The sequence below is a fragment of the Vigna angularis genome, chromosome 4 (assembly GCF_016808095.1).
Source record: "Vigna angularis cultivar LongXiaoDou No.4 chromosome 4, ASM1680809v1, whole genome shotgun sequence".
NCBI classification, from domain to species: Eukaryota; Viridiplantae; Streptophyta; class Magnoliopsida; order Fabales; family Fabaceae; genus Vigna; species Vigna angularis.
In genome coordinates this window covers 36,928,000-37,000,088 of record NC_068973.1, presented here as the reverse complement: position 1 = coordinate 37,000,088, position 72,089 = coordinate 36,928,000, and the positions used below count along the sequence as shown (strand labels likewise).

Here is a 72,089-nt window from a genome sequence, read left to right as displayed (position 1 = left end):
CGTTCCTTTTTCTTGTCCCCCATCTGCCTTGAAGAGATACACCTGTACCCTTTTTGTTATTATCTAATTTCTTGAATCAATTGCTGAATCACTTTTTTTTTTTAATGAATCTGCCACACTAGTTTTTTTCCCATCAGAATCTAGCTCTCTGCTAGTTATACTGAGTTGATTTAAAATTCAATTTCCTACCTGAATAAAATAATATTCTTATAATGTTTTTTATTTCCTTACACGTGCTTTTTTTTATTTGTCATTATAATAAAAATATTTAATTTAAAAATAACAATTATCAATAAATACAGAAATGTAGATAGAAAATAGATTAATAAGATAGCTAGAAATGAGAAGTTTTATATGAAAAAAAAAATTAAACACATTGTTTATGTGAGATGTTTATTTACAAACAAAACTTTATTTGAAAGCACAAAGTTATTCAAAGATTTGGAATGGATTGTGTAATGGTTTAACATAGATTGTTTATAAAATCATTTTTATACAATAATAAACATGTCATAAAAATCATGCTTTAATTAATTCATAAATTTATATAGTATAAATAAATTAAAATTTTAAGAATAGTTCCATAAATAATTATCTTTTGTTTGTAATGAATTATAAGTAAAAAAATATATTTTTTCAAATATAATTAGCCTCTTTTTAAAAAATTGATAGCATTTAAAAAAGTATTAATGTAATGTAAAATTTGTATATAATTATATATGAATACTTTTACATATACTATTTCATTACTAAATTTATTCAACAAACTTTATATAATTTATATTTGCATGGGATTTTGATAAATTATTATATAAGTTTTTATTATAATATTACTCACCCACTTTTAAAATTAAAATTTATATAATATAAACAAATTCAAATGAAAGCAGAATTTATGTTAGAACTTTTTTAAAACCATTAAAAACTATCTTAATGTGTAATAAATTGTAATCAATATATATTTCAATGTAATATAATAATATAAAATTAATTCACTAAAATATTTTACATCAAAAATCATTTTATACATATTTATCGTTTTCTTATTGTTTTATTGTCCAAATCTTTCAAAAAAATTATTTGACGTCCCTACACAAATATTTTATTGACTATATCTCTACAATATACCAATATATATATATATATATATATATATATATATATATATATATATATTATTTATTTTCTCCATCACTTTCCTTGAAGTGAACACACCTTATCCTATATTTCTCACATATCTTGTCTCTTTTCTCACCATTTATCTACAATCATTGAAAGACTTTATCAAAGAAATATGCTACTTGTATCCATAAAGTCTCAATCTTGCAAATTGAGATCAATTAATCCGTACAAAGAATTTGTTCCACTTAAAGTGCTATGTGATTACATAAAATTGAAAGGAATAGAAAGAATATAAAAAAATAAAAAATGAGAAAAAAAAGGGTATTTGATTTGAATAAAATGAGTACCACCTAAATTTGAGTGTAATTAAAAAGAGCATGCAATTCTTACTTATGAAGAATAAGAGAAGAGGTACATATAAAAAATATCTCATTTCTTTCCTTTCAATTTTCACCTTCCCTTGATAAGTTAATACTTCTTTCCCCCATTGATTTCTTTCATCTCTTCCCACATTTTCTCTACCAATCACCAGACAAAGGGTTAGGGTCCCCAACTGACCAACTTTAATAGCTTCCACCACATCAATTATGCTGTTAAGTAAATAATAACCATAGCTCAGTAATAAGCACTGCAAATACTGTTTGATTTGATTGTGTAAGAAGTCAGCAATGTTTGAAAGAAAGCCAAATATTTTTGTGTTAAAGATTACTCGTACTATAACTAAACTAGTCTAACTAATTAGTAAAGATAACAGTACTAACATTAGGATAATTACCACAAAATGATTAACAGCTACCTTATACATGCTTAAACTCATTTGATCACTCCAGCCACAGAAAGAAGAGTTAAATGCTATGAGGATACGAATAAAAGCACCCAATTAAGGAATAAACAGCATGAAAAACTCCAACATCTAGCTTCTCCTACGCTTCTTTCCACTCTTGACCTTACTTCCTTGTGCCTTAGACGAAATTGAAGTCTTTACCTTGGCATCTTTTAGCTTTCCTTCTGAAACATCTGAATTATCATTCTCAAAATATTTTATCTTCAATAAATCAGATTTCACCTTGCCGGTACCATTAACATCAGCCTTTCCACCACTTTTGAGAGGTTTTTCTTTGGAAACGGCAGTCTTTGGGGTTGTTTTCTTGGATTTTCCACTTTTTAGAATTTCTAGCTTAGACTTGGAAGACGTCTTTGGCACACTACTGTAGTCATCATTTAATTCCCCAGTCCTGGAAGTATCAGTATTTTTCGATTTCTTACTCAGTATTTTAGTAGCAACAATGGATTTACTGCTAGAACTTTTAGGAGTGTCTTCCTTAGATTTTTTATTAACTCCATCCTCAGATTTGCTATTTGTCATGGAATCTTTCAATTTGTTGCCATCTGTGGACCTTTGACTAGACTTCAGGGATACACTTTTTGATCTACTATTCGTCTTTATTCCACCACTGCAAATTGGTGAAAAAATTTAGACATCCAATAAGAGGTGGCACTAAAATAGATAAATTGATATTAAAAGACCTTTTGGAAGAAACATCCATCTTTCCCTGCTTGGTGGTTTCACCATCACTTGTTTTCCCTTTCTTCTTTGGTTGCCTGAATTGGATCAGAGAACAATGCAAGGTAAACAAGACCAAATAAAGAAACAGAAATCCATGTCTGCCACAACATCAAAGAGAATTCACAAAAAGAGCACTAAATAAGACACATACAGTTGAAATCCTTCAAAACGAAGGAAGAACAAAAGATCTATTATCACACTTGTTAAGAAGTGGAACACTCTTAATTGATACAAATCAAACCAATGGACAGGAGATAGCCCAATTACTTCACAATATACAGAGAGCCAACTCCAACAATATGAGACTTTTCAATCTCTCTCTTAACAGACAGTTGTTTCCTTTAAATTAAAGGATAACAATAGTTTTTTTATTTTTAAAATATTTCCTTTAGCATTCAACACAATATATTAATCTATATGAAAATTCACAACATTTACATGCTCTCAGCGTTCAACCTTCAATAATTAAAGACCACAGAGATGATTGGAAGATCAAATACAAAACACACCATGACTGACTAGAAAGCACGGGGAGAGGAAGACTGGTTCAGAACAAATAGGACAAATCATAATTCACAACATATATATAAAAAAAGTATCATGGTATCTTTCTTTAAAAAAAAGTATCCAGCAAATCAGTAGCAAACACAAACAGCACCAACTAAGCCAACATCAGAGACATAATTTCAGAAAAAAGGTCACCACAATACACACAACGCGCTCCATATAAACATGCCTGAAAAATATAAGATAATACATCCATACAATATATCTACAAAATTTTATATTAACAATATGCAGCACGTACATATCAATGGAAGCATCAAGACTTGCACGATCACTCCGATCTTCCTGTCCATAGAAATAGTTGTTATTAATTTATAAGCAGAAAAGTCGGTGTTAATTTATAAGCAGAAAAATTGGTGTAAAAGGGCAACGCATAGACCAACCTCATCTGCATCTGAATCCTTTTCAATGACCTTCCATTTCTCCTTCCCTAGATTTAATATTTCTTCATCACCGTCATCATACGATACCTAAAATACAGAATAGTTGCCAGAAGATAAAATAGCCTGTATTTGGACAAGCTTTGAAAAATGTGTATAGAAAAGATTTATGATCGCGAGCTACTCATTCCAGCTAATAAGAAAAACACTAAAATGACTACCCTTTCCATTGTGTTTTACTTTTATTTTCGAGAAAAAAAAACATTTCCAGATACTTCCTTTTTATTGTGTCATAAAGATAAAATTTTAAGAAAGTTTTGTCGATTTCTTAAAAAGTCTTCCAATTGTTTATTGCATTAATTATTTTACCAAAATACTCTAAATTACTTTAAATTGTTTGTAGTAAACATATAAATACTATAAAATAAGAAGATAAATATATTCTCTATTGTGTTAATCAGAGAAGATGACAGCAAAAATTACCTAAATCTGATGAGTCCCAAATAATCAGAAGGATAGTTTTGGTAAAATAGTACAAATTAACAAGTTTAACTACCGACTACATTAACTAACTCTGATGGATTTTTTTTTTTCAACTTAAAAAATGCATTTTACTTTTTCTCTTTAAAAGTGGCCATAGCAGTAGTAGAATGTTGCATTTTTTTCACAATTTGAAATAATACTAATGAATGTAATCCCCCATCCAACTAAGATATTAAGCCATCTAGAGTATAGAGCAAACGTTAAAGATACTTAAATGGCAGTGCAACACAGAAAAACAAAAAGAATATAAAGCTTTTTGTCAGTGATGGTAAGGGTAAAGAGGAGACTTAACAAACAGTCAAATCACCTTGTGCTTCTTTTTTGCAGAATCAAAAGAATCAATAATACCCTTGTAAAACCTGCAACAGATTAAATGTCAGTAAAAATACACATTAAATGTTTCCATTACATCAATTTGAACAAGCAAACTTATCATAAATAGAATGTGCATGATGATATACACTATTTTAATTCAAAAGATACTATGTCAATGTATTTCATATCAAAACTTAGTCACAATAAATTTTAAAAAAGATACAAGCTTTTTTTTGTGTAATTAGAAAGTCAAAGTCCAATACATAAATTGTCAAAATAAATTAAGAAAAAGTGTGTGGGACAAGAAGGGAAATCAAGACCACAATAACTTCAACAAAAAGCTGTACACAAAGATACATGTAGTAATTGTCATTGTAAATATGTAATATGCATAACAAAAATATCACTATCATTGAAAACAAAGCAACATTAGTCCAGATTAAGAACTATAATTGTGTACTTCACACAGCTCAGACAATCATATGCTGCAGAAGTACTTATTAAAATTTAAAAGGAAATGTAAAACAGTATGAAGCCCTTCCCTGCTACTTCTTAAAAAGATTTACAGTGACAGCATATGAAAATTTGAAGACATGCCATGTACTTACTCACGATCCTTAGGCCACCAAACTTTGACCCGTAAACCGACAAGGTTTTCACCACATTCCTTTGTATCATACTCCTGATACAACAGAAAGTTAATTGGAAATCAATGCAAGAAGACAATGAAATTCTGGAACATGCCAGATAAAAGACTTTTCCAAAGAAAAAAGTTCCCCAATGTGTATAACCTTAACATATCAATAATAATTTAAAAGTTCACACAAAAACGGGATACATACATTTTCTTTTCCTGAAGTAAGTTTCCTTTTCACATTTGCCTTGGGAGTCTCCTCTGAACTTGCATCTTTGGCAGATTTTGTACAAGACCTCGGAGTAGTAACTATTTCCTAAATAATTAACAATGATTCCTTTAATGTTTTACTTTTAAGAAAGAACAAAGTAGAATAAAATCATGTAGCAATAATCTTGATAAATAGTAGCAAAGAAGTAAGCACAGCATAAAACATAAAAAATATACTTTGTCCACATTCATAGCAGATGACTTTGCTACATCTGTCTCAGTCTTAGCTTTTCCACGCCCTCCTTTTTTCCTGTCTTCCGCCTGCCTAGAGGAGGATCCACCACTACCCTTTTTGTTTTCTTCTAATTTCTTTGCTGAGTATTTCTTAGCATCTGCATTATTTATTGCCCCACTTTCTTTTTTTACAGAATCTACCACACTAGTTTTTTTCAAAGACTTTTGACCTAGTGCCTTTTTCACTGACCGCGTCACAGGTTTGGCTTCTGAATCACTAGCTCCTCCAGACACCTTAGAAACATCATATGCAGCGCCTTCTTTTACAGAGTCATCTTCCTTTGTTGATCGTCCAAGTTTCTTCAAGCGATTTTCATCATTGAGGCTCTCACTTGGAGCAGAAGCAACCACTTCAGATTCGTCATTTACTGCCACTGGTGATGAAATCTTAGCATCCATTTCTTTATTACTGTCTGAAGGTCCTGCTGCTTCAACAAAATGTTCCTTGTGAGGGGAACTGGGAACTATCTTACTGTTGCTTTCACAGTCAAGCATTTTCACAGCTTCCTTCTCATTAGCAGCAACTTGATCCTTGGAAGGTTTTGCCAATTTAGTAGAAGAGCTTGATTTCTTTCGTGGTCTCTTGGTAGCTTTTCCTGCCTTTTGTTTACTATTGTCAACCTTTTTGGTGTCCAAATCACTACCCACCTCATGACCAGATATATTCAAACCTTCAGAGTGGTTGGAACAATCAGCATCCTCTTTCTTTTTAATGGGATTGGAATAAGCTAAAGCAGTATCTTCTCCAACACATGCAATACCATAGCTCATGCCTGAGTTAGGAGATTTATTTGCATCAGGATTTCCTCGTTGAGAGGATGTAACTTCCCTTGAATCCTTTTTAACCACCTGCTCAAACAACGATCGCCATATTCCAGTGTCAATTCTGGAAAATAAAAGACTAAAACAGCACACAAAAAACAGGAGCATTAAAGGAGATACATGTGTTGACTTCTCCAGTGACTGTTTTTCTGAATCGCTCTTATCTTCCTGAAAAAAGTCAAAATGACCATAAGAAAACTTCATGAATGCTCTCATCACAAAATGTTTCAAACATTAGTCGTCAAAAAACCGACAGAAAACTTACCGCATGCTCACTAGTCACACATGTATCATTCTTTTCCAAATCATCAGATGTATCTTGGCATATTAAAGCAAGCACAGCACTATAATCATCAACAGATACACCCAAGGATCTCACTGTTTGAACCAAGTAGGGTTTAAGCTTGGTTGCACAATTTTCAAGAACCCTCTCCCCCAATTTTTGGGCAATTGGAAAAGCTTCCTAAATTTCAATGATTATCAACATCATGACAACAATAAAATTTGAACGACAAAAACATGGTTCAGGTTTAAAATAACAAACTACGAAAAAGGATGAAATAGTAACTGCCAACCTCATTGTCTTTCTTAATGCTGTCCAGTAGTGGGGACAGCAAGGCTAAGGATATATCTTCACTTTCCTCGACAACAACGGTCATAATTGTTTCCATGGACAAAACAACATTTTCTGGATGATGTTCCCTGAAATTTACAAAATAAACCTGATAAAAAAACCATGCCCCTATCCTTATGTTTGTCTAACTCTGGAAAAATGCATTTGCATATATGTAACTAAGTTGCACAAGTAGAAGCATTACGTTCAATGCAATACACTAATTGAACAATTGTTTAAGAATCAGGACACAGATGTATATTAATATATTGCCTATAGTTTTATTAATATTTTTCTTATTATACCTTCAATTTTCCTTAATATAACTGATAATAAGGTTGATGTGCTATATCATCATATTTTGTTGGTCTTCAGTGAAAAGGTATATTGTAGCCAAGTCCAATAAAAATGCTTGATTCGAGTTAAGATACTGATTCCTTCATTATCAAGAGGGTATACGATAAAGACAGCTTTGTTCTGATATTTGGGTATCGTCAAATTTAAAGTATTTTTGCACTAAAGTGTAAAAATACACTGAAGGAAGTAATCAGTCATCACACATGTTAGTAAATGTTCATAAGGTACCAAGCAGGAAAAAAATAAAAGGCACTAAAATAGTTCACAGACTATACGGTAAAAGATCATAAAAATGAAATCATGTTTTAAGTTAAGAAAAAAAAATATAGGACGAGATAATTAAATTTTGAAGTTGTGACAACAGGGAACTTGGTGAAATCCGATACTACAATCCTACCTTACACCTTTCAAGAAATGTTGAAACATATCCGAAATCAGGGCATCACATTCAAGGTCCAGCATTACCACACAGGATCGGACTTTTGCAACAGTTTCCAGAATTGAGATTCTCTTGGCATATGATCGACTTAACTTGTCATGCAAATTTTCAAGTGAAGATACTATCAAGTGAAAGACCTCCTGCAAGAGAAAGTCATGATAAGATTCAATTGATTTAATGATACCTTTCATAAAGAGTATGATAATTGTCAAGTGCATTCATAAATTGTGGTATGAAAATTCCACACACCTTCATTTGATCATCGTCATAAGGAGCATCAGGTGCACTGATTCTTGTTATTTCACTGATGCAAGAGGCAACCGCAACCTTGACATCATTATCTGAGTGCCTTAAAAGTTGGTCACCAACCATTGCTTTCAATGATGGAGAGAGTGCATTTTGCATAGAAACTGTTGGTGACTGTTCAACCCTTGACAGGCAACTTTCTACTTGCTGTAGAGCAAAGGAAAATACAATATATAAAATTAAAAAAATTAATAATTTGACTAGCCATTTGGTTAGGACTATTTTTCATAATCGCATATCTTTTATCAGAAAGGAAGTTTTCAGCTACACCTGACTTCAAAGTTCAAACTCATGCTGTAGTCAAAGGATTTTCCAAAAATAAAAAACAAAAAACTATGAAATAAACCTTTCCCTGAATTGCCTGGATTCGGAGACATTAAATAATGCCGGTCTTTCACACTGCTGTAATTTACAATACATGATAAATAGCTCAAAAAATTAGAAACCCAGAACAACACCAACAAAGCTGATAGGGCAACCAAAGTATGTAAGAACATGCAACTGAAATGTCAATCCAACACCTGACTACTTGAGATTTATGTAAGATCAGCTATGACATAAAGTGTTTAGTAAATAGCATAAAAAAAACATAAAGACAATGTCAGCAAGGGAACACAACCACATATGTATATGAAGAGTCTCGAAATTCAGAATATGGTATATTGGCCACCAACAAAAACTATTGACAGAGGATTATTGATAATTTTACACTTGTGATCAAACCCTGTTGTAGCATAGCAATATTGGACCATATTTTGCAATATAAATTACTTCCTTTCTAAACTATCCTGTTTTAAAAAGTTGTATTCACGAAATGCAAAACCTATAAATGAAAAATATGTCACAGCTATAGTTTAGTCTTAACCATCAACTCAAAAAGATATTATAAATATGCTATTAAATTGTCCAGATCAAGAAAATATATATAACCCAGAAATATACCAGATCATATCAAAAGGTTTCCATGTGACTTGAAGTATATATATATTTTCTATGATCCAAAAGTTCCAAAATTTTATTGCAGAACATAATTATTTACAAGGGAACGGAAAAAATCTGAATGTATAATTAGTTTTTTTTTTAAGATTTTTGTAACCCTTTCTTCAATTTCACATAAGAATCCCCTCCACGGTTGCAACACCCCTGCCAACACTACTACAACCAAGTTCGACATCCTCACACCTGGCATCACTATTGGCAGTTGGCACCACTCCAAACCATCAATTACTAAACTAACCTGCGAACCAGTAATCAACAATTGATAAAAACTGAACATCGCATATTTCTGGGCCTTATTCAGTTTTCTTCACTTCCATGGTCTATCTCATACATCCCTACCTAAACACTCAATAACACCGACTTTTATTATAATCATAGCTTACCATTACCAGTTAAAATCTCATAACTCATTAAGGGAAAACAGCATACATATGATATGATTATATTATATTAGGATGTCTGTTATAACATGACACATACCCCTGACCCCTACGCCATCACACCCAAACCAGATGATGTTGTAGAATAATAACTGAAATAAAAAATTCCATGTACTCGTTGTTTCCAACAAAATCTAACAAAGCATCAAAGCCACACAATATCAGCAACAAGTTTGCCTTTTCCAGACGAGAGACAGGAACGACATGCAACAAACAACTCGTATTTAAAAAATAAAAATAAACACCCCAAAATAAATCTCAATAATCATGAAAACAATAGTTAAAATAGCATTTGAAAGGAAAAGGAATTACCTCTAAGAGTGAGAGAAGCTCCTCTGCAGAAGACGGAGGGTTTGCGAGCTTGTTACCGGCTTCGAGAAGTTGTTCTTCCAATCGTTTATCTGCAGACGCCATTGGTTGTGTCCTCTCTGCTTTTTCTGGTCTTACAGGGACTCTCACCACTTTCTTATGCTTCACTCCATTAATGCCCTAAAAAATCACACCAATCCAAAATCTGATTTGAGAATAGAATATGGAAGGACGATGTTAGGGTTCTTCTTTGATTTTTTTGTTTTCCCCCCCTTTTCCTGATAATGAAAAACGGGATAGATACACAACAATAATAAAAGTAAAATCTAAAAAAGAGAAAATAAAGTTTGTTTGTATATATATATATATATATATATATATATAATATTTATTTATTTGCATCTTAGTATATATATGTATAATGAGTGAGTACTCAAGAAATATTTCTAAAATAAAATAATTACTTTTTTACTGTAGTTATATTAATTAGTTAACATATAATCATGGTAAAAATGTTTTTGTAATATTATTTAGTCATACACTATTCTGTTTGGTAAATTTATATATATTTATATGTGTATATATATATATATATATATATATATATATATATATATATAAAGGGGATTTTCTTTTATTTGTCCATATTTTTAATTTTGTCTTTCATGTTTTTGTTTTATTTAAATTTAACTTATTTTTAAAATTTAATCACTTTTTAAATTTAACTAATTTTTTAAAATTAAATAAATAAAAATTATATACTAAATAAAAAATATCTACAAAATAAATAAAAAGTATTTAAAATTAAATTATAAATTTATTTATATTTATTTTTATAATTATAGTTTATTTATTTTTTATTATAAAATAAAATTTAATACCTGTTTTGGTCCATCGATTTATTAGATGTGTTCAAATTGGTCATTCTTTTCTCAAAAATTCATAAACGTCCCATGTTTTATAAAAAAAAGTTTAAGTTGATCTTTTCTGTTTATGGCGTTAAAAATACTAATGACAGAGTTGCTCTCTGGCCAAAACTGAATTAACTGTCCAATTAGTCATTGCGTGACAGGCTCAGCCAATGAGAGACTACCACGTGGCAGTCTCTTTCCCACTCAAAACTGGAAGCTTCATCACACTTCTCTTTTTTCTGCCATCATTATAACCCTCATCACCATTAATCAGTCATACTGAATATCGAATCATACTGCAACCTCCATCGCAACTTCTCCTTCGTTACCTTTAGGTTAAAATCAATTCGTGATTTGTGACTCGTTGAAGGCACAAATTCAATTATGGCAAAGAAGGCAATGAAATTTTGATGAGAAAAATTAGAGACACAAACCAGTTTGTGAAAGAATAGCATTTTAGGATGGAGGTTGCAGAAAGGGAATAGTTGTTCCCTCAAAAACACCAATGACCAATCTTCCACAATGAACAATTTATGAAATCAATAAAAGAAAATGTTTCACAGAGATTCTTCCTGGTTCATTTACCCTCAACCCTTTGTCTAAGTACGAAACCCTAGCTTTCTCGGCATCAATAATAGACTTCATCAACTTCACTTCATTTTCCAGCTTCCCCTTCGCATTCACCACAACATAATCAAAATTCTTCAAAAGCTTCATCTCCTATCTCACGTGGCGGCACCCTGAATATCGACCCTAAGAACGAGGGCGTACCAGAGAAACTCCTCCCGCTCCACCATCCCGAGAAACACCTCCTTCGAGACGAAGAGGTAGTCCTTGTCGTCGATTTCGGTGGGGCGGCGAGGGCACGATGTGGCGGTGACGACCAAGCGGAGGCCGCGATGGGCCTCACGATTAAGGTGTCTTTGCCAACGCCGCTGGAGCCGCTGATGACGATGATGAGAGGGTTGGGGTTGGGAGAGAGAGGGTCGGAGCTGAAGGGGGAGCCTAGGGAAGCTTCCAGAGGGTGGAGGAGATCAGCGCGTTCGAGCATTTAGGATCGACGTGCTCCACTCCACCGGCTTCTTTCCCGTCGTGAGAACCCTGGCCTCCAACGCTTCTACTATGGTAATCCACGTTATTAAGTTTAATTTTTAAAATTGACACCTCAATTCATTTTAGAGTGTGTAGTGATAAATTGGACAGTTCATTCAGTAGTTGTTGCCAAGAGAGCAACTTTACCGTTAGTTTTTTAACGCCGTAAAAAAATGAATAATTTGAACTATTTTTTACAAAACATAGAACGTTTATGAATTTTTGAGAAAAAAAATGATCAATTTAAACACATCTAAAGGACCAAAATAGGTATTAAACTTAAAAAATATAACACACACACGCAGCATCTGCTTTCACCAGCGTGTTACAAAGTTCACGTTTAAAATATTTTTCATTAGTTGATCATTTAAAATTTTGTATTAATAGTCAATAATTAATATATGTTCCAATAAAAAGAACAAACAAAAATACAACGTGAACTATTTTTAATTAATTTAATTTGAGCATTTTTTAATGAGTATAGAAAATTTGGAATTTTAAGTTGTTTAACTGACAAGTTTTTTCAGCTGGCATGTAATAAACTCTTTTTTATCAAACTTTAATATAAAAAGTATTCTCTAATAAAAATACGACTAAATTATTATTCTTTAAGTTTTGATATAATAATTTATAAAATGTTTATTTTAATTATATTTTTTGTACATACTTAATATTTATTTTAGTACAATGACTTTTTACTTAATTAGTTGAGATTCAATTAATATTAAAAATAATAGATCTAAATTATTGTAACAAAAACTTAATTAAATTTAATACTAAAAATAAATTGTTTTTAAATAGAAACTCTTAAAACATTTATATTCCTATCAAAATTCAATCTTTAATACACATGTACATCCATCCACTAACAAATCAAACCATTATTAAGACAATCATGACACATTGTGTAAGATTAAAATTTGAATCATAATTAAACAGATATTATCAAAATTTATTAATTAAATAATAGATTAAATAACATTAAACGTATATTACATAAAAACCAAAATACTAAAAAATAAAAGTAACGGAAATATTTTCGAAAAATAAAAAATATTTTGCAGCTTTTATTTTTAAGGAAAAATAAATAAACATGCTATTGCAGTAAAAAGAAATATGTTAATTTAAAGTATATAATTAATCAGTTGTAATCGGATTTGTGATTCAAATAAACATAATGTTATACTAATTTTTCAGCATAGTTTTACCACCGATCAGATTGCGAAGAAGAGTCTAAGACCTAAGATCAAGAAGATAAATAAAAATCATATATATTAAATGAAAAAAAGTTAAGTTTAGAGTATCAAATTTAATTTGAATTAGGCAGTTTTCTCGTCAATATGAATCCTAATAGTGCGCTCTTTTTTTTTTTTCGTGAATATGTTGTATCTTGTGAGTCTTTTTTTTAAAATGAATGAATTGTTTTGTTTATTTGTAAATTTTGAATTTAATTTTTATGAAACACAACTATTTATTAAAATTATGTTAAGTGGTGTTATTTTCAACAATGTTAAACATTCAGTTATCTGAAATAATTTAATATTTTATATATATATATATATATATATATATATATATATATATATATTTATTGTTAAAATGTGTTTACTTCACAATATATTTAAGAGTGAATATTTATTCAATTTAACTTTTTAATTTAAAATACCTTTGAACATTTAGAAAAAAGCACACAACACGGGACAAAATTATAATATCTAATTTAGACAAAATTCTTTCAAACCAATATTCTTGTTATGCTTAAAACTTGTACAGAGTATATATTAAATAAGTATTATTTTGTTATAATTCAATTGTCTTTGGTGTTAATGAGTTTAGGGTTGATGATAAATATACATGAAGTAATTAATTTAATGACATATATAACAAGTATAATAAAATATTTTTTGTTGAGTATATATTTTAAACTTTTATTGTGTAAAGAGTTTCTCATTTTCTCGATGATAGTCACTTGGGTTAAACTTAAATTTTAGAGTTTTATTAATAATTTTGTTTAAATTTTATTTTATTAATTTTGGGTCTAGTAATATTTAGTTTGATTTAATAGAGATAAAATAAAGATAGATAATTATGATTTTTTGTTTATCTAGGTACAATATTATTTTATACATATTAAGCAGATTTTATTTTTAAGATAATTGATATTTTATTTTCAGATTTTATTTCTACTTTAGTAGACTCAGTTTTAAAAAAAATATTTGAGTGTGTGTATCGTGAGATTTTCTTAACAACCTTTAATCTAGGCTAGTGTTAGAAAACTTGTTTCCTCCTTGGTCAGAGAAGTGTTGTTCTTTGGAGTCCGATGTTGACTTTTAGCCACTAACATCACTTGGAGAAATGAGCTTTGTGATTTGGCGATCTTCGTTCTCTCCGTTTAAAAAAAAAAGGAAACTCACAATGAGATATTTTGTTTTAGAATAAGAGGTTTTGGTGTTCGTCACTCATACTGACGATGTTGACTCCTTAGCCCGAGAACAAAAAATGACATGTCCATGGCCTAAGTGATTCAACTTTTGATTTTGAGCTTGCAAGTGTTGATGTTGAGTTTGAAACTCCTAACAATCTTGTGTGCGTAATTTATCTACACGAGCTTTCAGTTATCGTTCGAAATATTGTTGTATCCCTGTGATGGTTATTTGGAGGTTTTCCTCATTTTTGCTTATGGCACCTTGTCATGGATTTTGATGGTGTTAATTGTATGTTGATCCATACTTGACACGTAGGAGTTAAAAGTTTGGGTTTGGCTACGCCTCAATACCATCCACTTGTGATAAGGGGAGAGGATGTTACTATTTTGCGTGGATCTCATACTCAAACCCTAATACTTACTAGGGTGTTTTGGACATGACAATAATAATATTTTTTTGTAGACTACCAAGGTAAATGTTCTTACAAAATTTGGTTGAGTAGTCACTGAGGTGGATTTACCTTATTGCTAACATTAACCGGCCATTAAATAACCACAAGTGTAAGATCGAGAATTTATACAATTATAAGTATAAATGAACCACTGAAATATTGTTTATTAATAAATTATTTTTACAAGTGGGTTAATTAGCCAGAGGTTGTATTGGGGTGTACGAGTTCTACATGGCATGAAATAGTATTTTTTACATTAAAAATGAAAATAGGTGTAAAATATGAAATACGAATAACTTAAAAGGGTATTAATTAGTAATATTATTACTCGATTGAGTTTGTTCTAGTGGTAGTGGGTGGTGTGCATGTTGTGTGTGATCTAGAGAACCAATATTTAAACCTTGCTGAAGCTAAGATGTCTCATTTTAGTTCTATCTGCTTTCATTTAGTTTTTTTTAAATTATTTTTTTAAGTCAAAGAATCGTGAGAGAGAGGAATAAAAACCCATTATGCTTCAACCTTCGACACACATAAATGGTATTTATTGTGTACTTTTGTATTTTGTGATTATGGTTTCCAGATACAATTATTATATGTGTGTTTAGGATAGTGAATACATATCATATAATTTTACACTTTTGTATTGAATATTATTATTTAATAATGTTTTGATTTGGGTTGTTATAGCATGCATTAGTTGCGAGTTACGTGGGACGAGTTGAAGCGGATTAGTGGGTTTAAAAACTCAGTTTGTCTTACACTTTGTCCCGCACTGTTATTATTGTTTACTTTTTAGATTAAACATGCTCGTAGTGCATAAACTTAAACGAAAAATTAAATTTTGTCATTGTCCAAAACTTTAATATAATTTGACTCTTAAACTTTAAAATTAAACGATAAATCTCTCAGACCAACTATGTGAGTTTTTCTTAATGTCCAACCATAATTTGAGATTGATGTTTGAACACTTTATACCATTTGACACCAAATTCAAATGTGAATCTTGAATATTTTTTAACATGTAAAATAATAATAATATTATTCGATTAAAACAACTATATTAATTAATTTATTAATTTTGAAGATAAAAATATATCAATTTTTAAAATATAAACAAAAATGAATTTTTACATTAAAGTTTATAAATTGAAAACATATTTAACTTTCATTTTTATTTTTGAAAGTTTTTATATTTAGATATCAAATATCACATCAAAATACAAAGACATTTAATTTTTTATAATATATAAATATTTTAAACTCTCGACATAATAAATTTTTTATTGAAAATGTTAAAATTTACAAGGTCTAAAAAACTAGGTATACAATTTTTTATCTTTTACGGAAAAACATGTAAACAATGATGATATATAATATAAGATCATGACCACAGTGGAAGATAGTAGTAAAAAAAACTTAATTATATATAAATATTTTGAGCAGCCTGTATTATAATTTTTTATCACGAACTAAATTAAAAGTAAGATACATGTGAAATATTTTTCAATTAGTTACTTTTTATTTTAACAGATTTTATACTTTTTAACACGAAGTAGATTAAAAGTACGAGATATGTGAAAGTCTTTAAAATATTATTATTTTTTTGATAAAAAACTGTAAAAACTAACTCAACAATGTCTGTAAAATTTCAACTGACTTGGGTTTTATATTAAATAAAAACATAACATAAATAAACCGTGACTAAACTATACCGTTTAAATCATCATAAATTTTAACAACTTTAATGACATGTCTTGTTCAATGATAATGATAGATAATGAAAATGATAATTCTATACACAGTGAGATTTAAGTTTGTTTATTCATGGTAACTATACTTAATAAGATTTAATATCAGAAATCTTTTAATATGGAAGCCATATTTCTTTTAAAGTATTATTCAACATTATTATTTGGGGAACAATGTAATTATTGAACTACAAAAATATGTTTTAAACATTTTACATTCCATTTTTTTAGATGTACAAAGTGCAAAAGTGTAAAAAATAAAAATTCCAAATATAATCTGAGACATATACTATTCTTTAAAAACTCGTAACAACAACAACTACAGAAAAAGAAAAAGGAGGTAACTTAAGAAAAAATAGGTGCGAAAAGCAACAAAAGCATAAAACAAGAAACAGCCCAACATACTACCTGAGCGTATCGGGGTAGAGAATTTGAACCAGTAGTAGGCTTCCACGTCATGCAAAAAGCCACGTGTTAAATTTATATTGGGCAAGAGATCGTAGAGCAACGTGTCTCCGAGACTCCAGCGTGGAACAAAGTAAACTAGCGTGTCGTTCCCGGTCCGCGTTGGGGACCTTGCAGAGGCCATTTACAAAGCAAAGCAAATTTGGTTCATTTGGCAGGGACGTGAATGCTCTCTTCCCCTCTCTTTCGATCTGGATAGTAAATCGGGTCGAACCGTGGCTTCCTCAGGGTCGCAGAACCTCTCTCGAAGAAAGGCTTCTTCTTCGTCACCGTCTCAGCAACAAACTTCCGGGTCGACCCGGATCGTTTACCGGGAGTCGCGGAGCACCTCGGAATCTGATTTCCCGATCTGGGCGCAGAACTGGTTTATCGCATTGCTCTTCGTCATGGCTCTCGGATTCTTTGCCCTCGCTCTCTTCCTCTTCATCACTCTCGACTCTGACGTTGTTCCTTCTTCCGCTGCCTCTGCCTCTGCCTCCGCTGCTTCCTCCGAAGGCGTCGAGGTTTCACTTTCTCTTTTCCTTTTCCGTTTCGTCGCTGGCGATATCTAATGTTTTATTTTCCGATGCAAATTTTCAATAAGTAACAATAAATGTTGATTAATAAATACTTTCTCGCTGATTGATCTTTAATTGTGCAGGTTCAGATTACATATGGCACGGTGCTGAAGCTTATGCACGAGAAGACCAAATTTCGGTTGCATTCTCATGACGTGCCCTACGGTTCTGGCAGTGGACAACAATCGGTTACTGGTTTCCCTAATGTTGACGATTCCAATAGTTACTGGGTAGCTTTCTTATTCATATGGTTTTTCTTACATGGATTGTGATTTGTAAGAAAATAAAAAAACAAGGTTATGTTTTTGTAACGACTTGAGTGCCACGATTGCTGCATTACCTTGGAGATTTGAGTTTAGTTCTGACTTTTAATATTTAGGTTAGGAATTATCCTAAATGTGACTTTAGCAAGTAACCATTACAGTGGTAAACAGTTTTTTTTTTTGTATTATAATTTATGATTAGATGACAGTGTAGATCCGTGTTTTATAATTATTTTTTTTTAAATTTGCTCTGTAGCCTTTGGTTTTTGTATTCACTTTAGATATATGCGTTGTCTTGTAGATTGTTAGACCTCAGCCAGGAACTAATGCTAAACAAGGTGATTCCATTAAGAGTGGTACCATCATTAGATTGCAGCACATGAGAACAAGGAAGTGGCTGCACAGCCATTTACATGCGTCCCCGATATCAGGCAATCTCGAGGTAAGTGCATCTTCCTCTAGTTGTTGCCTACCAGCATATGTTTTATGATTTGTTGATGATTGCTGTAACTATGTTAATGTTGTAATGTAAGCAACATTTGCTATTTTTATATGTATGATTGATTACAAAGACTTGCTACGAGTATCTAACGTGGCAACTCCTTTTGCACTTGTGTGTAGTGTTTTAGTTAGGTCTTAGATAGGAGTTTTCTTCTCCAAATATTGTTTTATATCCGCTTGAACTCGCTATGTAATACGCCCTCGTCTACACAAAAGGCTTTCAATGACCACTTTGGGATATTTAAGGATTTTTCTGTGTTACAATTTACACATTTACTGTTAATGTACACAGTCAATGGCCTCCTTGTCCTCCCCCATCACTATTTGTAAATCAAACTCCAATATATTAGAAATAATCCTCTCACTAAATCAAACCTGAATTTTTCATGTTTTTTTCCCAAAATCAATTGCTATAGTCCCTGGATCTTTATGATCACGTCTACACTATGTATCTTCCTAGCGCATTCCTTTTCATTTTTAATTTTAATTTTATTTTCCCCATAGCTTTCAGTGTGCCCATCTCTTTTCATTTTAATGTTCATCTTTTATTCGAGAAGTCTCATCTGCGGTGCATTCATTTTTAATATTCTTGGAGCTGTCCAACTTTATTTCCGAACATGCATGAATAACACGGCTAGAATCTGGTTAAATAGTTATTTGAATATGTCTGCGCTTGAGGAACTAATGTTAGGCCGATTTATTGTGAAAGACACTGTTGGATTTTATGTATCTTTTGCCCCATAATAAATCTATCATTTCTTCTATTCTCTCTAATTTGATACCTTGTATTTAGTACCATTCGAATGATTCACATAACATAAAGAACGATTGTGTGTAAAGATTCTCTTCACATTTCCGCTTTAATTCATTTTGATTTCGGTCTCAACTGGTATAATATCTCTCCAAATTTGTCTTTTGTATTGAGCTACCAAAGTTAAATTAAAATGACTTACTATAACTCCCTGATGTAACTGTTATTTCCTTTTGCAAAATAAAAAACTGATATTAGTTATCCCAAATTGTTCAATTAATCTACCCATTTATGTAGTTGACCCTATCTACAGGGATAAGTTCTGGTACTATAAATCTACACACATGCAATTAACTACTACTATAAACTATCTCATTGTACCTCTGTGTCTCCTTCTATAGACTAATGCAAGAAATGTTGACACTAAAATTCTTGAACCACCAGACATAATTTTATAGAACGTTTTTGGAAACATCTATTTTATTATCCTCTTTTACCTTACCTACTTTGCATTCAAATTAACTTCTGATGAAAGTTAAGATTTTGATTCAAATATAGCCTATTTTGGACTCTGTCTGTTATGGAATATCCGACTTTAACTTCGAATTGAAAACAGGTGAGTTGTTTTGGGGCAGAAAATGAATCTGACACTGGGGACTATTGGAGGTGAGTCCTTTTTTTCCTCAATGGATATTTAGATCTCAATATTCTGGAAGGTGCTTTATATAGGTTTCGTTGTCTTTAGGCTATTAATAGAGGGAAGTGGGAAGACTTGGAAGCAGGATCAGAAGATTCGCCTTCAGCATATTGACACCGGAGGCTATCTACATAGTCACGATAAGAAATACAGCCGCATTGCTGGGGGACAGCAGGAGGTGAGAAATCTCCCGGAACATGAAAATCTTATATTCTTCTTTCAACAATATTTTAGATAGAACTACAGATGTGCCAACTATATTTTTAGATGCTCACTGCTTTCAGCATGTTTTTCATTTGGATACTTAGTTTCATATTTTAATTTTCCTTGCATCAACAAAATCAGTAAAAGTGTTTTTGTAGATGACTTTAGCACTTAGCTACAGTTTTCAGGTTTGCTTTGTCTTTAGACAGTACAGTGGGTAATGGATGGTGATGGTTCTTCGTAAATGTGATCAAATTTCATAGTGATCCCATTTTCTTTTATAAGTAACTACTTGGAATTATACTAACATTTTTGTGATTTATCACACTCTTATCAGGTTTGTGGTGTTCGTGAAAAGCGTGCTGACAATGTGTGGTTGGCGGCCGAAGGTGTCTACCTTCCTGTCACTGAAAGCAAATGAGTTGATTGGATTGGTATGAACACCTTTATGTACACGGCTGGCACTGATTCTGAAGTCTGATAGCATATGCAGAGATATACGGGAGTATTTAGGATGAGATAACGGTAGTAATATTTTTCATAGGTACACTTTACTATGTAGAAAGTCATGCCCCTTTCTCCTCTCAAGAACCACTTGATGTGTTCGACGTATTGTTAAGCAGTATGCTAATTGGTAATTTTCTGTTAGGACTATGAAGGACAAAGTGTGGCAATGAATCTATTTTTCAATCAGACTATTAATTATACGGATAATAAGGACCCTTATCGATGCGTTTTCCTTTTGGATAATGTTAAGAAAGATCCAAATGCAAGAAATACAATGTTTGAATTATTAATGAAGGCACACTTTCCTGAAAACAAAAGAAAAAGGTTCGATTGTAATTTTGACCTGTGTAAGATCATGTGCAATTTTGGATCCTCTCGATTCTTTTGAGCCGTTTTGTTAACAAGAGGTGCAATCGGCCAAAAAAACACTCAATTAAAGGAATGATTAGCTGAAAAATCAGTTAGCAACAATGATATGGAACTCGGGATTGTTTAGAGTTAAAGTATTTTAATATAAATAAATTTGACTGTTCTGTTAATTTTCCCCATCTGAACTCTTCAATTTTATTCTTGTGCAAATATTTAGAAGTTTATGATAGATTTGACATATAAACTGGTTTTAAATTTATAAATTAACACGTGAAAATGGGAAAAATGATTATTTTATTGTGATAGGATATATTTTTTTGTTGGTGAGTTCTAGGTTTACGAAGATTTAAATTAATTTATTAGTTTAATCTGTATAAATTCCACACTGCGATAAAACTGTAGAAAAATTAGTAAAACACTTTTTTTTCACTCATTGACATTAAAATGAAGAAGTAAAACAATCTCAGTTTCGATTATATATTTAATGACATTTTCTTATAACTTAATAATTTAAATAATTTCAAATTAAAAAATATGTTTAAATATTGTTTTAAATATTAAGTTTTATAATAACTATTTTAGAAGACATTTTTAATGCCAAAAATCTCCCTTCCCTAGTTTTATTTGGCTAAGAGTAGAGATGATAATTGATAATGGGTCATTCTTTTTCAGTCTTGTCTAATAATTTGTTTTGTCAGCTGTCCAGTTACCCACAGAGAAAAAAATATTCATGTTTTTTTTATGAGTATCCACATATATATATATATATATATATATATATATATATATATATATATATATATATATAGATATATATAATCTTTCAAATATAAAATTAAATAAAAATAAAATTTTTTAAGTATAATTCAAATCAAATTATTCATTAAAATATTAATACAGTGCAAAAATATTAAAATAAAACTTACTAATAATTATTATATAACAAAAATATAAGCTGGTAATAAATATATCCATCAAAAATATTTATTTAGGATATGTTACGGATTGTGTGGATAAGGATTTTTGTAGAAGAAAATCTTAATAAAGTGCCAAAGGAAGAGTATCCGATGGTCTTTCAGTCTTTAGGAAAAAAAAAGTTTGGGTTCGGCCATCGTGCATCTGTCTTGTAGAAAAGAAATTCAATTTCTAGTCTGTCCAAAATAGATATAAAAACCAAAAACATGTGATTCATACCTCTTCACTTCAGACGTTTTAAGAAAAACTAATGCCTCATATAACAAAAATAAGATGTAAATCAAACAATTATATATTAACTATTTTTTTTTTTACTTTGCAAAATAAAATACATTTTATAATATGAAAATGTATAGTTTCATGAAAAGGATGCAAAGACGTTGTGTATGGATGCATGAAGAGTCTATATCTTATACACAGTGTTTGTTTTTTTGCTAGCTCTGCATGACTACTACACATTAATGAACACTATAAAACCATGTGAAACAATGTTTCAGCAGTATTATTGCATCACCTTTCATTTTCTTACAATTTTCTTACAACTTTAATTGTGCTCTCATTTGCTTCTACAATATCGATGTTTCATTATTATTATTTTTCCCCAAACAAAGGTGAAAACAGCTCATATAGAAGTGTACAATCATGGTTATCCATTTCCAGTATAAAAGCAATTAAAGAAAGTTCCACTACACAAGTTGTGCATTATATATGATAAAGTAATGCATGTGCATGTGGTCACGTACTATGTAGGAAGTACAAACGGAACTCCATAGGGTAATACTTTTTATACCTTTTGTTATTACTTTTCAATCCACATGCATACAGTAACATTAACACAAAATAATGAACATATTTTTAATAAGAGTAATGATACTATAAAACGTTTTTACATTCGTTTGACACATGTTACAAAGGTAAAATGGTAAAAAAAAATGTAAATTTTTGTATTGTTTCAAGAAAATAGAAAATAAAAAGTAAGGGTAGTGTCAAATGAATATAAAATATTTAGATGTGTCAAAGAATCTTTACTCTTTTAATAATACGTGTGATCATGAATAAGAGGGAAGGAGAGAAGCTAGATATATGAAGGTGGAAGATATGAAGTAAGATGTAATATATTTTAACATGATTTTGAATTCATATATTAGAAGCTTAAGGCTTGGCTGTGGAATGGTTTATCAATATTGTATTCATTCTCTCTTACACTTTGTTCACTTAAATGAATTTGGAAGAGAGTGATTGAATGAATTTGAGAGGATTTGAAAGTAAATTTTTTGTTGTTTATTTTTTTTAATATGTCACATCAATCAAATCCTACATTTATTCTCCCAAACTTTACTTCCAAAAATTCACTCAAATAAACAACAATAAAAATTTACCTTCAAATCCTCTCAAATCTATTCAATCACTCTCCTTCCAGGTCCATTCAAGTAAACAAAGCCTTAATGTATATTTAATGAGCAATATTATCATTAAGATATTTAAATTATTATCAAAGAAATACATTTATATCAAATAAACTGAAACTAGATAATAGAAAATGTTTATATTAAAATAATTTCTAAACAGATTTTTTTTATGCAGTACACTCTCCTACATCTTTATTACCACAATTACGTGAATATGTATTTTGTTTTCACCGCTACCCAAAAATATAAACATGAATATTTAAAACTATGGGAATATGAATATAATAACTACGTATTAGATCTCTTAATTAATTAATAGACCAATTTAGATCCAAATTATGGTTCAATTATTTAGTTTCCAGACATCTATTATGTGATAAAGTGTTAACTCGGTCTACAAATACTAAAATGAGGTTCAATCAATCAACCTACACAATTCTTGCTCCTACTTAATCTTATGCAAAAATATATGGTTGGCTTTTAACGGATAAGAAGTAAGGCAAATACACTAAGAATAATAATTATTTATTTTTTGGATTGAATTTAGGCATTCGTATTTACAGGTCATTCTCTTCCGTTTGATAAGTAACATCCACTTCTCATATAAATGTTATTCGAAATCAAATTAACAGCAACACAATTCTCGACAGTACATTGACTAATTTAGATATATATATTTAGTTTCCAACTATGTAAGATACAAAGTAGCCACTAAATATTATAATTTGATTAAAGGTAATAAAAAATATATTATAGTTTGATAAAAGTATGGTTCGATATTAATATTGAATTTGTATCTGAAATCAACTTACTAAAAAAATGGTTTTATTACTTTTACAAATTTAAATCAAAATTTTATTTAAAAAAAATGGAAATATTTTTCATATTTAAGAATTTAATTGATCACTTATCCAATTATTTTATTTAAAAACAGTTAATTATATATAGATTGATTTTATTGTTAGAGACTAATTAAACTTAAACTCAAGATTTAAAATATCAGAATTGTATTGTTATGAAATCACTGCTAGGATGTTTTTGGACAAGGAGATAGATTTGAGGGAGTGAATTTGAGAGGAAAAAAATGTAAAGTTGAGATTGTTTAGATTAAGAGAAAAATGGTATGATTTGAGTAAATTTAAATAATATTTTTTGAAAATTTGTATATAATGTGATAAATACGATATATTAAAAAATTGTTATATTAGATAATATTGGATATTTACTAAATTATCTTTGAGATTGTGTTATGAATTTAAAAGTAATTAGTGAAAAATTATGTTGAAATAAAATATAATTTTTTATTTAAAATTGAAAAAGGTTATTATTAAAATAATAAAATTAAAGTTATAATATTATTATTGTTATTAGTCACTGCATGGAGCTGGCGTAAGAAAAAACTGAAAAAAAAAACAATGCAGGAAATTCTTAAATTCATAGGAACATGTACCTAAATGCACCAATACGAGTTAGCTTCCTCTTCAGATTTTTGCGGGTGATAAAAAGGCAAGGTAAATCGCATTTCCGTACTCACGATTCACCTCATCTATCAAACACTTCCAAAATCTAAGTTTTTAAAACTTGAATTAAACCCAAATACAGAGTACTATGCAATTAGGTGATATAAAACATTTGAGTGTACTCTTGTACGAATTTATTAGCCATTAGTTAGTAATAGAAATTCGTGGTCACATCATTGTGTGGGATGCAAATTCTAGTCTTTCTTGCAATCCAACTAGAAAACACTGCAGCTCAAATAATAGAAGCATGCTTTTGGAACCTCGGGCTCAGAGCAGGCTAAAAGTTGAAGAAAGTCAATGTAAATGGGCCCTTTGTGTGATCAAAAGGTTGATGTACTTAATTTTTATATTGAAATTACATTGACAAAAGACGTTTTCACTGAAATTCAACGGAATTTAAGCACTGGATAGAAGTAAACATAGCATTATTTCATATGACTCTGGACCCCACAACAAATACCAAGTAAGGTAACAGGTAGTACTGCGTAGCACCGAGAAAATGCATCAGGTCATCTTTCAGATCAAACAAATCCCATCTAGCATTTATTTACAGTGAACCATGTCATGTGACAGTAACGGATTCTGTCATTTATGAATTTTTTATCCGACAAAATTTATGGCTTTGACAGCAAAAATCTTAGTGCAAATGTTTAACAAATGGGGTTCGTCTCTGTGCTAATCCAGGGATTCTTGAAACTCAACATGTGAAATTTGCGAACCAAGGGAGATAAGATTCTCAAATAGAAAATGGCAGTGAACAGTCCCTTTAGCTATGTTGTAGACGAAAATGACAGACACGTACACCCCACCCAATTTATTAACTACAATTACAACAAAAACAAATAGCCTGAGCAAGTGGAAGACAAAAGTGTGTTATGATCAGAAAGGGACTATTTGAAAGCAGAGGAGCTGGTATAGAGTTTGCATTCTTAAAGCAAACCTGAGATTTTCCATTTTTTCTGTCATGCCACTGATGGGGAGGCACCAACAAACTACACCAAAACCAGCAAATCTAAACCTCAAATTCAAATAGCTCACGCCAAAGAAACATAATGTGTCCTTAGCAGATACCAAAAAACGATAGAACCAAAAGCTACACAAAGTGGAAATTGATACTATTATAATGACTAATCTACTATTTTATAAGTGCTAGGAAATAGCTACAAGACTAAAAACACCACGAAACTACAGTGTGAAATCGTTTATTCAAAATGGGAGGCTCTTGGAAGTGGAACTCGAAGTGAGTGAAGCAATTTGGGCAGATGGAACGAAATCCTGACGCAAGTTGGCCCTCTTCACGATTTTGATCATGTTATTCTGCAGACTTAGCTGCACCAACTGTTTCACTGCTTTCTTTTCCTCACTCATCATCATTCCATCTTCCTCCTCCACCAAGGACCCTCTTCCTCCTGCACCACCCTCGGAGGAAGAAGAGCCACCACAAATAGGAGCAGAGACACCCAAATTCAAGTTTGCAGCGTAGCTCCCTGAAACCTGTTTCCCCTTGTCCACCCTCAAACACTCCAATATTCTGGAGGCTCTCTTCTGAGCTAACGTGGTTCCGACAAGCGTCAACTCAAGCAGCGACGACACAATCCCTGCCTCGATCATGGCCCTCCTGTCCCCGTAAGCTTTGTGTGCCATAATCATCAGCACATACGACGCCTTCTCTTGGCACTCTGGCGAGTCCGTCCAACTCAACACATCCACCAGAATCGGAATCGCATCGCTCACACCACCGATCGCTTTTCTTCCCTCCGGAGTCGACACTAAATTGCTCAGAATCGCCAGACTCCTCTCGCTCACTTCCATGTCCCCTATCGCGCTCACTAAAAACCAAGCCAAATCAGTCTCCAGAATAACCGAAATGTTGCTCTGACATATTGACAGATTGTACAAAGCGCGCAGAGCATCTTGCTTCACTTGCGATTGGGATTGTGATACGGTTTTACTAGCCTCTAAATTTTTTAGGGTGCTAACAAGGAAAGGTATTGCACCGGAGGAACCAACTATCGGTTTATTCGAATCCAAAGCACTCAATCCAAGGAAATTCGCAACAATCGCTTCGGCCACCGACGAATTTGAATCACTCGATTCAATTAGTTTCAGCATCTTGTGTACAGTGCCGATTTTCACTACAGTCGCTTTGTTTCTGAAATAATTAAATTAACATCAAATTTCAGATATATGAAATATTTGGGTAAACACCACGGTGGATTTTGAATGAAAATGCAAATTACGCACGCATCGTTGCCGATTCCGAGATTGAGCAAAGCATAGAGCGAAGCGATTTGCGAATGAGCGTCTTCCGAATCGAGCATTCCGACGAGAGGAGGAATTGCTCCGAGCATTGCGAGATTCGCTCTCGCTTCGGCATCTTCCTTCGCCAGCGACCTCACTCTCTCCGCCGCGATTCTCCGCATCGAGAGGTCTTCTTCGCGCAACTCCTTCACCACTCGCTTCAGCTCCGCCAATGCCTCCTCCTTCCTCTCCACCTCCGCATCCGTTTTCGTCTCCGCCGCGTTCAGCAGATCCGACAGCTTCTCCGACCTCTTCTCCGACCTCTCCTCCTTCTCTGCATGACTAGCCACCGAACTAAAGTCACCAACGCTTCCTTCGCCGCCGCCACGCTGGCGATAGCGGTAGCGGTAGCGGGAGGTGCCGCCGCAGCTGACGGCATCGAAGATCAAGCGGCGGAGCACGCGGAAGTGGCCGCCAGCAGTGGCATTTTTCTCAGTGTGTCGGTGGTCGAGAGCGATGGATCCAACGCTATTCCGGTGACAGTTTGCCATTCTCCGGCGACCTACATTGGAGAGAGAGAGAGATAGCGAAAAAGAAGAGTGAAGAATCCCTGAATTTTTTAATACATAGAAAGAATTTACTTTAGGCTTTTGTTTGTCTGTTTCTCTTATTTTCAGTGTGGCGGTGAGTGAGTAAGCAAGAGCATAGTACCTTTTGGTGCACGTTGTTGTGTCCTTTGACTGTTTTTATAGTTGTGAACTGTGACGATGCTGAAGGGAGCGCCAAAACTAGACAGTGTGGTTAGAGAATGCTTTTCAACGTTGTGTTGCCGTGTTTCAAAAATGAAACCAACTTACCACTCTTTTCATTTTCGCATTCATGGAATCATTTCAGACAAAGAAACTACAAAATCGGAGACCCATACCCCCTTATATTTCTCTTCACCTTCTTTGCGTTTTGTCTTTTCTATAAATTATTTCTTCTCAAATAATTACTCCCATTTCTTACAATAATAGCTTTTTTCATGTAACAAAATATTGTTAAGGAAAGTTGCTCCAGATATCTTCAATTTTGAACAACTCGTGAAGCAACTTTCTCATCTTTTTCTTGCCTCTTTTATTTTTTAAGTTAAATTCATATATAAAAAAAACAATGAAATTAGGACTGGGACATGTTTGGTTCATTTCTAGTATGAGTTATTCCCACAGTACCATGCATATATTGTTATGGTAAAAGAATGTGTTTGATTAAGCATAGAGTGTGAGAGTGTGAGAGTGGGGATTTGGTGTTACTGGTTGCCAGCTATAACTGAATTTGATTGAAGGAATAAACGGTGTTAGGTTAGGTATGTGAGAGTTCAGTATAAAATACAGGAAAATGTCTCAAAATCCAAACCCACATGTCACTATTAAAAATACCTACACATTTTTTTCTGTTCGAAATCTGTGCATGGACCTCACTCTATTGTATAATATATCATATATAAATATTTGCATTACACCAATCTTTTTATATTCAAAATTTTCAACCCAAGTAATCTGTCGCTAAATTGATCTCGGATATCATATTTAGCCTAATTAATTTTTAGTATTTGATACAGTTTTTTTTATAATAGTAAATGGTTGAGATTGATTGGAATAAAAGTATAGGTTGAAAAAGTGGAGTTATACATGTTACTCTTAATTATACCTAATAATTTCATAATTGAGATTTAATATAGTTTAAATACCTTTTTTTATCTATAATATATCTTTTTAAAAAATAAAAAAGTCAAGTCACAAATAATAAACAAAACATCCATACATATTTAGATTTGAAGAAGAATGAAACAAATAAATGAGTGATTTGTGAAAAATAAAAGAAGGAAAAATTCACGTCTAAAAGAATAAGTTCACTGTTCTTTCTACAATAGTTCAAATCATGTAATATCAGAATTCACTCATTAAATATACATCAATGTGAAATAAACAGTATACCAATCAGGCAAATACTGATAATAAAAAATATTGGATAAATCCTAAGACTATATATAGTATTATTAAGAAGCATTTAATCACAATAATTCAAAAGCTGAAGAGAATGAGTGACAGAGACTAGTGGGTAACATTATTTATATTTTTCTTAACTATAACTTTTTACTCTCAACAGATGGAAAGTAATATAAAAAAGTTATTTTGAACAAATAAAATAATTAGCTTATCTTCTATATATATTTTTATTTGTTTTCTTCTGATTTACCAATAATTATTTTCTTAACTTGTCCTGTGTTTTCGACATCAAAGAATAAGGAGTTTTCAATTTGTTATTTAATATTGCACCAGAAAATTAATGTATAATGATAACTGGAGATTTTCTACCATTAATTGTCCTTATAAAAAGAGAAAAGTTAACCTGCTAATATATACCTTGTATGGAATATTCAGCAACTACTAATACAGATCCGTATATGAATTGTATAAATAGACCACATGTGTATCTATCATTCAACCAATGCAATATGAATCAAGATAGAATTTTAATTTTTTTTCCACCTAATTGTTATGGTCTATAATATGTTAGTTATTTTATCACCATTAACGTGTCTATTCCAATTCATACTCAATTTGTTACGTTAACCAACTCATCCCAATAAATAATATCTCTATATTATATATAAAGCAAAATTTATTTTTATTTTGTTTACATTTATAAAAATATTTACAAAAATAAATAAAAATTATATACAATAAAATTACTATGTTATTTTAATTTTATAATAATATTTATTATTATTATGAAAATTATGTGAACACAAGTATAAATTACATAATGTTTTTTCTATTTTAGTAATATTTAAATATTATTCAAAGTTAACCAACTAATCACATAGTATTAAAATGAACCAATCCGAATCATATAGATTAAACTAAAATCGAGTTAACCTAAATAAAAAATTTTGTAACTGACACACCATGTTTGGTAGATTGATTCATTTAAGGATTTTTTTTCTAATTTATTTTATATATTTAAAACAATACAATTAAAATAATTACTCGACCAATTATTTTTCATAATAGTAGAGTCAAAATATTCACTTATTTCACTAAATATGACTATAAATACATAAATTGATAATTAGGGTAAGTTTATATAATTTGACAAATAAATAAATTAAACATTCAAATTATTTAAATATTATTGAACAACATTTTATTATTTTAAAATATATTTTTTTGACATAATTAGAATTAATAAATAATTATAATAAAAAATTATAAAAAAATTAAATAAGAATAATAAAAAAATATTATTTATAAACTATTGGTCAACTCACTCTCAACTTGTCTTAAACTCATTTAATACACAAGTTAATAGAGACGGAATCAATTTAACTCACATTAAAAATGATTTTTTTTTTCAACTTAATCCTATATCTAGATTAACCTAGGTTTTAACTCAATTAGACATCTCTAACCAATTATATTTAAACTTTTCCCTAGCTTTCTTAATGTCTTGTTCTTGATTTGTACAAGTAACCCAAGTCAACTTTATGACTTAAAGATACAAGGATTCATTTTTATTTGGATAAATTACAAAAGTCCAACTTCACTCTACTAAGGTTATAAGAGTTGTTGTAAACTCTTAAATATTTTTTTACCTCAACTACTTAGTTAATATAAGAGGATTAATCTAAATTCTTAAATCAGCCTATTATTATCTTTAACTCAAATTATAACTCTGTTTTTAATAATAAGATACCTGCAACCAGAATCCGATCATTAGCTAATATTTGCTAATCAACCTATTTGCTCTCTGTAAAATCAAATAAATAGACTACTATAACCAAATATATTAATTATATGCTCCTATATAACCAAAAAAAAAAAATCTTAATCAACACTCATAATACACTCGATATCATATGAGACATATCACATTGACTAATAGATTCTGCAATTATTCCACAAACAAATATTTAATTTATGTGGAGATGGGACAAATGCTGGAATCGTCAAGTGTTTTTGTTTGTCCCTATGTTATCTTCAATAGTCTCCCTACAACAAGCACTTAATCTTTGAAGCTGATTCTCATCATTTTAATTGCATTATTGGTTTCGCTTGAATTTTCTGAAATTACAATTGTTGTGATATTATATCTACTGGAGTATCAGTATAAAATAATGAAAATATGTCTGTAAAACGGTAAATCTAGTTTGTTACAATCCCCATTTTGTGGATTCCGACAAGAAAAAAATTACAGCCACCTGATACAAGGATGTTCGTTGTTTTTCTATGAACCCGATTGAAGTTTGTATTGATAATGGTTGAGTGCGTGATGCTTTAAGAGAGAGAGAGGAACGTTGATACGCACGTTGAACATGTATGATGCAGGGGAACTCATCTTGCTCGCCAAGCACGTCAAAACCGTAGAATCCCTCCGCCGCTTCCACGCGCTCACGGTGACGTGCGGCCACTCAACCAACCTCTTCATTGCTGCAAAGCTCATCTCTCTCTACGACTCTCTCCAAAACGAACACGTTTCGTGTTCCACTCTCTTCCACTCTCTTCCCTCCAAAGACACCTTCGTCTACAACTCCTTCCTCAAATCCCTCTTCTCCCGTTCCCTCTTCCCCCACGCTCTCACCCTCTTCTCACACATGACACGCGTCTCCAACCTCTCTCCCAACCACTTCACTCTCCCCATCGTTGTCTCCGCCGCTGCGCACCTCTCGCTCCTCCCCCACGGCGCCTCGCTCCATGCCCTCGCCTTCAAAACCGGCCTCTTTCATTCTTCCTCCGCCTCTTTCGTGTCGTTTTACTCGCGCTGTGGTGAGATGGACCTTGCATGCAAGGTGTTTGATGAAATTCCTGTTCAGGATGTGGCTGCTTGGACTGCACTTATCATCGGCCACGTGCAGAATGGGGAGCCGGAGAAGGGTTTGAAGTGTCTACGTGACATGCATGAGGTTGGTGAGGATACTCAAAAGCCCAACGTTAGAACGTGGGAGGGCGGGTTTCTTGCGTGTGGAAATCTGGGAGCTGTGAGAGAAGGCGCTTGCTTGCATGGGGTGGTTATCAAACACGGGGTTGCTTCTTTTCTACAATCTTCCGTTTTGGCTATGTACTCCAAATGTGGGGTCCCTCGAGAAGCGTACCGAGCATTTTTTGAGACGACTCACAAAGATCTTTTGTCTTGGACATCTATCATCGGAGTTTGTGCGAGGTTTGGGATGATGGAGGAGTGTGTGAAGTTGTATAGAGAAATGCAGGAAAACGAAATACGTCCGGACGGGATTGTTATTGGTTGCATGCTTTCGGTGTTTGGTAATTCCATGCATGTGTCTCAAGGGAAAGCGTTTCATGGAGTGATTATAAGGAGACAGTACGTCGATGCCGAGGAAGTTAATGATTTGTTGTTGTTTATGTACTGTAAGTTTGGAATGTTGAGTTTGGCAGAGAGGATTTTCCCAATGTGTCGCGGGAGCGTAGAGTGCTGGAACTTTATGGTTTTTGGGTATGATAGAATGGGGGAGAGCGTGAAGTGTGTTGAGCTCTTCAGGGAAATGCAATGTGTAGGTATTCGTTCTGATTCAATTGGGATAGTTTCAGCTATTGCCTTGTGTGCTCAGTTGAGAGCAGTTAATTTGGGAAGGTCAATTCATTGCAACGTGATAAAGGGTTTTCTGGATGCTCACATCGCGGTCACCAACTCGCTCATAGAGATGTATGGAAAATGTGGTAGGATGATCTATGCATCGAGAATATTTAACAGGTCTCAGATGGATGTTGTGTCGTGGAACACTTTGATTTCGTCTCATGTTCACATCAAGCAGCATAAAGAGGCTGTAGATTTATTTGATAAAATGGTTAGAGAAGGACAGCAGCCCAATACAGCCACACTTACGGTAGTACTTTCAGCATGTTCTCACCTAGCATCTCTAGAGAAAGGAGAAAGAGTTCACCGCTACATACAAGAAAGTAGTTTTAGAGTCAATTTACCTCTTGGCACAGCACTGGTTGATATGTATGCTAAATGTGGTCAGTTGCAAAAGTCAAGAATGGTATTTGACTCTATGATGGAGAAGGATGGAATTTGCTGGAATGCAATGATTTCAGGTTATGGAATGAATGGATATGCAGAATCTGCTTTGGAGATATTCCGGCTTATGGAGGAATCAAAAGTTATGCCCAACGAAATTACCTTCCTCTGTCTTCTCTCAGCATGTGCCCATGCAGGACTTGCTGAAGAAGGGAAGTACGTGTTCGCGAGAATGCTGAGTTATTCTTTAAATCCCAATTTAAAGCACTACACTTGTATGGTGGATCTTTTGGGAAGGTCAGGTAATCTGCAGGAAGCAAAAGCTATGGTCCTATCTATGCCTATGTCGCCAGACAGCGGTGTCTGGGGAGCTTTGTTAGGTCATTGTAAAACTTACAATCAAGTAGAGATGGGAATAAGTATTGCAACTTATGCTATTAACTCTGAACCAGAAAATGACGGCTACTATATATTGTTGGCCAATTTGTATAGCTCCATTGGGAGGTGGGAAGAAGCAGAAAATGTGAGAAGGGCAATGAAAGAGAGGTGTTCAACGGGAAAGAAAGCTGCTTGGAGTGTGCTCTGAGATGAAACTTCTCTTCCCTCGAAAATTAAGAAAATGTTAAAGAAAACCATTGGAAGTTTACCAAGGGCCAACGTGCTTAATCTTCTCAAGTTTGCTTATTTTATAAGCCATTCATGAGCTTTGTCGTTGAGCGATTGAGCTAAGGAAGCTGACATATTATTGTCGTACAATACTTTCCGCATTGTATTTGAAACTACACAAAAATAACCCTCTTGATGGAGGCTTTAATTCTGTATATCAGAGGACTTCGTGCCTGAGCTAGCAGTGAGTGAGGCACGTGAGGTTTGGCGGGAGGGAAAGAAGATCCAGTTTCCATACAGGTGGTATTTGATTCGACAATGCACTGTTCGATTCCTTTGAATTTTTATGCTTTATTAATTTCATACCTATGCTATTATCCAAAAGTGGGTGTTTCGTTTTTTATTGATTTGTTAAGATATTAATAATTTTTAGAACGAAGTTTTTTCTGGAGCTTCCTCGTGTTGTGCCTAAAAGTTCCAATGGAAATTGTTTTTCAGGACATTAGACGTGTTTCTGAAACCCGATGACCATTTTTTTTCACTTACTTGCTCAGATAGTTAAAAACGTGGCAGAAGCATTGCTGATTGGGGTATCCTTTTACTTTTTCCGTTCGCTATGGTTTCCGATAAAGAATTATAAATAACAGGGATAATGTGTTTTGTTTTCTGTTTGTACGTTGTCCATAGTCATAATAGAACTGTGTTGAAATGTTTGACAAGGTTATTTCTCTCTTCTTTCTTTGTTTGTCGTCTTTATTTTATGATGATATTATTGTCTTGAAGGTATTGATTTTGACGCAGTATTCATAAAAATTGCGTTTAATGCATGTTTTACTTATGTATCCATTACATTTTAGTCATTCTTTTTAGGCATTGATTAAAGAATGGTTTCTTGCATTTGCTGATTGTTGATAAACTTCATTGTTGTCTAGAATAGCAATGTGGTCAGCACTCCTATTCTTGTACACAAGTTTGATCTTTCATCTCCATCAGCCTGAGCAGAAAAAGGGTGTTTAAGAACCTTTCTTCATAAATCTTCCATCTTCAAGTTAGTGCGTCATTCTGCCTTAATTTCTTTTATTGTCTCAATATATTCTTTTATTGTCTCCTCAATCTTTCATTTGCAGGTAAGTCTCACCACACAACATAAGAATTTGAACAAGAGAACAAGAACACAACAATTCCACAGGAAAAGAAGGTTTGAGCGATTATTTTGGTTTCAGTAGAGAATGTCATAGTGGGTGGACGTGGAGTCAAAATGTAGAATAACCTTTGGAGGCCAGGAGGCTAGGGTTTGCAAGAGAAGCGTGTGTCGTGATGGGTGGGTATGTGAGTTTATTAGGTCAGAAAAAAAGTTAATTTTTTTTACCTAAATTAAAAACATTTTTAACCAAGGGTATTTTCTTGAAAAGTTGGAGATGCAGGGAGCACTTTTGGATGTGCAGGGAGAAACACCCCAAAATACCACCATCGAAGTCCAACGTGCCTTGTAAGAATAGAAATTATGTAATTGTCACCGCTGAAGAAGCCGTCTTAAACACATAATAATAATTTACTCTAAATAAATATTCTTAATGAGTATGGTTGATTATACATCCTACAACGACAAAGGCATGTAAAAAATATGGATCATATGCAAAGCTAATGATGAAAAAACAAATTTATAATAAATAAAGATGAATAATCTATTTCACTCGTCATCAAGAAGTTTCGAACAAAATAAAAAAAATTGCAAAATAACATTAATACTTCATATTTCGTTTATAATTTTTAACAATTTTTCTCTTTTCATTATATGCATATAATACACGAAATATTTACTAACTCTTTAACAACTATTTTTCGCACTTTCTAATACTACTAGCTGTTATTTTAACTTATTTCAAATTATCTGTTATTTCATCTTAATTTACCATTATTTCTTAATATCATCAATAAGTGAAGAAAAGGACAAAATAACAATACGACCAAATATAACTATAGGCTTATAAATTGAACATATTTAGTGACTTTAGTTGTACCAAACTTCAAATGAGAGTTGTTTTTATATTAGGAGTATCTCCAAAAGCATCAATAGACCAAAAGTATAATTGCAGTTAAATATTATTAGATTTTTTTTTATAAAAAAAATTCATGATATTTAGTGACCTATGCAATCTAGAGTGAAACAATAATCAACAAATCTTCTGAAACAGAATATTCTTATGACAATGATTACACATAAAAATAAAAACATTAAGAAAACACAAGGACTACGGTCACGTCCTACGGAGTTTAAAGAAAAGATGTGTGAACTACCTTTTATCTATGTGAAAGCTTTGCAGCGGGTAAAATTAGTGATTGACAACCATGGCATCCGCAACAGGGTTGTCCAACTTCTTAATAAGCAGTCTATTCAGAGAACGTTCTTTGGCAGATGGAGTCACATCAGCATCCACAATGATTGAGTCCTCTTCTTTGAAATCTCCCCTTAGAACTCCCATTGCAATTTCATTTTCAACTAACTGTTGTATCACTCTTTTAACTGGTCTTGCACCAAAATTTGGATCAAAACCCAGTACACCAAGATGTTTAACAGCTTCTTCTGTGTAATGGAGATCAATTTTCTTTTGCTTAAGCCTGTTTTTCACTCGTTCCATCTATAGAAGGTAAGAAAACGTACATTAGCATGCCGCCCCAGCAATCAGAGTAGCATAATATACCATCAATTTGGTTCCTAAAGTATTACCTTCTAGCTGATAGATTTCAATACTTAAGGGACTACTTATATAAGTTCATTATATTATTTTAAAAAATATTTAGAAGAGAAGGTAATACTTGAGAAGTCAAATCGATGGTTTATTCAGAATGAAATCAAACCAAAAGAACAATCTAAAGAAACGTCAATACCATTATAACTTTTATTAAAAGAGAAGCTATTTACTGAGGAAATGGAAAAAATCAAATTAAGTTTAAAGGGATTAAGTTAATATAAACATATCAATTACCTGGAGCTCCACTATTTTGCTTATCTGTTCAGAATCCAGAGGCTGAAACACAATATATTCGTCAATGCGATTCATAAACTCTGGACGAAATGTTTGCCTAGCCAACTCAACAACTTGTCTCTTCATCTGATCATAGACTGCAGTTTTATCATCTTGTGTGCTACGAAGAGTTTCAAGTATATAATGTGAACCAATGTTTGAAGTCATAATCACAACACAATTCGTAAAGCTAACAGTCCTTCCTTGGGAATCAGTAATCCTTCCATCATCCAACAACTGTAACAATATGTTGAAGACATCGTGATGTGCCTTCTCTATTTCATCAAATAGGACCACAGAGTAGGGTCTTCTCCGGACCACTTCAGTCAGCTGACCACCTTCTTCGTAACCAACATAACCAGGAGGGGCTCCAACTAATCGTGAAACAGCATGTTTCTCCATGTACTCGCTCATATCAATTCTAACAAGAGCATTTTCAGTGTTAAACAAGTAACCAGCCAAAGCCTTGGCAAGCTCAGTTTTGCCAACACCAGTTGGACCCATAAACATGAAGCTTGCAATTGGCCGGTTTGGATCAGACAATCCAGCTCTTGAACGGCGAATTGCATCAGCCACAGATTTTACTGCCATATCCTGACCAACCACTCTCTTGTGAAGAACCTGTTCCAGCAAGACTAATTTTTCTCTTTCTGTTTGTTGGAGGTTTGATAATGGTATACCAGTCCATTTGCTAACAATCTCAGTAATATCAAGGTCAGTGACCTCTTCTCGAAGCAAAGATTTTCCAGAATTTCGGAAGTCAGTTAGGTTCTTTTCAGCTTCTTCTACTTGGCGCTGAAGGGACATCAAAGTTCCATACTTGAGCTCAGCAGCGCGGTTCAGGTCATAATCACGTTCAGCAGCTTCCATCTCTAGGTTGACTCTATCAATCTGCAAATGTTTACAACATGTAAGGTTCAAAATTCTTTTCCAGGGGAGGACGGGAGCTGTGACTGACTATATACAAACTAAACATTACCTCTTCTTTGATTGACCTTATTCGTGTCATAAAAACTTTTTCATTGTCCCATTGTTCTGCCAATTCTTTTTGCTTCTGTTTAAGTAAACTCAAATCATTTTCAAGCTTACTTAATCTTTCTTTAGATGCCTTGTCAGTGTCATTTTTCAAAGAGAGCTTTTCCATCTCCAATTTCAATATTGCCCTGTCTATCTCATCCAATTCAGTAGGCTTAGAGGTTATCTCCATCTTCAGCTTCGCAGCAGCTTCATCCACAAGATCAATGGCTAAAAGGGAAAAAATATTCCAAGCTATTAACAATATAAAGGCTTTTAACAAAGAGAGGGAATGTTTTTTTCTTTTCAAAACTAACTTTATGCTGCTCTAGCTAAAGACCAAACTTCTGCATGTAACCCTAAAATAAATTATTACAAACGAATCAACCCATCATATATGGGCTAATGTCACATCTTACCTTTGTCAGGTAAAAAACGCTCTGTAATGTATCGATCCGCAAGAACTGCAGCTGAAACAAGTGCACTATCTGATATTTTGACTCCGTGATGCAATTCATAGCGTTCACGCAACCCACGAAGAATGGATATTGTATCTTCAACAGATGGTTGACTGCAAAACACTTGCTGAAATCTTCGCTCAAGAGCAGGATCTTTTTCAATATATTTTCTATACTCATTCAATGTAGTTGCTCCTATACATCTAAGTTCACCTCTTCCAAGCATTGGCTTCAACAAGTTCCCAGCATCCATTGCACCACTTGTAGCCCCTGTTAGTTAGGGAGCCATTGACCAAAAAAAGACCGTATTACTAATTGGTTGCATATAGGTACTGGAAAAAAACAAGGTGGATAACCATATATGAATCAGAATGTCACTCCGATCTACCTAAGAAAGCATATAATCAAAGTCATGCAAAAACTTAATTAAAGCATAAGTAGTGGCGTCCAACCAATTAAAGGGTCCGCTAGAGACAGTATGACTATAGATTTATATTCCTTTACTTTCTTCCATCACTCTACTATCAGCAATTTCCCTGCCCCCAACTCTGCAGATATTATGCTCAGATTAAGCTGCTTTCACTGCAGCAATCAGCTATTTTGTTCGTTAATAGATTAGAACCAAGAATTGATAACAAATATTCCTGATTTTTAGGCATAGGGGGTAAAGGGCATTGAAGGTGGGTTCAAATAAATGTCCTGAACCTAAATGTCTCAAAAGCTTAAGTTAAGTGGCAGCATAAAATTGGTTTAATATGGCATGTCCAAGTGACACATTTCAGAGAAAAGTCAGAAAAGAAAATATGAACAGACCCACCTATCTTGAAAAAAAAAATCAATATTTTATCTAAAAATGAGGATCAGCCAAGAACAAACTCAGAACCACAAAGCTAAAGAGGCTATAGCACCATGTAATGAACCAACTATCCTAAAGATTTAAGTTATCAGGTCATGGAATGGTAATATTACATCTCTAACAAATTAAAAATACACAATATTCTCAATGTCCATATTATAACTTGTAAGGCTTGAGCAACAAGCATAAGGTACCAACCTGCACCTACAACAGTATGAATTTCATCAATAAACAAAATTATTTGCCCATTTGATGCTGTAACTTCCTTTAGGACAGCTTTCAACCTTTCTTCAAAATCTCCTCGATACTTGGCCCCAGCAAGCAATGAACCCATGTCAAGGGAGATCAACTATAAACCAAAAAAGCAAATTTTAGTATAAATTTAAACAACAAAAAATTACAGCACTGCATTGCCTGCCAATACTACTTAGGAAATGTTAACCAAAAGTGTAACATGAAGGCCATTGGACCACAAAGTATGGCAGATTAGGAAGAGCTTTACAGCAGCAAGCTGCACCTCATACCAATTTTACATTTCAGAGAAAAGATAGAAAAGAAAATATGAACAAGTGACACATTTCATAAGTGTTCAAATTACAAATTCTATGTCATAACTGTTCATGGAGACAACAATAAAGCTTGAGAATGATGAAGGAAACATCCAGAGTCTCAAGTAGGAAAAACTAATATTTTTAAGACATTACAGTGACAGCATTCTCAAATGATATTTTACTCACCACTTCAAATATCTAGTCTTGAACGTTGATATTATAATGTATGAAAATATCCTAAAATTATCTTTTGATCATATCTTGGCATATTTCAATTATCCTTTAGGATTAGTTTCCTATTTACATGTCTCATAATTTGTTTCCTTTCAGTTAGGATTATGGTTACTAAAAATAAGGGTAACTCTATGTTTGTAATTATATAATCACATTAACACGACCTAATCCTTAAAATAATAATATTAAAAGACTCTATTCTCAATTTCCTCCCTAATACCAAAAAGCTCATAATTTCAACAGCAGGAAAGAAGCATGATTTGTATTTTAGGATAGCAAAAAACATGGTTATCAAATTCTCGAGTTAATTCGTAAACTCGTACGAGTTTACGTTTCCATACATGGTTTCCGAGTTAACTCGGAAGTAAACTCGTTTTCTGTGAAAACTCGATAAAATCGACACTAAAATCGGTAAGATCGTGTAGAATTGTGAGTTTGAAGCGATTCTACGAGCTTGAAAGTTATATATTTAATAAAATGCATCAAAATTAATGACAATAATCAAAGTATTTATGTTTTACAATATTTATTTTTATGAACAATATAACTATAAATTTTATTTATTTAAAGTTATATAATTTTGTAGACTTATTTGAAATAAGGTATTATTTATATAATTTTTTTTATTTGAAGTAAACTCTTACGAGTGTACGAGTCGAGTTTACAAGTCGAGTTTACTCAACTCTCACGAGTTTACGTAAACTCTCGAATTTGATAACCTTGGCAAAAAATACTTTATCTCTTTCTGTGTATTTGCAGCGGGAGGAGACTTCTACAAATTTGGAAGTATCTAAGCTTTGTGATAAGTCTTGAAATGAAAAAGCTAGAGGAATAAAATGGACCTTATAAATTGTAAGAAATATCAATTTCAGGGTATCAGGAAACTACGACACTATGAGGTGTTAGGAGCTTGATTAGACCTTTTTCAGAAGCTTTTATATAATCAGCCTGCATTGACACTTGACACTACATAAAAATTTATTAAATAAATAAATAAAAACTCAATTCGTTTTATAGGTTTATGATCAAAAGAAAAAACGATAGGAGCTCAACCTTTCTGTTCATCAATGGCTCAGGAACATCACCACGCACAATACGTTGAGCTAATCTGTAAAATAATAAAAATGTTTAGGTACAATAAAGAAACTGTTAAATGCAGTAAAGACACTCACGCTTGAAGGAAACAACACACTCTGATTTTATTAATGCATTGAGTGTGGCTTATATAAGCCTAGGAGAATAACAGAATGGATAAACTGAATGAAATGTATCTGCATATTTTGTGGTAAACAAAACCACGTTGTATGCCAACTAACCAATAAAAGCGGAACAGTACGGACTGGTTCTATAAACCAGTTTTATTTTAAAACAATAAAACTAATGAAGTCACGTGACAATCCCTCCCTTAAGCTAGATGCATATGCATCTAGTTTATTTCACTGACTCGCATTACTCCAAGCATGTCTTGGAGCTTCTCAAACCTGTCAAGTTTCACTGGCTTTGTCATGATGTCTGCAACTTGATCTTCTGATTTGCAATAACTTAACTTCACAACTTCATCCCTTACAAGATCTCTGAGAAAATGGAATCTCACTGCAATGTGTTTGCTTTTCCCATGAAAGACTGGATTCTTAGACAGCTGAATGGTAGAGCTGTTGTCACAAAATATAATTGTGCTGGTTGCTTCTTGTTCTTCTGTTCCAAGCTGATCTAGAATTCTTCTTATCCAAATACATTGGCAAGCACAAGAAGCTGCAGCAATATATTCAGCTTCTGTGGTGGATAAGCTGACAATAGGCTGCTTCTTGGAGGCCCATGATATAGCTCCAGATCCAATCTTCAATACTAGACCTGAGGTGCTTCTGCGATCATCCAGATCCCCTGCATAATTACTATCCGTATAGGCTATAAGACTTGTGTTTCCTGTTTCTGTTTTATAAAAAATCCCATACTCTGTGGTCCCTTTTACATATCGCAGAAGTCGTTTTATTGCTGACCAGTGTGACTCTTTTGGATCTGCCATAAACCTGCTGATCAAACTTACTCCAAACATTAAGTCTGGGCGAGTTACAGTTAAGTACATGAGGCAACCTACTGCTTGTCTATACTGCATGGCATCCACTCTAGTGCCTTCCTCATCTTTTGATAGATTTGTCCCAGGAACAATAGGATTTCTTACTGAATTGCAATTTGCCATGTTGAATCGTGCCAATATTGTTTGAGCATATCTACGTTGACAAATAAAGAGACCAGCTTTACTCTGAATTACTTCTATGCCGAGAAAGTATCTCATTCTTCCCAAGTCCGTCATATCAAACTCCAGCATCATTGAGCCTTTAAATTGTTCACACATGCTTCTATCACTTCCAGTATAAATCAAATCATCTACATAAAGACTAACTATTAGGATGTTGTCTCCACTTTTCTTGGTAAACAAGGTGTGCTCACTGGGACATTTTTCAAACTGTTCTTTGACAAAGTATGCCTCAATTCTGCTGTACCAAGCTCTTGGAGCTTGTTTAAGACCATATAATGCCTTTCTCAATCTATATACTTTATCTTCTTTGCCTTCCTTAACAAAACCTTCGGGTTGTTGTATGTACACTTCTTCTTTGAGCTCACCATGAAGAAATGCACTCTTGACATCTAGTTGAAATACCTCCCATTTATGTTGGGCTGCTATGGCTAAAAGTACTCGCACGGTATCAAGCCTTGCTACGGGAGCAAAAACTTCAGTGTAATCCACGCCATACTGCTGTGAGTACCCTTTTGCTACCAACCGAGCCTTGTGTTTCTCAATATTCCCATGTTCATTGAGTTTTGTTTTAAAAACCCATTTGACCCCAATAGGTGTGATTCCTGTTGGAGCATCAGTGAGTTCCCATGTTTTGTTTTTCTCAATTGCTTGGATCTCTGCATTCATTGCTTCTCTCCATTTTATACTTTGAGAAGCTTCCTTGTAAGAATGAGGATCACCTCCATGTTCAGCCAACATTAATGCCATGAGATCAGCTTCTTCAGAAAAATGGGTGTAATCTGCCATCCAAACTGGTTCTCTTCTCTGTCGCGTTGCCCTCCCTTGGACTTGTGTTGCACGTTCATCAACGTCCTCTCCTAGTGGAAGAATAGTTTCATTTGAGTTGTCATTTGGATCGCTCGAGGATACCGCGATCGTGATACTCCCATTTCCTTCCTGTTGTGCAGATCTTGAATCTTCTTTTCTAGCTTCAAACATCTGTTCATCCCAGTCCAGAACATCAGTGCTAGACGTTTCTTTTGGTCCTTCCCAGTCCCAGCTTTTGTCTTCTTCAAAGATGACATCTCGACTTATGATGACCTTCTTTGTTAAAGGATCAAACAATTTGTAAGCTTTGGATTCATCACTAACACCCAAGAACACGCAGCGCTTGCTTTTGTCGTCGAGCTTGCTTCGCTTTTGATTGGGTATGTGAGCATGAGCTACACAACCAAAGACTCGAAAATAATCTACTCTTGGCTTTTTACCACACCAGACTTCTTCGGGAGTTTTCTGTTCCACTGCTGAGGTTGGACTTCTATTTTGTACATGCACACACCATCTAGCTGCTTCAGGCCAAAACGCTTTAGGAACTTGTTTCCCATTCAGTGTTGCCCGTACTGCATTCATGATTGTCTTGTTCTTCCTTTCAGCAACTCCGTTTTGCTGAGGCGTGTAGGCAGCAGTTAATTGTCTAGAAATTCCTTGAGTTTTGCAAAATTCTTCAAACTCCATTGATGTAAACTCACCTCCTCGATCGGTCCTCAGACACGTGATGCACATATCGGCTTCCTTTTCAACACTTGCTTTGAATCTTTTGAACATAGTCAAAGCCTCGGATTTTTCTTGCAAAAAGTAGATCCAAGTTTTGCGAGAAAAATCATCAATGAAGGTTAATATGTACCTCTTGTTGCTATTCGAGGATGGTGTGATAGGACCGCAAATGTCAGCATGAATGAGCTGAAGTTGTTTTGAAGCTCTCCATAAGCATTTCTTTGGTATTGGCTCCCTTTGCTGTTTGCCAATGAGACATGTTTCACAAATTCTGTTTTGGAATTTTAGTGGTGGAAGGCCTGTGACCATCTCTTTGCTTGCAAGTGTGTTTAACCCTCCATAGCTAAGATGACAAAACCGACAGTGCCATAGATGTGTTTCTTGATCGAAACTGCTATTCGTTTGCATACACATTGACTCTTTGGGTGTTGCACATGCTGTCACGTAAAACATTCTATTACTCTTCATTTTAGAGTGTATAATCAAACCTTTCTCTGGATGGAATATCTTACAGCTGCCTTGCTGGATTAAGATGGATAAACCCTTCTCTTGAAGTTGGCCTAAACTGAGTAAATTATTCTTCAACTCTGGGACGAGATAAACATCTGATATTACCTGAGTAAAACCATGTATTTTTACTCGGATACATCCTTTTCCAACTACTTTCATTGTTGTATTATTTCCAAGTTTCACAGTTTTGCATAGTCCTTCCTCAAAATCAGAAAACCATTCTTTGCTTCCCGTCATATGGTTGCTGCAGCCGGAATCTAGAAACCATACGTCCTCATGTGTGGTGTGATGAAGTTCTTCATATGCCACTAATAGAAGTTCTTCGTCTTCTTCATCAAGTTCTGCATAATGAGCCTGTCTCTCCCAATCTGGACACTCATATTGGAAGTGACCCAGTTTGTGACATTTAAAGCACTCAATGAGTGATTTATTCAGTGATTGTCTACCTCTTCCACGTCCTGTTCTGTTGCGGCCTCCTCCTCTAAATGCACCTCTGCCGCCCCTGCCCCTAGAAGATCCATTGTCATTTGTATGTGTGACCTTCAGAACGTGTTCTTCTATTTGAAAGTCTTGCATGCGCTGTTCATGCACCAAAAGACTGCCGTGTAGTTCATCTATGGTTAAAACATCCAAGTCATTTGACTCTTCTATCGAACATACAACATAGTTGAATTTCGATGTCAAAGATCTGAGTATTTTGCTGACAATGGTGTTCTCTTTCATTTCTTCACCATTTGATTTCATCTTGGTAACTATATGGAGGAGTCTACCTATGTAGTTGTCAACTGATTCTCCTTCTTTCATAGTATGTAATTCAAACTCTCTTCTTAGTGCTTGAAGGTTTGCTCTTTTTACTCGCGTGGACCCTTGATATTTTGTCTGCATGGAGCTCCATATTTCTTTTGAAGTTGATTTATTAATAATAGTTTCAAGAATTTCTCTGTCAATAGCTTGAAACAAGAAATTCTTGACTTTCAAGTCCTTGAGCTTGGCTTCTTCAATAATCTTCTGTTGCGCCTCTGTCAATACAGTTCCAGGTACAAAGACTGGAATACCTTCTTCAATAAGATGCCACATTTCCTTACTCCTTAGGAAGTTCTCCATTGTCATGGCCCAAAAATCATAATGGCCATCAAACTTTGGAATGGCTGGCTGAGCAAACTTTTCAGACGACATGGTTGGTTCACTGTCTGCACTACAGTGTTTCCACTCTTTACGCTCTCACCCCTGTATCAGGCCCCTTTTGGAGCTCTGGTACCAATTGTTAAATGCAGTAAAGACACTCACGCTTGAAGGAAACAACACACTCTGATTTTATTAATGCATTGAGTGTGGCTTATATAAGCCTAGGAGAATAACAGAATGGATAAACTGAATGAAATGTATCTGCATATTTTGTGGTAAACAAAACCACGTTGTATGCCAACTAACCAATAAAAGCGGAACAGTACGGACTGGTTCTATAAACCAGTTTTATTTTAAAACAATAAAACTAATGAAGTCACGTGACAGAAACAACACATAAGTTAACAAAGGGAATACTTGGTCCAGTATAAAAAAATTTAAGTTACTGCCACTTTAAATATATATGGGAAACCAAAATCAATGAGTATTGAGAAGGATCCGTTGATGAAATAACTTGTGTTAGTTATTCTGCATTAGTTTTATATAAGAAACTACATGACAATTATTTACATTACATTGATACAACACCAATTGGTAAACTAATGAAATACAACACTGAACATGAAAACCATACATAATACAGCAATGCACTTGCTGTCTCGGAGTCGGATAATATTCTCTACCCACAAACTGAAAATAATAACATACTTTCCAAATTACATTTAATTCTAAAAAATACCTCTTCACTACCATCAGCTATTTTCCATGAATAATTGTCATCATGAAGTTTCTAATACAGAATCAATGAAAAATGACAAAATGAAGACAAGTTAATTTCTATCACGTATGCTCCTAATAATAATGGCCTTCAATACATCAATAGATCATTCCTAACCCATTTGGATCTCAGTACCCCATCATATTTCAATTGTTTCACTTCCTCAATATCATTGGAACTTGAAGCAGTTAGTTAAAAAGGCACAGCTTCAAAAAATTGTTCAACTTAATCAGCATATATACAGACAATTTACAGAGCTCATAGAAATTAAACAAAATATGTATATATCAGAAAAATCAGTACTTGTTTCATGTCTAAGGATTTTAGCCTAGATTCAAAACCTTGACTAAACTCCCATAAAGAAAGAAATTGCAAGCATGTGCTATAAAGAGGCTCGCAGACCAAAAACTACAGGGCTTTTCCAATATTCCTATTCAGACAAAACAGTGAACACTTCAATCCATTGGGAAAGGTTATTGCGAAGTGATCATCTTACAGGCAAAAAAGCAAGACATATATATAAACCAAGAATTCAAAGTGCTCATGATAAATTTTGTTCTCGCAAATAGGAGAAGCATATCAATAGCCTAACTCAACCTTAACTTAAACATAATGAAAAAATAAAATAATGCCAAAAGGAAAAATATGCTCAAAGTATAAGGTACAAAAATAAAACATGCAGCTATATTGCGTATAACGCATTTCAAAATAATTGCTTTAACATTGTGTAAGACAAACCCTTCAGCAATTGCAGTTTTGCCCACACCGGGTTCACCAATAATAACTGGATTGTTTTTTGTTCTCCTCGATAATATCTGGATACAGCGCCGAATTTCATCATCTCGACCTATGACAGGATCAAGTTTGCCACGCCTAGCAAGTTCAGTCAGATCGTTCCCATACTTATCCAATGCCTCATATTTCCCCTCCGGATCTACACAGTTATTTCCAAATAAGAAAAATAATGTAAGATAAAAATCTGACAAACAGAACAGCAACGAGAGAATATAACAAAGTAAACCAAACATAACAGAAACAACGTAAAAACAAGGCTTAGCTTAGAAAATTATAAAATATGACACGTAAGTCAGTTGAAACAACAGACACCTTACAAATCAAATATGAAAACATTATAACTCACTACTTAAGTTATTTGTTATTTTATGCTCTAGCTTATAAGAATCATAAATAACCAACACCCTCCCCTTTTTCTAGTCATCCCAGCAAACTTAATATAATTATACTTCTACTACAATTTGGTTCCATGTTCATTTCTAAATTATAACAGTTTTCAACTTTATTGTAATTAGTAACAAGATGGAACCAATCATGTGCACCTATCTTTCTGGAAAAATAGAAACATTAAAATATAGATTTGTACTTTGATCAGTCACTCTTTGACTTCCACGAACAGCTTGTATTGCATCCTTCAAAGTCGTCTCGCTAAGCTGAAGATTCTTAAACAACTGCTGCCCAAACCTCTTATCTGAATGAAATGCAAGCAAAAGATGCTCCACAGACACATACTCATCCCCCATTTCTTTCTTGTACTTTCGTGAATTGTCCAAGAGGGAGCTAAGATGTGAGCCTACAACAGGTCCAGTAGTGTCGCCAGTAACCTGTCAAATAAAGCAACAGGTCAGAGTTTGTCACAAAATACCAACACAAATCTATTATCTATATCACCAGAAAACACACCTTAGGCTGCTTCGCTATAAAATCATCAGTAGCCTGTAGAACAGACGTGTTGTCCAATCCTGCCTTAGTAAATACCCTTCGCGCCAAGCCATCCTTTTGCTCCAAAAGGGCTTTCATTAAGTGCTCAGACTCCACAATTTGCTGTTTACTAACCCGAGCCGCATCAACAGCACCAAGAATCCCCTCCCATGCCATATCGGTGAATTCAGTCTGCGCTACCTGATATGTGACAAACAAACGCATCAAGAAACCAGGAAAGGGAGACACACGGATTTGCTCATCAATTTACAATTTTATTCTCCAGCAACAGGGTCCAAAGAAATGTTATGCTGGTACAATGTTCAGCAGCCAAACAGGATAAAAAGCGATATTTTAACAAGCAGAAAAAGGAAAAAAAATTAGACCTACATCCAGCAATAGGAGCTAAAACCAACTTATGCAACTAATCTTTTACAGTAGCTAACCGAGAGAGTTTCTATGAAAGTTAAGCGCGTGAGTTCATTTTAACTCGTCACAGACACACAATTCATTTTACTTAACTATTCCCTTCTCCTTTTAAGTGTTTACAGAGAAGCTTAGTTTATCATGATCAGAATCAAATTATACAGTTTGCCAAATAATTAAGAACAGAATATATTATAGGCAGAAATTTCACCCTACAATTCAACTTCCTCGATCATCAATCATGACTTAACCAATGTTCGACAAAATTATTTGGCACCTAAAGATGGTATAACTGAGCTAACGAAAGAGTGTGAAACGAATTATTGCACCTGAGAGCTTGCAGCAGAGCGGAGAGACGCATTAGTGGCGTGGAAGCTGCGGGTGAAAGAGAGGGAGAGGAATTTGGCGGAGGCGACATTATTGGCTGCAAGTGCGTCGACAATCTGAGACCGAGAAAGGACATTGGGAGAATTCTCCGAAGCACGAGTGATCGCGGAGAAGAGTCGTCGTGCAGACCGGGAGCGACAGTTTCTAGAAGCAGTTACGGCAGCCAAAAGCGATTTGGCTAGCGTTGGAGTTCGTCTTGTAGCCATTGACGGCGAGAGCGAAGATTATTTGGCCTGAGTCGCGTTACAGTGTGGTTTACATTATCAAGCAAGCAACTAAAAAAGCTTGGGAACGAACATTGCAGAATGTTCTACTTCCTTACCCTTGATTTTCTTTTCTTTTTCTTTTTCTTATTGTTCTTGAATCTAAATCCTCTTACATCTTATTAGCTCCTCTTACTTTAATTTTTTATAGATATTAAAAATTCCATATTTTAAGGAATTAAATATATGTATTTTCATCCAAAACTCTCTTATCACAATAAAAAAAACACATACACACATTTTTATAGGTTTTGTTCACTTGAATGGATTTGAGGTTGAATATATTTGGAGGAAAATGATTGAGAGAATTTGAAGGTAAATTTTTTTGTTGTTTATGTGAGTGGATTTAGAGGTAAGTGAAGATGGATTTGGAGGTAAGTGAGAATGAATTTGGAAGCAAATTTTGTAAGAATGAGTGTAGCATTTGATTAATGTGACAGATTAAAAAAATTTAGTTCCAAATCTATCCTCATTTACCTCCAAACTCACTCAAATAAACAAAAGAAATTTACTTCATATTCTCTCCTTACTCTTTCCAAATTTATTCAAGTGAATAAATCCTTAGAGACAGTTTTAAAAGAAGTATTTAAAAAATATAATTAAGACTTTCATGATTCTTATTTAATGAGAAAGTTAAAATAGAAACTGCTTAGATATATATCTTACACAAATTTATTCTATAATTACATGTGTTTTAATAACAATTTAGCTCAAAATTGAAATGTATTGTTAATATATAATAATAATAATAATAATAATAGTAGCAGCAGCAATAAACGTATTCAGTTTTTTATTCAAATTTATTCTGAATTTTGACTATTTATTTATTGAAAATGGTAGAAAATAAAGAATATTTAGTATTACTTATACTTAATTCACTTACAATAAGATGATATACTTGTAGTTATTTAATTTAAAAGAAAAACATAAATGGCTTCTTAAAATATTTTCAAAATTGAGATTAGATATGAGTAATAACATAGATTTGTAAGAATATTTAAAGCAAATTCAAAAGCATAAGCATAAAAAACAAATTAATAATTTAACTGTTCTGATTTTTTATATTTTTTAAGAGAAGGTCATGAATAACTTTAATAAATTTGAGTTAAATAGTATGTCATTCCTGAAAAAGAAAAAAAAAACTCCCTCAAAATTTGTATAAACAATTAAAAATGTAAAATAATACAAAGACTATGTTTTAACAAACGAAAATGATATTTTGAGTGTTTTTTTTGTTACAATCTAACGTATCATTTTACATGGTAATTAAAAAGTGAATTGATTTTTTTTTATCGTGACAGTGGAAAAAAAAAGAAAGTGGTAGTGTTTAAATATAAGAAATATAGGTTTTGTCTCGCATATGGGATTCTTTCTTTCTTTTCTTTTTTATTTCTTTTCTTTCTTTACGTGGCGAAATTTTAGTCGTTTTTATTATATGGAATTAGAATTTTTTTTTACTGCACCTCTCTTATTTGTTTTGTGATTAGTTTTTATATTGTAAAAAAACACTAATTTAATGTTATGTTGTGATCGAGTATCGATCCTTTTCATAGGTATTGTGTTTTGTGGTGGTCTTCATGCATTGGTTGGTACTTTTCGAAGAACCTCATCTTCGTCGTATTTGTAAGATTTTGTGGTTGTTTATAATTTTGAAAAAAAAATGTTTTTTGTTTAGGTGGATTGTGGTGACAGGTTCTAGGGTTTGATGTGTGTAAAAATATTGTTTTTCTGGGTACATTCACATTCCCATATTCGCACCTCTTTCTCATTTGTTTGTTAAGGTTGATGCATTACTTATATTTTTTTTAAGGCTTAGATGCTTACTTTATTTCTATGTTAAGAGGTAAATTTCTGTTTAGTACCCGATTTTAAAAATGAAGACATTGGGTCCCTATATTATGAAAAGTATATGAATAAGATCCACAAAAAAAGAACAAGATCAACAAATCATCAAAGAAAAAGCTGAACAAGAGAAAAAAAAACTGGACAGCGGAAGAGAGAAGAGAAAAAGTATGACCACATCAGCATGGACTTAACGTCGTTGCTGTCAATTTAACAAACAAGACCTTATTCATACACTTTTCATAACATAGGACCCAACGTCTTCATTTTTAAAATTGGTTACTAAACAGAAATTCACCTCTTAACATAGGGACGAAGTAAGCATTTAACCTTTTTTTTTAGTTTTGTTTTCCTTATTTTCGTCTATAAGAGTTTCATGAAAATATTGTCATTGTACACATTTTCAAACCCAACCAGTTTAAATCCTTGGTGAATCAGATTGACTCGTAGGTTTTGACAATTCTAAGAAAAACAATAACACACATTTACATTTACTATGCTAACTTTATGTTCATCTTTATAAGCACTATATAACTTTATGTTCCTCCCAACTCATACTAAATATCATCTATTCTACAATTTAAACTTATAAAAAGTAATACATCACATACAAACAAGTAGAAAAAAGAAAATAAAAAAAACAATAATATAAGTTTCTCTCTACCTTTTACTCATTATCTTCAAGTTCACTTAGTTGTGTTTTTTCTCATACAAAATAGTCAGTGACTCATTTAGTATTTTTATTTATAAATTTTATTGTCATTCTTAAAACCATGAATACTCTTAAAATAATTTAAGGTAATTATTTAAATAATCATAAAATTATATATATATATATATATATATATATATATATATTAATTATTTTATTCTTTCTGTTTCAATGACATACGCAAAATAAAACTTATATTTTCATTCAAACACTGACGCCTTCTTTTTTTCTCAATCCGACCATGACAAAAAAAATCAATTCGATTTTTAATGCAATTTAAATGACAATCGGGTTGTAAAAAGGAAAAATAGTCAAAATGTCATTTTCGTTTAACAAAATTGTGTGAATGAAACAAGTTGTTTAATGTGTGATATGATATGTTAAAAAAATACCATGAGAAAAGTTAATGATAAATCAAAATAATGAAAATAGTGAATAATATTTTAATAAAAAATAATCTCTAAAAGGATTAAAATGTAGGATGGGTAATTATTTAAAGATAATTTTTTATGAATAAATTTTAGCTGTATGAATGTCATGAAAAATTCAAATTTGCTTTGACTAGGAATTGAATTCAAAACCTTGAATCATAAAAACCCTTACCAAAGAGGTGCTCACCAACTAAGTTATGAAAGAATTTCATATTAATTTTATCAACTATATTATATTTTATCAGAAATGTAAAAAGGTCCACAGTCTAGTTTTTTTCATTCACCCATGTAATTTGTATATTTTTCTCATCCCAATTTTCATTCTTTAAATTCTCATATAATATATTATATTTTTATATTAATTATTTAAATATTATATTAGATTTATATACATTATTATATCTTACGTAACTTAAATGTGTGATCTCTATTCGTAGCTTTTTAATAAACCTCCATGTGCTTAAATAAACTTCATTTTCCCATCTATGAATCTTAATTGTTTAATTTACTAAAAGTAGACAAAAAAAAACAACGAATTTGTTTAAATGAAAAGCTGTATCTTTGTAAAGATATTGCTGTTAATACTCCTTCCTTATCTTGTAAATATTTTGAATGTACATATCAAGGTCTTTGGTTTCAATGTGTAAATTTTATTTCCAAGAAAGAGGAGTAAAATTTAAATACGACTTTCGTCCAGATATTTCAATTCGTTGTTGTAGAAAACAACACCATCGCGTATTTCAGTACGATGTAAACAGCAAGAATTTCAGCCTCGCAGCTATTCAATGAATCACAACCTCTCGGGTATTCTATCGAACAGTTTATGAACATTCGTGGCTGACATTTTTTGGTTCTGTTTATGGACATTTTTTGGTTTACGTATTCAATGAACCATATTCCTGTCAAGAAGAAGTTCACGTTCTCCAAAACTAAAAGACAAGCGTACTAGTATATTGGAAAAGTGTCTTACGTTAATTGCAAGGTTTTCTTCTTTTCAAACACGTCCTTCGTGTTAACTGGACCGGACAAAAAAGCTATTTAAGTGTACCTCCGAGTATAAAAATGAGGAAACGAGTGAATGGAAGTTCTTGAGGTGGTGATGACATAAAACGAGAAAGATAGCTCAACAATTGTGAAATTACACAATTGTCTTATATCTTCGGTCATATTTTTTCACTTTTTTTTCAATTTCATTTGTATCGTGCATTCAGAGTTGTACCGTACAAGAAAAAAAAAATTCTTTAAACACCTCAATTTTTTATATTAATTTGATATTATCTTTCTCTATTTTATCCTCTCTTTTTTTCTTAAAAGAAATATTAAAATTTACACTTCTATAATTATTTTATTCTTATATTTTGTGTGAAATGAATATAAAAAATCAGAGATTCCTACCATGCACTGGCACACATTTATTTTAATATATTTTACACTACTTACAATTTATTTTAAATTACTTTTTAAACACAAAAGATAAATTTATTAATTGTTTTTTTAAATATACCTACATAATTTCATTCATTTTGTTCTTATTTTTCTTTAGGTTTAATGTCTCAATAGGTCCCTATTTTTGTCCAGAATTTGAAATAGGTCCCTTTATTTTTTGGCGTCTCAATTGGGTTCTTATTTTTGTTAATTTGATGCAAATAAATTCTTTCCGTCAATTTCATCAAACGGCGTTAATAAAATTCACACACGTTTTATTACACGTGGCCTAGGGACAGTGCAGTTTTATTACACGTGTCAATAAAAACGTGTGTGAATTCGATTAAATTAACAAAAATAAGGATGAAATTGACAGAAAAGATTTATTTGCATCAAATTAACAAAAATAAGGACCCAATTGAGACGCCAAAAAATAAAGGGATCTATTTCAAATTCTGGACAAAAATAGGAACCTATTAAGACATTAAACATTTTCTTTATTCTCAAAATTTTTCCATAATCTAAACTATTTCATTTTCGCAATTTTTTTTCTTTCATGAAATCACTCATTTTCACTTTCCTGAACACAATCTAAAGATATTATTCCTGGTGGGAAAATCATGGAAATTTTAACATGCTGACAAACAGACAATGAAAATGGTAAAACATGGTATTCGTAACATCTGACAAAACGTGAATGTGTGACGGCGGTGAGATGGAAATGGCATATCGAGCTGCCATTTTTGACCATGCAAGGTATGGCATGGTATGGTGTGAGTGAATGATGAAGGTGACGTGGATGGCAGTTGAGAAATAACTTTATATATAATTATTATTCATTCTCATTCGCTTCACTTGACCCTCGCCATCCTCCATCAGAGTGACCCACTTTAATAAAAGTGATTGCTATCAAGATATTCCAAATATAATTGTCTAAATTAATAATTTCATATACACTAAAATAAATCATACTGTCACCACACACAACAATATCTTAGTTTTATTGTAATACCCCAAAATTTCATGGTAAAATCTATAATCAACATTAATTAAAATAAAAACTTATTCATGTTTTACTAAAAGTCTTAGTAAAGTATTTTAACAATATGATAGATTAATCTATAATCAGCATAATACTATATCATAGATTAATCACATATAACAATATGATATATCAGTTCTCCAAGGGTTAGTAAAGTATTTTAACATTACAGTTATCCAAAATAACCATAAAACTAAAAACTTTACAGAGTATGATACAAAACATAAGAAACTAAATTGAACGGTTCTACAAACAGACTTATACAATTCATTACATACCGAACGGTTATACAACGCAATGTATAAACCAATCGGTTTACAAAATATGAGCTAAGCCTAAAGACCGAACGGTCTTAACTAAGCTTCAAGACCATCACCTTCTGACGCTTGTTCCACCGAACACTCATCGCCTTCTGCTCACATATCCACAGGATGATCATTGCAAAAGAAAAGGTAATCGGACGTATAATACAAGACAAAACAAGAGAGTAGGGTAAACTAATGTAATTTAATTATAAAACACATTTAAATATTTCGTACAAGTTCAAACAATGTGATACCGAACGCTACCTCATGCCAACAAAGAATACAAGCAATCATATACAAAATGAACATCATAATTCATGTATAAACTGAACACTATGACTTGACCATCCGGATTGTATGAATATGTAGCTACAGTCGTCCTTGCACCATTGGTAGTGTAACAGCTGACACCAATCAAGCTACTACCTAAGGTTAATCCCATAATACCTACCTCGGCACCCTGAGGTGGTAGGACCTCCTACTATTCTCACAAATGAAATATCTCTCTCTATGTGAGAATGATACTCATATAATTTCAGGATGAACGTCAGCTTAGCATATCTATATTCATACTTTACAATTCAATAACCACCCACGAGACATTCCGCCTTGGAATTCTCTTCCACGGTATTTGAACATCAAAATTCTCATATTTAACATAAACAGTCATTCATCAGTTATATTTTCATTCATAAAACAAAGAGAAAACATGTGAACGTTGGAACCCGAACACCTTCACCCTTCCCAAAGAATAGGACCGAACGATCCATAAGAGACAAAACAGAAGAAATGACCAAACGCTATTATTGACCGACCACTATAGAAAACCAACTACTAGGAACTTAGCCCAACCCCGAAGAGCTTAAACCGAACTCTTAAAAACTTAGACTGAATGCTTATAATGGACCGAGTACTTAGAGCGTACTGGATACTCTATCCAGACCGAACACTAGTTTAATAACGAAAAACTGTGATTAGACCGAACGATCATAAATAGATAACACCTCTAATAGACCGAACCCAGTTAATGACTGAGTACGGGACACGGCTGAACGGTCAACAAAACAAGATTCTGAATAACACTTCTTAGACCAAAACAAGATATTTTTTCTTAATTTCTAAACCTCCAAACTTGATTCCTAAGTTATTTTAGACCTATTCCACTAAACCCATTTCACACTGACCCCAACTCACATTTTCACATACTATCTTTCCCAAACCAGAAACTCCAAACCAGTTCACAAGTCTCGACCAAACACAAAATTTGAATACAATTTAATCAAGCATACCATTATTCATACATGCAAGCGTTCAAACATAAATTCCAAACACAAAAAAACATAATTAAATTACTAGCTTCCCTTACCTCGAATAAACCAGACACTTCCTACGCTTCCACAGTTTTGACCAACTAGCAATCAACTTCTAAGGCAATCTACTAATTTCTGATCGGTGAAAAGGGACCAACCAGAGGATCAAAGACAGAAAACAGATTCAAAGAGATAGATGATGAACACGTGCAAGTTGAACAGTGCTTGCATGTATAAGAAAATATAGAACTTCAAAGAACGAATGAATTTACTTACCTACTTCAGACAACAACTAGATTGATGGAAATGGAAACTCTTGCCACCAAGGAAGAACTCAGACACCGCCTAGATGATGATCAAAAGAAGGAGAAAGTGAGAATTTGTAGAGAGAAGAAGGAGAATTGTAGAGAGAAGGAGGAGAAAAACTCATAAAGTTTGGAGAGAAGAGGTGCATGCAGAAAGTGGCTCGATGTTTTAAAAAATTTACTTATATACTACCGTCAAAAACCGATCGGCCAATCAGCTACACACACATGTCTTCCACTTTCTGGATTTCTAAATCCTTACACCTACACCTGGCTTCCACTCACTGTTGAATTTAATGTTCCTGACAAAATACGATCATCACGGGTGGAAAACACAACCATCAAATAGAAAGATAAACTATCATAGAAACATCAAAATATCATAACAAGAATATACATATAACAATCAACCCAAACTTTTACATATACACATGTCTCACAATGTTATACAATTATATTGACTTTTTTTACACAACCACACAAAAAATGTTATAACCGCAAATGATACAATCATCATTTGAACACAACATCAGGAGTCGATTTGTAACTCTCACACACAACTTAATGCTATAGGTGTCACTTTCCATTAATCTCATCAGAAGTCTCGGTAAAATATTCATATGTCACATTTCATTATCATTTACCGTGTTTCACTAAGTCACCACACTCAATTATACATTTACGTTTCCAAATAAACACATATTGACATATCGTCATAATCATACTAAATAACATATATTCCACAATTTAAAAAAAATGTAAGTTTTCATCTATCTCTTACTCTTCATCTTCAAATCCACTTATTTCTCACACAAACATAGTGGTCACTTACTCATTTAGTATGCATATTTATGAATTTTACTCTTACCCTTAAAACCATGAATACTTGTAAAAAGATTTTAGGTAATATTTAAAAAATGATAAAATATTATATATATATATATATATATATATATATATATATATATATATTAAGGATTTCACACTTTCTTAAAGTTAAATTAGCGCAACTTAATTAATAATTTGTTATTACTTACTTTTTAAAATATTTAAATAAAAATAATTAACAATGATAACTAATATCTTAAACTAAATATGATGATAATTATATCCTTCGTGTCATTAGCAAAGAATTAATTAAAATACTCGTGCATAAATATCTACTAAAAATAATACATTGTTATCATCTACAAATCTTAAACTCCTTATATACGTCCATCATTTCACATGTTTGTATTCTCTTAGGAAATCATAGAAGAACAACCAATAGTTGCACTAATCTTTAGTTTATAAATTTAATTTTAGATTGCTTTGGTTTTGTAAAATCAATGTTAATTAAATGAGTTTAGGCGAAGCAAATTATGTTTTTAGGAGTGTTCTCAGCGCCTTTAAAATTGAAATCGCTTGAAATTACCTTTTTAATTTAAATTTGGCAAACGTTTTAAAAGACAATTCATCTGAGTCAATAGAGGCTGCCCAAGCCAGTACACGCGTAGTTATACCATTTATTGTTCGAGAAAAAAAATAGTTATACTGTAAAATGTTTTAATATTTTTTTAAGTTTTAAAAAGAAAGAGTTAATCTATATTTGTTTACAACCAAAGGAGCATTTATATTATAATTGATATGTTTTAACTTAGATGAAAGATTTAAATTCATGTGAACCTTATTAGCAAATGTGATACAACGTCTAAGTTTTAAAATATATTTGATAAAATAATCTTACAAATTATTAGTTGTTTTACATGTTTTTAGGGTTATTTTTTTATTAAAGTTGGAATTTTATTTTGATAATAAACTATTACACTTTTAGATGGCATAGAATACAGAATTAAATCTAAATAGTAATATAAAAAAAACATTAATATTTTGTTTGGATTAAATAGAAAGTGAAAAAAAAAATAGAGAGAATGAAAAATGAAAAAGGAATTGGATCTCAATTTTATGTTCACAATCTCTAAATTTTTTTGTTCCCCCAATTAAACATTCGAAATTTTAATCCTGTAGTAAGACAAAGTTTTTATATAATTCAAATCCCCTTTGCATTTTTAATTTGATCTCTTTAGATAAAAATTTGGACTTTGAATTATATGTTTATCTTCAAATGTTGTTTATGAATATTTTAATCCTTGATTTTCCCTTCACGTAAATATATTGTTATTGTTAAGTTGAAGTTCAATTACTGGAAAAAGAAATTTCAATATTTTATTTACCTTGAATTTCAACAATTGAGTATTTTCTTAAAATATTTTTTAAACGGTATAAACAGTTAAAAGTGTACGTTCAGAAAAAAAAATTGAAAAGTATTTATTTGATTTTTATTTTTTTATTTATTTTTTTACAATTAATATTATTGAGAAATAAAAATAAGTGAGAGTTATTTAAGATAAATAGTTTAAAATATTTTACCTCCTTAATGATTTAAGTCAAATTAAGTAAACAATTCTATTTGTATAGGGACATAAATTTTAAAGCTTGATTCAGAAAAAATTAAAACGCTTAAAAAATAAAACAGTTGAAATTTAAAATATGTAAAACCTGGAAATAATTAAGACAACATTATAATTTTTTTTAATAAACTGATAAATTCTAGAAAATGAATGAAAATGTTTTAATACATTTAATATTTTCATGTCACACATAAATTGAAAAGGTCAAAATAATTTAAATATGTACTGTGACGTCCTAAAATATCATATACACATATAATATAATAGGATTCACCTGTTATAATATGTGACGTCCTAAAATATCATATACACATATAATATAATAGGATTCACCTGTTATAATATGTAAAAGGAGTTGAGAGATAGAGATAATAGTATTTAAATATGTATACAGTCATCCAAAAGATAGAGGGAATTAAAACGAAAATCAAACTTGAGTATAAGTTTCCAAAGTTCTCCAAAATACAAGGCTATTGAAATTTTAAAGAGATCTAAAAAGTTTTCCAAAAGTGTCGAACTATATAAAATAAAAGCTAGGAGTTTTTCAAAATAACACGCTAATCAACTAAGAGCTAGTAGAAGGCCTAAGTACTAGGGGCTGGGTCTTCTTCAACCTCCAAAGCTTGCTCCAATGGTACATCATCACCTACTGCTCACATCCAAAGGATTGGATGATCATCGCAAGGGAGAAGACAAACACATGCAACACATACAATGCAAGGGTGAGCTAGGTCTCAAACAAACATACAGATAATTTCAATTCAATCTAGCATTTCCAAGAACGTTCATACACACATAAACAAGTAAGTCATCATAAACATAAATATTTATTTCACAAAACTCATTAAAGCAAGCATCCTATCATGTTAAGACTCCTAGACACGTCCGAACATAGAATGTATGTAGAGCTGGGGCGGGTTGTGCACTTGTGATGGTCCCTACTGCTTTGCAAAGCCATTGCCGAGGGGTTCCACCCGACCATACACAAGGCTAGTCCGTTACTGCGGAATAGACCTTCAGTGATAGCGCCTACCCTAGGACCTCCCACTACTCTCACCACATGCGTCAATCCTCTCTAAGTGAGAATGAAAAATCATTAGAGTGTTGGGATAACCCCCATATGAAAGCCTCTTACATTCATTCTAAACATTAAAATGATCTCACCGAGAGATCTTAATTAAATACTCAAGTTGCATCATACTCAACATTATCACCCTTGATTTAAATCACAAACTACTTCAATTTAATCATACAATCTTTAGTCATGTTATAAAAACAACTTATACATACTCAGACATTACGTATTTTCACAGAAACATCATTTATTAATACAAATCTCCTTATAGCATATTATTACCCAAACTTAAGTAATTTAAAAAGCTTAGAGACTCTCACCAATGGCTCCGGAAGGGTCAAAACCCCCCAGAACGAACTAAAGAACGTCCAAAACGGACGTCCGGAACTCCCAAAACATCAAAAACACCGAAAACACTCAATCTGCCACACATAATTCGCTCAGCGCACCCCCCTCTTTGCGCTAAGCGAATTTTGTCTGCAGAGGAAGCTAAATTCTGCATATTTTTCTGCATAATTGAGCAACTCTAACTCCCTTTTACCAATTCTAATCATTTTGGTGAACTTCTACCACTCATAAATCAACTTTCATGCTAAATTAAACTTACCTAAACAATTCTAATCCTTTCTAACATTATTATAAAGTGTTTATGCATTGATTTAGGTTCTACAACTTCAATTTTATCAACCTAGAGGTCTAAATTCAATTCTACAACTTGGAGTTGGTTTTTAACCATTTAAACATGCCTACTAAGTCACACATGACCTACCTAAGTTACCTAAACTAACTAGGATCACCAAGAATGTCTAACTCTAAATTTGACCACCATACTTCCTTTCTAACTCTAAAACACCAATTTTTCCCAACTTAGAGACCCAAAACCCGGTCTTACCTCTTTGCACTAATTTTGACCAATTTAGTGACTCAAACAAGTCACAATACAGTGGATAAAACTGTCCCAACAGTCCAATAACGCTGCAGACTTCATTTGCTCAAAATCACTACCTCACTTCCTCTAAAATGGCCTAAAATTGACCCTAAAGACACTTGATTTCCTTTCTAACAGCACTACCACAAAATTTTCATGCCAAAACAGTTCCAACATACACAATTCCATCATTCTAAGTCATTCCAAACAGTTTATAGATATCAATCACCAAATTCACATAACACACACTTCCATACATGCATTTCAAGTTTAACTAGAACCAAGTTCATGCTTCCACAACATACCACTACAAATTTTATCATGCATTCACTCCACACAGTAAAATCAAGAGTAGAACTAGCTCCCCTTACCTCTAGTGTAGACAACCAAGCTCAAGTAGGAACCCTAGACCACTTGCTTGCACTCCCAAAATGTTAGAATCACCTATAAATCATCAATTGATGATGGAAAACGAATCTTAGAACCAAATAGAAGCTAGATTATGGAAGAAAACGAAATGGGTTGCATGCAACAGTTCAATCGCATGCTTACAACCCTAGGGCACACGAGAAAGGGGGTTTTCTTACCGGTTGGAGAAAATGGAAAATCAATCGGTAGAAACGTAGCTCTTGGAGTCCTGAAGGTCTAGGTAGCTTTAATTCGGGAAACAAATGGTTAGATTTTGGAGTTGGAATAGAGAGAGTGACAAGGCAAAGAAGAAAATAAAGAGTGCTTGAAAGAAAATGGGGAACGTTCACAATTTAGATATGGGTTCTTTTTTTTTAGGAGATTAAGTCTTTTTACTTTACTAATTTTGCCCAACCTATCCTATGCTACCATGTATACATACTTTTTTAGTTATATTTTACAAGGCCTTACATGTATTTCTTATGTCCTTTTTAAGATAAGTTAAAAGAAGAAATTAAAATCAAACAATCATTTTAAAGAAATATATATATATATATATATATATATATATATATATATATATTATTTTTGTGCTTTATTTACTTAATTATCTATCTTCGTGAATAATGTGAAATAAAAAAGTTGTACAATATAGAGAGAATTGAAATAATTAAAAAGATTCTTATAAAAGTGACCAGTGACCACTTAAGAAATCTCTTTAATTACCAATAAAAAGTTATAAAGACTAAAATTTTTCAGTTGTTTCATTCTCCTAGCATTTGTATTTAGTTTCAATTTAATTACTGTAAGATTAATTATTTTATTATTTTTAACAGATAATACATTATGGTATAATTAATGTGAAACACGATAAACAATATATAAAGCTTGCTCAAAACCCATAGATAGTAATTACTTAATATAGAATTTTATTATACTAATCAGGATATATTTGAAATTTTAGTTTAACTAGACCCACTCATTATAATGTGGAATCACGTGCCTAAAAAATGTAACTTTGTTAATTGATACATGTTATGTTATTCGATTATTAATTACTTTGTTGATAACATATATTATGTAATTCCTGTTAACTAAGAACTTTATGAAAAAGTAAATTAATGTATATACTAAAATTGAAAAAATTACTTTTATTTATATAATAATCTATATGTACAGAACGGAAAATTTGGTGGGTTAAAGCCCGGCTCAAAATAAACAAAACAATAAATTATTGAAAAAAGTAAAAGAAAAATATATAAAATAAAGTTGAAATGATGTCCACCAAAAAATGATTCTTGTTGATTGTTTGAGATTTTCTCTGCATATTATAAAATAGTTTTAAAAAAACACTTTTAGGTCAAATACTTACCAAAAAGAAAATTTTATAAGGTGAACAAACAGAGAATGAGAGTAGGAGAAAAAAGAAGAAGTGGTGAATTGTTTACAATTTGTGAACTCCTAGATTCTCACTGTTTTGAAAGTAATTGTCGTCTATAATTTTAAGTTGTAAATATTTAAAAAACATTAAAACAGTCGACTATTTATTAATATAAATTAATTATATATTTATTATAAGAATTAAAAAATATAAATTGTTTAACAAATGATATCATATATTTGATAAAAAATACATATTTTCTATTATTTGAATATCATTTTATTAAAATATTTTTTAAATATTTATTTGTCTGTTTTAGATATTTAAATATTTAACAAAAAAAGATGTTACAGTTTTATCCCATCATAATTTTAAACAAAATAAGTCATCTTATGTGTTTTTGTTGAGTTTCTAGGCTTTGTTTACTTCGATGAATTTGAGAGAATTTGAACTTTTGTTGTTATTTATTTGAGTGAATTTGAAATTAATGTAGAATTTGATTAATGTGACAGATTAAAAAAATTTACTTTCAAATTCACTCTTGTTTACCTCCAAATTCATTCAAATAAACAACAAAAAAATTTATCTTTAAATCATCTCAAATCATCTCAAATTTACTTCATCACTCTCTCAAAATCCATTTAAATGAATAAAGTGTTAATAAGATATACTTTGTTTAAGGACTCAGTATGGATATATGTTTCATTAAAATTCTTGGATTGTGATCAAAATATTAATCTAAGTCTTCTATATGTACATATAAGTAGATTTTTTATAGGTAATAAAATTCTTTGATTTATAATTTAGATAAGGTAAATTAATGAATTATAATAGTATTTGATATGGTTAAAATATATTATTATTTTTTAGATGAGAATATATTAGTTGCGATATTTGATTTGATATGTTAATATTTTAAATTATTGAATTAAAGTGTTTAATTTTAAATTGAAGTATTGATAGATGTAATTTTTTTAATTGTTTTATAATTGGAGACAAACTCAATTTTGATGTAAAGGGTATCATCTTTGATATTTTCGTTGAAGAGAAATAGAATTACAAATAATTATTCTCGGCTTTATTTTCGATCAAACAAATTTATTTTCACTCAAATGAAAATAATATTGTAACTTAACAAAGTTTGTTCATGTAAAAGATATATAAAAAAACAGTGAAATTGTTGATGATTTTTCTAAAACAATAGTTGTTGCTTGAGTATATAATTTTTATATTATATTATATTATATTATATATATATATATATATATATATATATATATATATATATATAAAGTATTAATTAAATTTTGAAATTTTAACTTCAATTTTCTAAATGTAAATACATATTGTGCAAGGTTGTTACATTTATAATAAGTTATTTAGTTATTGTAATTGATTATGAACTAAAAAGATTATTATTATTATTATTATTATTATTATTATATATATATATATATAAACAATTAATTATGCAAATTTTTAACTATGAAGTAGGTATCAATTAAATTATAAAATACATTTATAAAAATCATAGGTATTCATTACCACAGTATATATATCAATAAAAAATTATATACAATTGAACATATAAATAATTACATTATTTGAATTAATTTTTATGATCGAAAACAGGTATTATAACTCTTTAACAACTTCAATTTAAATAATTGATTAAATTATTTCGTGTTATACAAATATTAAAACCACATATGTCGTCAAATAATTTTATCTATTTTTTATAAAAACTTTATCATATTTGAAACTAAAACATGATTGTTTGAAGGAATAACAAATAAATCTATCACTGTGTATTGTTCGTGTTTTGACGCTGAATTTCTATATTGATTGATATATACATAAATAATATTCCATGTTTTTAACTGAGAATAAGAATATATAAAGATATGTATATATCTTTCATGTTCTTGTCATACAGCTGCGTTAATACTCATTCCAACTATATTTTCTGTCCCTTTAAATAATTAAAATACTCAGTTTATTAGGTATTTTATTATTTATACTCTTTGGTTTTTATTTATTTATTTTTCTTTTATCTACAAACTTTTTTCTTTTTCTTTTTCTAAATGTTGGATTTATCATGACATTAATTTAAATGTTCAATATATTTTTTCTCTTATTAAAATCTTTATGTTCAAACGAGGTATGATGTATGTAAATTAATTGTTTTTTATGTCTAATATTTCAACATTTGAACTCATTATTAATATTTTCATTTATAGTTTTATTTTTGTGCATAAAAATGTTTAACTTTTAATTTAAGTGTGCAATAACATAAATTTTTGTAGTAAGTAATATAAAAAAAATTATATCCTTTATCACTCTACTCCTTAATTTTCATTTGAATACTTTCACAACTAAGCAACTCCATTCTAATTTTTAATTATTTTCTTTCTAAATTCAGTGTGTTTCTATATTTTCGTGTGTTTTAATAAATATATATTTGTTTATCTTTAATGTCTACTTGATTGTGTGAAACAAGGGAACATGAACCGACTATGGTGGAGAAACAAAAATTGGAACTCAATGAAGCATTAGACAAAAAATAAATATTTTTAGAGAAATGTCCACTTTAGGGGCTTCAAAATCACAACCACGACTGCAAACATGAAAAACAAAACTCACTTGTACGATTATACTGTTGTGGATCACCCTAGATGACCAAAAAATGACCACTGGGCGCCAAGCTAACTCGTTGGGAGAGTTGGTTGCTCGTTGGGCGAATATGGCAGCCTAAACCTGCAATATTCGAGTGATTTAGCAAAAATCTGGCTCGTCCAGCGAGTTACGAGTCAGATAACATCAATTTTTAGAGTTTGTTAAGCAAGTTTGTCAGTTCTTATATGCGAGAGTAAATATTTAATCATGTTTTTGCAAGAGTTTTCATAATTTTTCAGTTTTACACAAATAACTTAGGGTGCCCGAGAGAGACTCTCGAAGATGGTTTGAAGTGTTGGGAAACTTTCCCTCTCATGTTTGGATTTCCTCATTCGTCCATGGTGATTTTCCCCCTTTTAGAGTTAAAGAGAAACATGGGTTACAAATTGAAGGTGGAAATGGGAAGGAGATACGCAATTGAAGCTTGAAGTAACTGCTAGGTGCCTTTGGAGAGAGCCTTCATCTTCTTTGTAGTTTCAATTTTTTCTCTATCTCTTCAATTTGCAAACCCTATATTTTCCACCATGGAGAACTATTTATATTTCTTAATATTAGATATAAAAATATTGAATTCTTATGTTAAATTGTGATATTTTTATACTTGATTTTGTGATTTTTGAAGTGTTGGAAAATATCTTAAAAAGTTTTAATTGAAATTGATTGCATGTTTGTATATATGAAAATAACTTAATTCATTAGTATTCATAGACTATTGAATTTAATGCATGTTTTATTTGTTGAGGATTCAAGAAATTGAAGTTCATATCTGTGTATATTTATGAGTTGATTTTGACTTTAAATTTGAGATGATTACTTATAATGAGAATGAGACTGAACTAAATGAACTATAGTTTTAATAAATTGTAAATATTATAGGTTACATTTAATTGCATAACAACTATTTGATAAAAATAAATAAAAAAGTTTATTGCTTTTGTTGTATTTGAATCTAATGAGTCTTATTATCTTTATTACTTGAAACAAATTGTCATGTTTATCAATGAGTTAACAAAAACTATAATACTATTTTATTACCTTGATTATACAATTGTTTTCTTTCATACAATTATAATTTTATAATGTATCAAATTGTTTTTAACACACATTTAATTATTTTTATTTATTGTTTTCTTTTATCATTTAGAATACTCATTTGGTATTTTATTTTTAACTCTTCATAGTAAATTAATTTTTTCATTAGAATTGTATAAACACAATAATATAATAATTTAATGTTATTATAATGAATATTCTTCATCACTATCCAACATATGTTTAAATTGAAAAAGATAAAATATAATGTTAAATTTTAATTATTATTAATTTAATTTTTATTTATATTATTTTATTCAAATAATGTATTATAATTTTTATCAGTGTATAACAAAACTTGAAAAAACATTTAAAATATTTTTAAACTAAGTATATAAAAGAAATTATTAAAATTTAAAGAAATAAAGTAAAAAGAATATTTCTAAATTTAAATAACTATTTTATTTTTATAATCTTAATTTTATTCATTTATTTAGCTTCATTAACATTTATAAATTTACTAAATATTTTGGCTCTTATAAATTTTTTGTATTTTAATTTAAATGTATATAATTATAATTTTTTTCTAAATAATTGATATTAAAGAAATTAAAATATATTATTTTGATATTGAATATTTTATAATAATATATTTTCCTTTTAAATATTTTTATTATTTTATAAAAATTAATTAATTAATATTAAAATAATAATAAAATAAATTTGTATGGATATATTTATTATAAAAAAGACAAGAATAAAACAAATAATTTTTCACTAAAAGTAAGGATAAGATAGCAAAATCTGTACGGAGCCTGTTGTCATCCATTTGTTTATGTATTTAGACTAATAATGTTAAGTTACTTTAGGCTAATTTAAATTTTATTAGTTTTTTTTTTCTTATTACATGTGTATGTCAGCAGTTGAAGAATAACACATGACATATTTTTGTAGAGTTAAATACCGTGTTTTTGTAAGTAAATTAAAATGAGTATGTGGAACATGTCTATAATAATATTATCCATGAAATCTTTTAATCAAACTCTAATAACAAAAAGTTAATTAGTGTTTTTTAATTCCGTAACATTTAAATTAATTATAATGTAGTAATGTTTTCATCATAAATTAATCATGAATCATATATATATATATATATATATATATATATATATATATATATATATATATATATATACTATTATTTTTAATTCCTTCTTAACTTGAATATAATAAACATAACTAAAATATATGTAAACTTTAACTAATTAATTTTTTTAATGTTACTATGTTAAACTAGTTTTAAATTTAGATTTGAGCAATAATTTCATTAAAATGACTAAAATAATTTAAGAAATATAGTAATTTCTGAATGGAATAAAAAAAATTAAATGAAGTTAATTAAGTTTCATTTTGATTTTAGTTTATTTTTAAACATGGATCAAGTAACAATCTTAATAAATGATTGAGTTTACCAGTCATGACTTATGAGAGGACATAAATCTATTATTCTGTTATGAAATATTTAAAGTATAAATAAAGGAGTTTTAACGCTGTTGGTGGAATGATTGAAATAAACTGCTCTACAATTTTTCATACATATGTAAAAATAAGAGAAAAATATCGAATAAGAAAAAAAAGAATGAAGGTCGGTGATTTGGTTGTGGACAGATGTTAACGAGTGATAACATAATGTCGCGTTTCATAGAGCTAAGTTGTAAACGACACCTCCCGTGTTGTTGTTGCTAATCAAAACGACCCCACGCCCTTTACCCAGTACAAATCAGGTCTCAACCCTCGCCCCCAACTTCCTGTCTCTTCCTTTCTTCGCAGCCAATCCCCTTCGTTGACCTGAGCCTCCCCTTCCTCCGAGCTCAAATCTCCCACTTCTTTGCACAGATCGCACCGCCTTCACCTTCGATTCATCCATAACAAGGTTAGATTCCTCACTTGTCAACTACTTCAACTTCTAGGGTTCCTACTTCAACCCTAGTAAACTCCTAACATCTTACCATCACTAACAATCACTCTTCCTTCTCTAACGGATCTCATACTGTTCTTTTTCTTTCAGATCTACTTGAATCTCGCTTGTGGATCTCCAATTCCAAATTTTATTGTCACTCAAATCCTCTTCAGGTATGGCCATCCTTTGATTTGTGGATTTCTTCTTTGTTTTTTTTTTAATATTAGAGATGTTTGTCTTAAATTTGTTAGGTTTTTAGATCTGAACTGTTTCCGCTTTTTTTCTTGCCAGATCTGGGGTGTTTCATTCCAGTTATAATTTTGTTCCTCGGATTCGATCATAGAAAATGTCGATTATACCGAAAGGCGATTCGGTTCAAATCAGGGAGGTTTGGAACGATAACCTCGAAGAGGAGTTCGCGTTGATCCGCGAAATCGTGGACGAGTATAACTACGTGGCGATGGATACCGAGTTCCCCGGCGTGGTACTCCGTCCGGTGGGGAATTTCAAGAACATCAACGACTACAACTACCAAACGTTGAAGGACAACGTCGACATGTTGAAGCTGATCCAATTAGGTCTCACCTTCTCCGACGAGAACGGGAACCTTCCTACCTGCGGCTCCGAGAGTCCCTGCATCTGGCAATTCAACTTTCGCGAGTTCAACATCAGCGAAGACATCTTCGCTAGCGATTCGATCGAGTTGTTGCGCCAGTGCGGGATCGATTTCAAAAAGAACAGCGAGAAGGGAATCGACGTGAACCGGTTCGGGGAGCTTCTCATGTCCTCTGGAATCGTGTTGAACGACGCCGTTCATTGGGTTACCTTTCACAGCGGCTACGATTTTGGCTACCTCCTTAAGCTGTTGACATGCCGAAGCTTGCCGGATACGCAGGCTGGGTTCTTCGATTTGATCAAGATGTATTTCCCGATGGTGTATGATATCAAGCATCTGATGAAGTTCTGCAACAGCCTCCATGGTGGGTTGAACAAGCTAGCAGAGTTGTTGGAGGTGGAAAGGGTTGGTGTGTGCCATCAGGCTGGGTCTGATAGTTTACTCACTTCTTGTACATTTAGAAAGTTGAGGGATACATTCTTCAGTGGCTCAACGGAGAAATATGCTGGTGTCTTGTATGGTTTAGGTGTTGAGAATGGACAGACTAATTGAAAGAGAAAAAAAGAAAGAAAGAAGAAATGGATATAATTGGTTGTAGAGTACGTCTAAGTGTGAGTCTTTTTACTTGTGTACACTTCTGCCAAAAATGGTTGTTGTTTACTTGTAACATTTTCTTCATCCTTGCTTGAACTGTAACTCAAACCGTAGCTGGTTTTGTTAGCTTGAGTTCTTTGTAAATCATCACTTCAGTTTAGTGCTTCAAATTTCAATAAATAATTTATGATGATTCCTTTAGTTTGCTGCTATTTGTATCTTCTAATTGTGCTCTCTCTACTCATTACCAATGCCCATACAGTTCCCTGATCTCTTTAAAAACTGATAATACTTACCCAATTCTTGTCTGTTCGAGTGGAAGTCATGTTGGAATGGTTCTGTTTGACTGGGTGCAATGCATCACGCGGGATCTTCTTTCGGAATGGTCCAAGGTTTTGTTGGCATTGTTGTGCAAATTGAGTTATGTACTGTGTTATATGGTCTTGCAATTATGCGTGATGCGATTGGCTTATCGGCGACGGATTCGGAACGGGGTGGAAGCATTGTATGCGATTCATAAATTTGCGAAGACAGTAGTACCAAGATGTGATGGATGAGATGAGACGGCCTTGTTGCTTTTCATTATTTCTCTCGGGGATGTACTCTTTACGATGCACGAACACGGTTTTCGAGGACACGCCACCGTTCATATGATGGTTTCACATTTTTCACTCATGAGAGGTATTGATTGCTTTGCTTTGGTAATTAGCAGTCTCACAGAAAAAATGAAGAGATGGCACAGGGGCAGTCTACCTCAAAATTTGATTGATCTTCCTAGTTTTCGAATTGAATAACTCTTTTAAATGGTGGTATTATTTCATGTAGTGTTTTTTTAATTACCATCGTTTTATTGCTGACAACCGATGCCATCTTTATTTGAATAGGTTTCCCTGCAATTCCTGTGGACCCGTCATATTTGAAGTGGGAAAAAAATATTGATATAAAAATGTTATGTGACACTCTTTCTTACTATCCATAGTTTTCAGTCTTGGATTGTTCTAAAATTAAAGTCTTCGGAAATAGAAAAAAATGCTATCTAATTCAACGTGTAGTAGAATGTTTGGGCGACCCTATGTAAAGCAACTAATATGATATTCTCTTGTTATGGTACACTTGATTCGTTTTCAGTCTTTTCAATTTAAGCACTTGCATAAACATCCATCTCTTCAATCCAACATCTATCTTTGGTTTCTTAAATAGGTTTCATACGAAAATCACACATCTTTGTTTCATCAGTTAAACATATGCACCGCAGTCATTAAGTAGCGAGTGTTGACCGCAGTGTATGTGTTTAACTTCTAATGGAAGATGTTACTCAGTACTTAATAGTAAACGTCTAACAATGAGGGTGAGTTGGGAATGTTCTAAAAACATGATTTAGACAAGATAAATACATATATATATATATATATATATATATATATATATATATATATATATATATATATATATAGCTATGTAAAGTATGAAACAAATTATAGAAGATGAAAAATGACTTGCGGCGCATTAACACTTAATATATACTTAAAGAAAAAACAGAAATGATAGACTTACAAGTTATATGATGTAATAAGAAGAGAAAGAGAAAGAAAAATCAAGTGTGTAATAATATAGATAAAACTAAGGTGTACATATATCAAGATTATCAAATTCTAAATAAAAGGCTAAGAAAAAAAGAGATTCAAATATATTACTATAATGAATTCAACTCGTTTCGTTATCCTAATTTCATTCATTGTACATTAATTATTGCGAAATTGAGATTTAACTATCATTTTCAAAAAATAAAAGATCATTTTAATTACTAAAATTTGAAGATGTTATCACCTTATCGTATTAAATAAAAAATTATAAAACAGTCAAAAACTAAATATAAATATGTATGCATGAATTAAAACAATAAGAAGTGTTTAAGTTAATATTTTATTTAAAATTTCAATGATATGTTTTTCGTTGTTTCAGCATGGAGAGTTAAAGTAACGATTTTTTAATTTAAGAAAATGAAGGGCCATGGTTAAACACACAGAATAATTAAAAGAACAAAAAAACTATGCAGAAATAATAGATCGCATGCAAAGTTCATTTTTACAATCCTCACTTTACTCCCTCGTTAAACTAAAAGAACACACACATGAGAGAAAAACCTATTCGTTAAGAAATGCTATGTTTATAATTGCGTTTTTATATATTTATTATATATAATCTAACTCTACTATTTTCATTTATTGCCACTTGGTCCTCTACTAACAATAATTAGCAACTCGGTCCGTTAAATTTTTGTTAAGAGGATTCAAACCTTCTAGTTTTATGGGGAGAAATAAAATGGAATAGAAAAAAAAAATATAAAGGTAGATGTATTTTATTGCAAACAAACACAAGAAAGGAAAGAATTTTAAAATTATAAGACTCACGTTTACTTTTTTTTACTCAATTTATTTTCCTCTAATCATTATATATTCCTTTTCATTCTTCATTTTTAAACTATTTCCATTTTTAGTTTATTTCTTTCATGTTTTTTTGCTATCAAAAAGATCGAACATGAAATACTAGATTGGAGAGACTCGACACAAGATTGATACAGTATTAAAAAACATGCAAATGAATCAGCAAAACATCTCATATATATAGGCTTTTTTTTAGTGATTTGAAATATGTTTCTGATTGATATATATCGGTAACAAAAGAAGATAAATATGAAGTTTGTGAAAATAAAAAATACAGATATGTTAAAGACTACTATAACTAAATAGTTAAAAAATTACAAATATAAAATAAAACCGTCAACCCACATATTTGATGTATTCTTAATTAATCAAAAGCAATTTAATTAATATA

The 72,089-nt window shown here is 31.8% G+C and overlaps 7 protein-coding genes and 1 long non-coding RNA gene across 21 annotated transcripts in view; 3 read left to right on the top strand and 5 right to left on the bottom strand.

Annotated features, from left to right (window-relative positions):
* The window catches only part of LOC108331102 (uncharacterized), a 3,708-nt gene extending 3,375 nt beyond the window's left edge, over positions 1–333 (bottom strand). For 3 of the 8 annotated variants that reach the window (XM_052875673.1, XM_052875672.1, XM_052875674.1), the window contains exon 1: positions 1–254. This exon is cut by the window's left edge. Coding sequence is in view for 1 of the 8 variants with exons in the window: in XM_052875679.1 (XP_052731639.1) it covers positions 1–23 (23 nt within the window). In the remaining 7 variants the exon portion in view is untranslated. The other 5 variants (XR_008248190.1, XM_052875679.1, XM_052875675.1 and 2 more) reach the window with 3 other exon arrangements.
* Positions 334–1,429: 1,096 nt separating this feature from the next.
* LOC108331774 (sister chromatid cohesion protein PDS5 homolog C) lies at positions 1,430–10,240 on the bottom strand. 2 transcript variants are annotated; one of them, XR_001832434.2, is made up of 15 exons: positions 9,921–10,240; positions 8,113–8,316; positions 7,822–8,003; positions 7,030–7,156; positions 6,720–6,917; positions 6,575–6,622; positions 5,576–6,481; positions 5,337–5,444; positions 5,103–5,176; positions 4,487–4,538; positions 3,640–3,726; positions 3,498–3,541; positions 2,650–2,724; positions 1,919–2,576; positions 1,430–1,712 (listed from the first exon to the last, which is right to left on the bottom strand). XR_001832434.2 is itself a non-coding variant. In XM_017566689.2 (14 exons), exons 1-14 carry the CDS (start codon positions 10,020–10,022, stop codon positions 2,036–2,038), a joined length of 2,748 nt encoding a protein of 915 aa, XP_017422178.2. In that variant the 5' UTR covers positions 10,023–10,240; the 3' UTR covers positions 1,745–2,035. The 2 variants fall into 2 exon arrangements, 1 of the variants encoding a protein (XP_017422178.2); XM_017566689.2 differs by lacking the exon at positions 1,430–1,712 and having other exon boundaries at positions 1,745–2,576.
* Positions 10,241–17,094: 6,854 nt separating this feature from the next.
* Positions 17,095–20,685, top strand: LOC108332061 (stromal cell-derived factor 2-like protein). Its single transcript, XM_017567166.2, has 6 exons — positions 17,095–17,513; positions 17,651–17,797; positions 18,132–18,272; positions 19,699–19,748; positions 19,828–19,957; positions 20,321–20,685. Exons 1-6 carry the CDS (start codon positions 17,397–17,399, stop codon positions 20,402–20,404), a joined length of 669 nt encoding a protein of 222 aa, XP_017422655.1. The 5' UTR covers positions 17,095–17,396; the 3' UTR covers positions 20,405–20,685.
* Positions 20,686–25,504: 4,819 nt separating this feature from the next.
* Positions 25,505–27,929, bottom strand: LOC108318856 (U-box domain-containing protein 4). The gene is made up of 3 exons (XM_052877053.1): positions 27,716–27,929; positions 27,008–27,566; positions 25,505–26,915 (listed from the first exon to the last, which is right to left on the bottom strand). The coding sequence occupies exons 2-3, from the start codon at positions 27,553–27,555 to the stop codon at positions 25,970–25,972; spliced, it is 1,494 nt and encodes a 497-aa protein (XP_052733013.1). The 5' UTR covers positions 27,556–27,566; positions 27,716–27,929; the 3' UTR covers positions 25,505–25,969.
* A 3,382-nt stretch (positions 27,930–31,311) lies between these two features.
* LOC108330097 (pentatricopeptide repeat-containing protein At4g39952, mitochondrial) lies at positions 31,312–35,338 on the top strand. Of its 6 annotated transcripts, none has more exons than XM_052877037.1 (5): positions 31,312–33,928; positions 34,127–34,218; positions 34,561–34,676; positions 34,756–34,949; positions 35,041–35,337. In XM_052877037.1, the coding sequence occupies exon 1, from the start codon at positions 31,362–31,364 to the stop codon at positions 33,606–33,608; it is 2,247 nt and encodes a 748-aa protein (XP_052732997.1). In that variant the 5' UTR covers positions 31,312–31,361; the 3' UTR covers positions 33,609–33,928; positions 34,127–34,218; positions 34,561–34,676; positions 34,756–34,949; positions 35,041–35,337. The 6 variants fall into 6 exon arrangements, with proteins under 6 accessions (XP_052732997.1, XP_052732996.1, XP_052732999.1 ...); XM_052877036.1 differs by having other exon boundaries at positions 34,756–34,953; XM_052877039.1 differs by having other exon boundaries at positions 34,566–34,676; positions 34,756–35,338.
* Positions 35,339–35,791: 453 nt separating this feature from the next.
* LOC108330502 (chaperone protein ClpB4, mitochondrial) lies at positions 35,792–48,847 on the bottom strand. Its single transcript, XM_052875918.1, has 10 exons — positions 48,442–48,847; positions 47,669–47,887; positions 47,352–47,589; positions 46,709–46,904; positions 40,821–40,875; positions 39,181–39,331; positions 38,088–38,396; positions 37,634–37,899; positions 36,616–37,545; positions 35,792–36,267 (listed from the first exon to the last, which is right to left on the bottom strand). Exons 1-10 carry the CDS (start codon positions 48,703–48,705, stop codon positions 35,962–35,964), a joined length of 2,934 nt encoding a protein of 977 aa, XP_052731878.1. The 5' UTR covers positions 48,706–48,847; the 3' UTR covers positions 35,792–35,961.
* Positions 48,848–59,004: 10,157 nt separating this feature from the next.
* Positions 59,005–61,376, bottom strand: LOC128196292 (uncharacterized). Its single transcript, XR_008248413.1, has 3 exons — positions 61,175–61,376; positions 60,959–61,031; positions 59,005–59,233 (listed from the first exon to the last, which is right to left on the bottom strand). It is a non-coding gene; the product is annotated as an uncharacterized LOC128196292 (long non-coding RNA).
* A 6,339-nt stretch (positions 61,377–67,715) lies between these two features.
* LOC108329869 (probable CCR4-associated factor 1 homolog 7) lies at positions 67,716–69,455 on the top strand. The gene is made up of 3 exons (XM_017564227.2): positions 67,716–68,017; positions 68,153–68,217; positions 68,336–69,455. Exon 3 carries the CDS (start codon positions 68,391–68,393, stop codon positions 69,210–69,212), a length of 822 nt encoding a protein of 273 aa, XP_017419716.1. The 5' UTR covers positions 67,716–68,017; positions 68,153–68,217; positions 68,336–68,390; the 3' UTR covers positions 69,213–69,455.
* Positions 69,456–72,089: the final 2,634 nt, after the last annotated feature.

Coding starts and splice junctions, on each gene's coding strand:
- LOC108331774 (XM_017566689.2), bottom strand. CDS start 10,022: ATGGCGTCTGCAGATAAACGATTGGAAGAACAACTTCTCGAAGCCGGT. Junction 6,623..6,719: donor GTGTGACTAGTGAGCATGCG/GTAAGTTTTCTG, acceptor GACTTTTTTCAG/GAAGATAAGAGCGATTCAGA. Junction 3,727..4,486: donor CTGCAAAAAAGAAGCACAAG/GTGATTTGACTG, acceptor TCTGTATTTTAG/GTATCGTATGATGACGGTGA.
- LOC108332061 (XM_017567166.2), top strand. CDS start 17,397: ATGGCTCTCGGATTCTTTGCCCTCGCTCTCTTCCTCTTCATCACTCTC. Junction 19,749..19,827: donor GACACTGGGGACTATTGGAG/GTGAGTCCTTTT, acceptor CGTTGTCTTTAG/GCTATTAATAGAGGGAAGTG. Junction 19,958..20,320: donor TTGCTGGGGGACAGCAGGAG/GTGAGAAATCTC, acceptor CACTCTTATCAG/GTTTGTGGTGTTCGTGAAAA.
- LOC108318856 (XM_052877053.1), bottom strand. CDS start 27,555: ATGGCAAACTGTCACCGGAATAGCGTTGGATCCATCGCTCTCGACCAC. Junction 26,916..27,007: donor CTCGGAATCGGCAACGATGC/GTGCGTAATTTG, acceptor TAATTATTTCAG/AAACAAAGCGACTGTAGTGA.
- LOC108330097 (XM_052877041.1), top strand. CDS start 31,362: ATGTATGATGCAGGGGAACTCATCTTGCTCGCCAAGCACGTCAAAACC.
- LOC108330502 (XM_052875918.1), bottom strand. CDS start 48,705: ATGGCTACAAGACGAACTCCAACGCTAGCCAAATCGCTTTTGGCTGCC. Junction 38,397..39,180: donor TCATACTGTTGTAGGTGCAG/GTTGGTACCTTA, acceptor CCTAACTAACAG/GGGCTACAAGTGGTGCAATG. Junction 37,900..38,087: donor GCGTTTTTTACCTGACAAAG/GTAAGATGTGAC, acceptor TTTCCCTTTTAG/CCATTGATCTTGTGGATGAA.
- LOC108329869 (XM_017564227.2), top strand. CDS start 68,391: ATGTCGATTATACCGAAAGGCGATTCGGTTCAAATCAGGGAGGTTTGG.